We start from the raw sequence: 72,089 nt of genomic DNA, 5'->3' as shown, positions 1-72,089 counted from the left end.
TCACAAAACACAACCCACACTTATACCAATCTGTTTCCTTCCACTGGAGTTATTTAAAGTAGGAGTTAAAAAATGTAGTTTTTGAAGGCAAAATCCTGATGGTGGATATGCCTTCCCTGTTATAGGTCCTGCTTTGGCAGAGCACCAGTCATTTATCAACAACATACTGGTATTCTCAAAATCTTGCTGATTTTGGCATACAATTTACAGATCTATAAATCACTCAAAAGAGATTTATCTTTTGATTCTACTAAAAGTAAGAATAAACCGATTCTTGCTCATTGGTACTGTTGATTCCTACATAGTGATCTATTGTTCATCAGTTCTCACAAAAGAAAGTTTACACAGAGAACTGTTAGAGCAAAATTTGTTGGTATCATTTGATTGCTGAAGTCTTTTGTATTATAAATTGGTCACATCAGTTATGCACAAGATAAAACGCTCCAAAATACAGGTTTTCACAATACCCTTCTCAATATTATTCCTGGAGTCACATCAGAGTTAAAATAGCTCTAATACGTTTTGGTTTGAAAAATAGAATTATGTCAAGCTAACTTGAGGGGAAATCCATGCCAGCATGTTTAGAAATTGTTTCCTGATGTGAGAAAGTGAGCAGGTACCAAAATCCCTGACCCAGCTCAACCCCATGCTTGTCATTAAAGCAGATAATTGCACGCCCCTCTTCACCTCAGTGAAGGGGACTCAGAACAGAATCCTTCCAACCAAAAATGAGTGGCTGGAGCCATCTCCTATTTTGTCTAGTCAGCACTCAGCATGACACATAAGAGAATATTGTTGCATTAATTGGTATTAATCTTTACAGAACTGATTGAAAATTAAAGAAAAATGCTAAGCTCTATTTCCAAAATGTAAAAAAGTCAAAGGCTAAGTGGGACCGCTTACGCAGCTACACTCTGGGAGCTTGTGGAAAGAAGGTATGATCTATCTTTTTCATTAATAACATCCAGCAAGCCCTCTCTAAGGCCTGACATAGGAGAGGGTGATGTTTAGGGCCAACTGCTGAGGTCAGGGAAGAATTGGGTTTCTTGTTTGTCTGTTTGTTAACTAGGTGTGTACCAGGGCATGAGGAGGGAGGAGGAAAAGTGGAACACCATCCAATGGGTTCTCTTTCCTTTGAGACTACTTTTACCTTTACATTGCCTCTGCTAATATTGAAAGTCTAAATTCTCTAAATTCCAGTTAGGCAATGCCAAGACAGCTCTCCAGCTCAGTTTTTTTTTAAATTTTATTATGTTTTGTTAATCACCATACATTACATCATTAGTTTTTGATGTAGTGTTCCACAATTTATTGTTTGCGTATAACACCCAGTGCTCCATTCAATACATAACCTCTTTAATACCCATCACAGGCTAACCCATCCCCCCACCCCCCTCCCCTCTAGAACCCTCAGTTTGTTTCTCAGAGTCCATAGTCTCTCATGGTTCGTCTTCCCCTCCGATTTCCCCCCCAGCTCAGTTTTTTAAAAAAGGTTTTATTTATTTATTTATTTATTTGAGAGAGAAAGCATGAGCAGGGGAAAGAGGCAGAGAAAGGGAGAAGCAGACTTCTGGCTGAGCAGGGATCCCAATGCGGGGCTCCATCCGAGGACCCTGGGATCATGACCTGAGCCAATAGCAGATGCTTAACCAACTGAGTCACCCAGGCACCCCTCTCTACCTCAATTTTTTAAAAATAGGTTAAAAATAAATTTAATTAACCATTTAATTCAAATAAATACAATTCCTTGTTTGAAGGAATCAATTCATGAACAAATTCTAGTTGTACTTGGGCAGTGAATGTCCACCTTCTTTTGTAAGAGATGGTGAACACATAAAGCCTAAGACAAGTGCTGAGTACATCATAATTGGTAAGACCCAGTCCCTTCCCGCAAGGAGCTCACAATCTATTGAGGAGGGAGACAGAATGTCATTCAAATAGTGCACAATAGTGCAGTGATAAAGGAATGCTCATGTGTCATGGAAGCACAAATGGAGGTCATTGGAATCCAGACTGGAGATGTCAGGAAAAGCAAAACAGAGTAACAGCATAAACAAGAGCCCAGAGGTGACAACCAGCAGGGTAAGTTTAGGTAAGATTAGGGCAGTTTGATGTTCCTAGACTGCAGAATTGAAGCAGGAAGTGGCAAGTTTCATTTGGAAATATTTATAAATACGTGTATATACACAGGTTAGTATATATACATATATTTCCTTGCTCTGTCATTTAGAGAGCCTAGAAGCAATAACAAGCTAACAAGCTAGTAACAAAGAGTACATGTAGCATGCCGATCTTGGTTTCTAATACTATTCTCCAATAAAAGGAACCAGGGCTCTCAGGAGAAATGGCTCATTCCAGAACTGGGGTAAGAAACATTCAAGATGATACTGAAGTATCTTATAAGCACCAGAAAGTAAGAAGGTACTCCAAAGAAATGAAGGGATGGAGGGAGGGAAGGAAGGAGGGAGAGAAGGATCAAGATGGCAGAATAGGTCGTTCCTGACTTCAGTCTCCCTCACAAAAAGGTCAATTAGTAACTATCCATAAACAAGATTACCTTTTTGAAAATTCCAGAACCTGGAGATGAGGCTGAAGCATCCCTTTGGATCACAGAGAGTAAGAAAAACTGTATTAGAAGGGTAAGGGGAAAGGATTCGTTTTGACTGCATCCTCCCAGACAGTACAGTGTGGCACTAAGAGGGTCCCCTTGGGCTTATGGTTTCTCCACTGGGAAAAAGAGAGTCCAGGGCAGATATCCAGCTTCCCCAGCATTGCAGGATGCCCCCTTGGGAGGCCCACTTGGATCTTGCCCCACAAGGATCACTGGGGGAATTGGTGAGACTGGACTATTGGGGATTAAATATAGATGAAGAAGGGGGTGGAACTTACAGAAATGAGCCCACAGATCTTGACGGACCATATTCATATTAGCAGCACTACTCAAGCAGAGATCACAGCCAGTGGCTCTGCCTATGTGCAGAGCCAAACCACTGTATCTAATTGCTCAGAGCATTCAGTTGACAGTTCTGCCTGGTTGGGGTCCCAAGCTAATAGTCAGTACCAGCCACAGAGCTCATCCTATAGCTGTGCTTAGACAGAAAGCTAAGTCGGAAGCTGTGTAGAACTGCAGAGAAGAGCCTCCAGCCCTGCCCAACCAGGAAGCTTGACCAGAGAGCCCAGGCAGCCACGAAGCTGAAGTGACTTTTTCATTATGTAATGTCCTTCTTTGTCTCTTGTGACAGGTTTTGACTTAAAGTCTATTCTGCCTGATGTTAAGTATAGCTAACCTATATAAAAAAAATAATTTTTTTTATTATGTCCAGTTAGCCACCATACAGTACATCATTAGTTTTTGGTGTAGTGTTCAACGATTCATTAGTTGCATATAACACCCAGTGCTGATCACAGCATGTGCCCTCCTTATTACCCATCACCTGGTTACCCCATCTCCCCACCCCTTTCCCCTCTGTAACCTTCAGTTTGTTTCCCGGAGTCCATAGTCTCTCATGGTTTGTCTCCCTTTTTTGGTTAACATTTGCACGGAATACCTTTTTCCATCCCTTCACTTTCAGCCTATGTACGCCCTGAAATCTAAAGTGAGTCTCTTGTAGACAACATATATTTGAATCTATTTTTTAATCCATTCAGCCACCCTATGGCTTTTGATTGGGAAACTTAATCTGTTTACATTTAAACTATACATAGGGAAGGATCTATATGTTCACTATGTTCATTGTTTTCCATCTGTCTTATAGTTCTTTTGTCCTTCTTTTCTCTCTTGCTGTCTTCCTTTGTGTTTTATTAAATTTTGTGTTAATTATCTTTGATTTCTTTTTCTTCTGTGTAACTTCTATAGGTATTTTCATTGTGACTATCATGGGGCTTACATAAATAATCTTATCATAATAACAGTCTATTTTAAGCTGATAACAACTTAACTTCAATTGTATACAGAAACTCTGTACTTTAACTCTCTCCCTACACTTTATGTCATTGATGTCACAGCTTACACATATTTATGTTGTACATTTACTTATATTTATTATTTATATTATCCATTTATATTATCCATTAACATACTTTTATAGTTATAGTTGTTTTTAATATTTTTGTCTTTAACTTTTATACTTGAATTAAAAGTGATTTATTCACCACTGTTACAGTAATACAGTATTCTGCATTTGTCTATACAAGTGAGTTATACTTTCACATGCTATTGTGTTGCTGTTTAGCATCATCTTATAGCAACAGGAATTCCCTTTAGCATTTCTTGTAAGGCAAGTCTAGTGGTAATGAACTCCCTCAGCTTTTATTAGTCTGGGAAGTCTTTACTTCTCTTTCATTTCTGAATGACAGTTTTGCTGGATACAGTATTTTGGCTGGCACATTTTTTAAATTTCAGCACTTTGAACATGTCATCCCACTCCTTTCTGGCCCACAAGTTTTCTGAGAAACCCACTGACAGTCTCATGGGAGTTCCCTTGTTCATGACAAGTCACTTTTTTCTTGCTGCTTTGAAAATTCTCTTTGTCTTTGACTTTTGACAATTTGATTGTAATCTGTCTCAGTGTGGTTTCTTTGGATTCACCTTATTTAGAAGTTTTTGAGCTTCCTGGATCTGGATATTCATTTCTTTCCTCAGACTTGGAGAGTTTTCAGCCATTATTTCTTTAAATAAGCTTTCGGGTCCTTTCTCTATTCTCCTTCTGAGAGTCCCATAATGCATATATTGGTCCAATTGATGGTGATCAAAATTTAAGTCCCTTAAATTTTCTTCATTCTTTTTTATTTTTGCTACCCCATCTGGATAATTTCAAATTACCTGTCTTCGAGTTGCTAATTCTTTCTTCTGCTTAATCTATTCCACTGTAGAACCTTTACTGAATTTTTCAGTTCAGTTATTATATTCTTCAGTTCTAAGATTTCTGTTTGTTTTTTTTTAAACTTTCTATTTCTTTCTTTAAATTCTCACTTTGTACATTTATTGTTCTCCTTAGTTCATAGAGCATTTTTATGGTGGTTATTTTAAATTTTCTGTCAGGTACTTTTATACCTTTGTTTCATTAAAGTCAGTTTCTGGAGTTATATCTTGTTCCTTCGTGTGGATCATTTCTCCTGTTTCTTCATATTCCTTGACTCTTTGTGTTGATATCTATACATTGGGAAAAATCCTACCTCTCCCACTCTTCATAGATTGGCCTCTTAAAAACAGAAAATCTTTACCAATCATCCTGATTAGAGATTCTTTAAGACCCTCAAAACTTTGTGCTAGTCCAAACCACTGTCTTTGCTCTTAGTATCCCCCAAACATCTAGAGTATGTCAGATCTGTCCCATCAGTGCTCTGAGACAGGTGAGACTAAAGCCAGTCCCGTGGGGAGCACTCAGAGAAGTTGGAACATTGGATGTGCAGTCCAACTCTATCCTTCCCCATTGACAAGCTGGGAATTGGGGGTTTTCTTTCCCTTGTTCTGTGCTGGGTGGAAGAGCTGTGGCAAGTACTAGTGTGCTAGTTCAAACCACTGTTTTTGTTGCCAGTGACCCTGGGCATTTAGAATACACTGGGTCCTGTCATCACTCTGAGACAGGTGAGAGAGAAGCCAGTCCCTCAGGCAGTCACCAGAAAAGTTGTAATGATTGACATTCAGTGCAACTCTTTCCCTCCTCAGGGAGAAGGTGAAAGTTGGAGGGGTTTGTCCATGCACTCTGTGCTGAGCAAGGGGAGGAGCTATGGTGAGTGCCCACATGATCATTCACATGGCTGCCCTTTTATCTGTAGTCTAGCATATGCCAGGTCCTATAACACTCTGAGGAAGGTGAAACAGAAGCCAGTCTCTCAGGCAGTACCTGGGAAAAGTGGGATGTTAGATACACTGCCCAATTCTTTCCTTCCCTAAGGAGAAGCTGGGAACTAGGGTTTTTAACCTGCTCATTCTGAGGAAGCTGAGGGAAGGAACTGTGTAAGTGCCCACACACTAGTCCAAACTGCTGCCATTGTTCTCTGTAGCTTCCTGGGATCTAGCATATGCTGGGTCCAGTCAGCACTCCAAGACAGGAGAGACAGGAGTCACTTTCTTGGGTAACATCCAGGAAAGCTAGAATGTTGGATGTGTAGACCAACTCTTTCTCTCCTCAGAGAGAAACAGGAATTTTTTGCCCACTTGCTCTGTGCTGAGCTGGGGTGAGGAGCTGTAGCAAGTGGTCACTCGTTAGTTCAAACCACCACCTTTCTTCTCTGTAGTCCCCAGGGGTTTAGCACATCAAGCTCTGTCAGTGCTCTGAGACATGTGAGAGAGAAGCCAGTTTGTTGGGCAGCACCCAGAAAAGTTGGAACATCTGATGCACAGTCCAGCTCTTTCCCTCCCCAGGAAGACTGGGAGCTGGGAGTTTCCTCCCAATCATATGTCGCTGTGCTGGGGACTATGGTGAGTGGGTGTCTCACATTTTCCTACCAGCTTTAATGTGGCTGGTTTTGCACTCACCTGGGGTGCAGGAACCTCTCAACTAGTTTCTGGATTTCTCACAGAGTATAGATCCATGGAGATAAGGAGAGTTAAGGGTTTCCTATTCTGCCATCTTGCTGACATCTTTTTGTAAGTTCATCTTTGTATCCTGTGACTTGCTGAACTCAGTTTTTAGTTCTAGGAATTTTTATATAGATTCCTTGAAAATGTCTATGTAGATTATCACATCAACTACAAACAGAGATATTTTTCTTTTCCAATTTGTATGCCTTATATTTTCTTTTCTGGCATTATTGAGCTGGATAGGTCTTCCATTACTATGTTGAATAAGAGTTATGATTATTCCCAATCTTTGGGGACAAGCATTCTCTCTTTCATTATTTTAAGTGTGATGTTAGCTATAGATTTGTAGTTGCTCTTTATCAAGGTAAGGAAGTTGCCCCATTCTTTATTTGTTGAGAGTTTTTATCAGAAGTAAGTTGAATTCAGGGGCGCCTGGGTGGTTAAGCGTCTGCCTTGGGCTCAGGTCATGATCCCAGGGTCCTGGGACCAAGCCCTGCATCCAGCTTCCTGCTCAGCAGGGAGTCTGCTTCTCCCTCTCCCTCTGCTCTTCCTCCCTGCTTGTGCTCTCTCTCACAGATAAATTAATAAAATCTTAAAAAAAAGAAGTAAGTTAAATTCTGTGAAATACTTTTACTACATCAATTTATATGACTTTTCTTCCTTAACCTGTTGATGTGATGGATCACCTTAATTGACTTTTGAAGGTTGAGCCAGCCTTGAATCCCTAAAATAAACTGTATGTGGCAAAGGTATATATTCCTATATTTTTATATATTGCTGAATTCTATTTTCCAGTGGTTTGTTAAGGATTTTTACATCTATATTCAGGAGGGATATCAGTCTTTACTTTTCATTTTTTGTCTGGTTTTGATATCAGGTTAATACTAGGTTTGCATACTGATCTGAGAAGTGTTCCTTTCTCTTCTATTTCTGGAAGAGACTGAAGAATTACTATTGATTTTTTTTTAAATGTATGGTAGAATTCTCAAGTGAAACCATCTGACTCTGGACATTTCTTTTTTGTGTTTTAAATTATGAATTCAATCTCCTTAATAATTATAGTGCTATTCGAATTACCTATTTCATATTGGATAAGTTGTGATAGGTTTTTTTTTTTCTGAAAACTTGATCCATTTCATCTTGAATGTTAAATGTATGTGTTTGTAATTGTATTATCCTTTTGATGTCTGTAGGTTCTCTACGGACATCTCCTCTTTCATTCCAGATTTTGGTAAGTTTTTGTCTTTAGCTCTAAGTCTGGGATATATATGTCGGTAAGAAAATCCAGAGAACTCCCCACCATGTCATTCTTCACACCCCAAGGTCCCTAGTTGGTCTGTCTTCTGCTCTCCACCTTTCCATGTCTTCTTACATTTATTTTATAGCTAATGTCCAGGGATTTTAGCTGATATTATCAGAAGGAAGAGGGAAAAGTACATCTATTCCATCTTTCTCTTTCTAGAAATGGAAATCCACCTTGGTGGTTTTGAGTAAAGGAGCAATAATGTCTGCTTTGTGTTTTAGAAACATCACTCTTGTCACAGTAAAGAACTGATTAGAGGAGAGCAAGAATCAAGGTCAGAAGATCAGGCAGAATGCTCCTGCAGCACTCAATGAAGAGGGTCAGTAAGGATCCAAATTAGGGATTTGGTAGTGGGGCAAGTCTCTTCTCTTCTCTGAGTCATATCTTAGCAGTGGTCTCTAGAAACATAGTGTCCTCCACTACCCAACTCTGTGGTTTCTACTGCCTCTGAGATCTGGCCCAGGAATGTGGATTTTGTATAAGCTCCCCAGGTGATTCTGATGTATAGCTAGGGTTCGGACCTGCCTTAGTCAGTTCAGGCTGCTATAACAAAATACCACAGACTGGCTGGCTTTAATCAACAGACATGTATTTCTCACAGTTCTAGAGGCTGGGAAATCCATGATCAAGATGCTGGCAGCTTTAGTACCTGGTAAGAACCTGCGTCCTGGTTTGTCGATGGCTGCCTTCTTGCTGTGTGCTCACATGGCCTTTCCTCAGTGTGTGCCCAGAGAAAGAGAGTATGCTAGCTCTTTCTCTTCTTATAAGGGCACTAATCCCATTGTGAGGGGCTCACCCTCATGACCTAATCTAAGTCTATTTACCTCCCAAAGGACCCATCTTCTAATACCATCACATTGGGGGTTAGGGCTTAAACACATGAATTTGGGGGAATACAAATATTCAGCCCATAACAAGACTCACTGGTCTCTCAGTCAGGGTCTCAGTGACTGCCATTAAAATGACCAGGGAAGCCTTTTTTTTTTTAATTCTGAGACCTGTGTCAATTAAATAAAATTTTCTAGGGGCAGGAACAAGCCCCATTTACTCATCTGTAAAATGGACACAATGATGGTATCTCCCACATTAGGGTTGTGATGAAAATCAAATGAGATGATGTATATAAATCATCTGTCACAGGGTGCCTGGGGAATTATAGCTTTTTTTAAAAGCTATAATTCTAATTGTTTCTAATGTTCAGTCAGGACTGAGTACCACTGACTACTCTATATGGTGGGCATTTCAGGCAAAATGGGTAAAGAGAACTAGAGCCCAGTAGGCAGAAGGGAGTGAGGTTTAAGGCAAGGTTTGGGGGCCTGCAGCCCTTGGTTCTGCTATGAAAAAGATTGATTGGGGACATGGAAATTCCCATTCTGATCACCTCTGACACTGTGTGAGCTCACAAAGGTTTTGCACATTCCCTTATGTAAGGGCACACAGCTGACAAATGGGGAGAGCTGGGTCTTTAGAGGTTCTGTCTTGAAAATCAGGTGTCTTTCCACTGTTCACCCCTGCACTCTAACGTGCTTAGTGGTCATCACCACTTTTCACCACAAGAAGACTCTCCCTTGAAGACTTTGGTCAACAGGTCTGTCAGTCTAATTTCTGCAATGTTCCTTAGCGCTGAGAGACAAGAGCAAATGGCTAAGTTTGTTTATGCTTTATAAGACTCAAACACAAGACCCATCTGGGATGAGCTATGTGAAAACAGTCATCTTTGAGAATAATAAGGCATGTAATTTTGTTCTGCATAGGGAAACTTCACCTCTAGAGATAGAGTGACAGAAAATAGAACAGTAAAAGCGCATGTTTAAGAGTCACTCAGACTGGACAGGATAGATGTGAAGTGCCTAGCATATAGTAGATCTTTCATAAGTGGAAACTATTGTGACTATGATGTCTGATGATGCTCAGATGCAACTGTCTTAGATAAAGAAATGGCTCCAGAAGCCTGAGCAGGCTGAGAACAGAACAGCAGGCTACAGAAGGCTGAGAAACTATGGGTTTCCAACCCCAGCTTCTACCACTTACTCAGTGTATTATCTTAGACAGAAAGCCACCTAACCTCCCAGCCTCAACTAGTTCATCTGCAAAATGGGTACAGTAATGGTACCTACCTCATTAGGGTTGTGGTGAAGATCAAATGAGATAATGTATGTAAATCACCTGCTATTTACTGGGTGCTCAATAAATGATAGTTATGATTACCCTTTCAAGGTGAAACAATTTCCAGCCAAAGCATTAATATCAGTGATTCCCTTTATTTTATGAACCAATCTGCATCTGATTAACTCTTTGTAAGTATCTCTTGGGGTAGAATTGTAATGTGTCCTTCACTCTCACGAGGAAGATTTGGCTGGAATTCTGTACTGAGGAAATTAATGGCCTCTGCGAATCCATTTGCATAAGTACTTGTGCTATCACCGTGGCATTAAAGAATGCATCCTGATCTGGGCCTGTCAGCACAGAAACAGAGCTGCTGGGACGAAAACACACTTGAGGACTGGCGATTAGTTGCTCTGATACTTATTCCCCAGAAGCCTGCCTTATTTTGCTGAGATAGACTGGAAAGATTCTGGCAGCAAAGTGGCTGTGGAGCGAGAGCATCTCAGGAAAGATGTCCAGTTCCTGAATGACAGAAATTCTGCCTGGGGACAGGAGATAAAAATCCAGCCTCCCAATGCCTGCTGCACACATCGATTCTAGCCTTTCATCCTAGGACCATGGCCTTTGTTGGTTTAGGGGACACTCTCAACGGCTGCAAGACAGAGCCACCCACATCCAGTTGCCCTGGTCCAAGCATGGGGCACTTGGACCTTGGATATATCCCCCCATTATTCTTCATTATCTCTATAAAGGGCAAAGGCGCACCTCTACAAATATCAGGCCTAGCTTCAGACCTCCAGCAGTCCAAAGATAACCACACTACCAAAGTCTAGTGGCACTGTAGTTAAAAGTGCCAAGTTTGGCACTATGCCAAACTTAGACCCATTCTGTCATTTCCTGGCTGTGTGACTTTTGGTAGTTTGTCAATTTCTCTGTGCCTTAATTTCTTCATTTGTAAAGTGAAAGTGATAAGAGTGTCTCCTCAAAGCTCTCAGGTTTAAATGAGAGAGTGCTTAGTCAATGCTGGATATAGCAGAAACTCTTAGCAACTGGTAGCTATCATGTTTATTGTCAACCTAAGTTGAATTAAGATAAAATGGATAAAGTCAAAGCATTTTCCTCCTCAGGGCTCTGGCTTTAAGGTTGAGTCTACTCAAGTTATTTTCCATGTTCAAAAGTATTTCACAATGTAAGCCAACACGTAGCCGATCACAAATTGAAGCATTGTCCTAAACTTGCTTTTTTACCAAAGTGGATGCTTGAAATGTTGGAGAAAGTGCACTCTCATATATTGCTGGTGAAAAAAATTAATTCTTATAGCTTGTCTGAAGAGGAATCTGGTATTATCTACTAAAATTAACTTCAACCTGGGGCACCTGGGTGGCTCAGTCGGTTAAGCATCTGCCTTCGGCTCAGCAGGTCATGATCCCAGGGTCCTAGGATACAGCCCCGCGTCAGGCTCCCTGCTCAGGGGTGAGCCTGCTTCTCCCTCTCACCCCTGCTTCTCCCTCTCCCCCCTGTTTGTGCTCTCTCTTCATATCTCTCTCAAATAAATAAATAAATAAATAAATAAAAATCTTTTAAAAAAAAGAAATAAAAGCACTGGAAGTGGAAGGAATGTTTGTGAGAAGAGGTATGTATGGCTGAGTTAATTGCACATCCAAACCATAGCCTTTTATACCACCATTTAACAAATTTAAGTGGTTTCCGTGGTGGACTGTTACGTGAGAAAAGCAAGATATGGCAGTATACATACTAGCATGCCACTGTTGTAAAATCAAATGTCTAAAACATCCCTTATCTATGTGTAATATAAATGTTCTATATAATTATGCAAGCATGGATTGTTATTCACATCAGTTACCCTCTGAAGGGACAGTATGGAGTATAAGAAGCAAAGGCTGCCCATTGTTTAAAAAGAGATTTCCGGAGTGAAAACTTGTATTTAATAGTCCCATTTAGGTAAAATTGTGTAATTGTGTGTGCATACACGTGTGTGTGTGCGTGCACATGTGTGTGTGCGTGTCCATGTGTATGTGCATGCACGTGTGTGCACGTGTGTATGCACAGGCACATATGTGGCTGCAAACATGCAGGAGTGAGAAAGAACGGTCAGCAAGATGTTTCCTGGTGTATGTCTCAAAGGGGATGGAAAGTAGGAAAATATTCATTTATTTGCTTACTTATTACATATTTATTCATTTTACACAAGTAGAACCTGACAATTCCCCTCCGGGGACATTTTCTCTTAAAAACGGGTAACAGCAGTCCCTTGGGGGAAGGCAAGTGGGTAGGCAGTGGCAGGAATGACTGGGTGTGAGGGAGATACACTTCTCATCATTTCCCCTTTTGAATTTTGCACCATATGCATGTGTTACCGATTCAAAATAAGAAATAAAAAGTCAGTGTTGCATCTCAACAACTAGAAACCAGGGTGCCTGGGTGGCTTAGTCGTTAAGCATCTGCTTTCAGCTCAGGTCATGATCGCGGGGTCCTGGGATCGAGCCCTGCACCGGCTCCCCGCTCCTCAGGAAGCCTGCTTCTCCCTCTCCCACTCCCCCTGCTTGTGTTCCCTCTCTTGCTGTCTCTCTCTGTCAAATAAATAAATAAAATCTTAAAAAAAAAAACAACTAGAAACTGTCTCAGAGGCCAATGATTTACCCTTAGTACCCTTGGTAGGCACACCACCAAACTTCTCTCAGTCCCTCTAGCACACTCCCTTCTTTCCCACTTCAGGGCCCAGAAAACTCTCATACATATCCTTTTGACGTTGGCTCAAACATCATCTCCTTGCCCCTGTGACTAACTTAGATCCCCTGTTTATCTCCCAGTTGTACACTGTACTTGTATTTGCTGAATAACATTATTCTACAGGCATTGTTGGGCACCCACGTGTGTGCAGTTTCACCTAGAAGGGTGCTGCCTGTTGCCTTCTGGAGAACTTAGGCAAGCTCAATTTTGATTGGTTCCACTACAACCACAGAGAAGCCCAGAAGCTGCACTAGCAAGGCTGTCATCCACGTCCACATTTAGCAATTGTTTTTAAGTGGGACCCAACTCCCCTGCTTCCTCTAACGTTCCCCAGAGGCAGGCTCAGAGCTTTGGCCCACATCAGCTCCGAGTGACAGCAGGGCAATAGCAGGGGTTCAAAGACCTTCCGAAACTTTACCCTCACTCACATTTAGCAAATATTTAATGAGCATCTACCGGGTCCCAGGTACCGTGCTGAGCCTTGGAGAAACAGGGTCCTGGGATCAAGCCTCATGTCATGCTCCCTGTTCAGTAGGGAGCCTGCCTCTCCCTCCCACTCCCCCTGCTTGTGTCCCCTCTCTCGCTGTCTCTCTGTCAAATAAATAAATAAAATCTTTTAAAAAAAATGGCAAACATTAAAGAGGGGTTTTCACATGTGTCCATACTTTGAAAGAAACCTTGGTCTTTCTAAATGAATATTGCATTGCTGTGCCACAGACCCCGAATGGATTTGGAAGTGATTACTGACCAATTTTTAAAAATTTATTTATCAAATGTTCCCCAAGATTAGCTGTTTGATTTGCTCAATAAAAATGATTGTTCTTTTAAAAAGGGGTATTCGGGGTGCCTGGGTGGCTCAGTTGGTTAAGCGACTGCCTTCGGCTCAGGTCATGATCCTGGAGTCCTGGGATGGAGTCCTGCATCGGGCTCCTTGCTCAGCGGGGAGTCTGCTTCTCCCTCTCCTGCTCCCCCCTCTTGTGCTCTCTCTCTCTCTCTCTCATTCTCTCTCTCAAATACATAAATAAAATCTTTAAAAAAATAAAAATAAAAAGGGGTTGGTGCTCAAAAGAATTTTGAACCACTCGTCTAATAAAGACCTCTGAAGTCATAATGCATTCTCCCTCAATCTCTCTCTCTCTCTCTCTCTCCCTCATACACACACACACACACACACACACACACACACACACACACACAGGTGAGCATCTGGCAAGTATTAACGAGCAGCAACATGCCTATGAAAGAGAAGGGTTGCAAACTTAATATCCCTGCTCCCATCTCTCATCTCCCAAAGCAAGCTAGGAGCAAGATGAAGGGAAGACTACCACCCTTCCACCCACCATGTGGGCTAGTACCTGGGCCAGTTTGCAGAAGTATCCAACATATGGGGTGGGAGACTGCCCCCACATTTTAGCCTGGGGAATGGGGAGCCTAGGTATAGCAGCTGTGTGCTTGACCCCATGCTGACTCTGTAGGGGATCCAGAAGGAATGCAAAATTCAGTCTGTGTCCTCAGAGAGCCTGCAACCTAGCTGGGAGTCAAGATATGCTTACAGGAAAAACACAGCACTGGAATATCTCATTTATCCGAACATACGGTGGAACCAGAACTTTGGTGGAGCCAGAACTTCCATATAAATTAATTGCCCAATTAACTGATATTTTCTGTTAGGTGTTCATCCTGTTTATTTTGATAATTTTCATTGGAAACGGCTTCTAAGTGTATAACAAATTTGTTTTATTCAATGGAACATTCTGGGCATAATTTAACCTTTTTCCTGATGACTCAGGGTCATCAATATGAATATCCTTTATTGTACGTCTGCTTTTGCATTATTCTGAATTCTCTTTCTTTCCACATCTGGTTGTCAGCTGTCACTGTTCACCCACAGTTAGTGAGCTTGGCTGTTTCAACCCTCTCAGCTCTTGACTAATCACTGATAATTACAGCAAAAACTGCATTGATCCCCTGCTATATGCCAGGCCCTGTGCTAAGTGCTTTGCAGGGATTAATTCATTAAATCCTCAGAGCAACCCGTGAGGCAGGTACAATTATTATCCCCAAATTGCAGAGGGGGTAACCAAGGCCCAGAAAGGTCAAGTCATTTGCCTAAGGTTATACAGCATCACGTAGTAGAGCCAAAATTTGTACCCTGATCTGCTGATCTCAAGATTTCAAGGTCTTTACCACCAGGTTAGTGCTTTTCAAAACTTTTTGACAGTATGACACAATCAGAATATATTTTTATCACCATGCAGGAGACAAAACATATATAATAAAATCAAAACTCCCAAAAACACTTTTGTTGCATGGAATACACTCTGATATTCTATTCTAGTCCATTATCATCATCATCATTATTATTATAGGACTAATGTTGGTTGTGACCCACTGAAATGATTTTCCAGCCCACTGATGGGTCACAACTCACGGTTTGAAAAACCCTGTAGCACATTTCATGGCTAATCTGTAATGGGTACAGGGTCACCACTGGCCATATCGACACCTTAGTGTAAATTAGAAAAAGGTGCCCCTTCCTTGAGATGCTTAACTCCATTTGTCAAAAAATTGTCAAAATAGGCTGATTTTGTTAGATTAAGACACTTTACTGCCATCTGCCAGAAAATGGTTAAAAATAAATGTCTTGAGGGGTACCTGGGTGGCTCAGTTGGTTAAGCGTCTGCCTTCAGCTCAGGTCATGATCCTGGGGTCTCCGGATGGAGCCCTGCATTAGGCTTGCTGCTCAGCAGGGAGTCGATTCTCCCTCTGTCCCTCCCCCATCCCGCTTGTGCTCTCTCTTGCTCGCTCTCTCTCAAATAAATAAAATCTTTAAAAAAATAATGTCTTGATGTCAACATTATGAAGACCAAATAACGTTGTGAGTGCCCAGTGCCCAACTGTCCATGTTGGCCCTGGTAGACAGAGAACCTGGGTGACAGTGTGGGTTAAGAGGTAAGTGTTTAATGAGTCAATTGTCTCAGAGGACTTGCATATGCAGGATTTGTCACAGAGCTTTTGCTTTCTCCTCTCTCCTCAATTCCCAGTTAGGATGGCCAGATAAAATATAGGATACCCCCTTAAATTGGAACTTCAGATAACCAATAAATAGTGTTTCATGTAAGGATTCCTCCACACAATATTTGGGATATACTCATATTAAAAATAATCATCTGTTGCTTATGTGAATTCAAATGTAACTGGGAATCCTGTATTTTTATTTGCTAAATCGGGCAAACCTATTTCCGACACACAGCTGGATAGATGTAGGTCTGCTGTGTCTTAGGAATCTGGAGCCGGAATCACATGCCACAGGGGTTGGATGCAATTCTGTTGTAGCAGCTCCAGAACTGTCCTGAGTCAGGGCCACGTGGGTGATTCGGAGAGGAAGAAGGAATTAAACAGCTGGAGAACGTCAGTTATGTGAGTATACGAAAGCACTGTGGGCTGGGGGATTGTGGAAGGCTCCCTGGAGGAGATAGGCTCAGAAGGATGAGGAGGATAGAGACAAATTCTAGGATCTGTTTCATGAGAAAGAGCTGACGCTGAGATGAACTAGACCGTGTGTGTGGTGCTCAGCAGGAGATGAGTTTTGTTAGAGCAGGGGCTGGATCATTTCAAAGAGCACCTAGACGGGGGCACATGAAAGTCGTCAGGAGGGCCTTTCTGATAGCGTTACTGTAAAATGTATGGAAAGAACTAGACCGATACAGGAAAATCATGATGGTACTAAACTTATTCTAAATGCCAGGCAATGTAATAAGCATTTGTTATGCATCATTTCGATTGAGTCTTACAACATTGTAAGACAGGCACATTATCATCCCATTTTATATCTAAAGAAACTAAGGCAGAAAGTGGATCTTATGAAACATGGCCAGGGTCACATAGTTTATAAGTGGCAGGGCTGGGCTTTGAACCCAGATGTGTCAGGCTCTGGATACACTCCTCACCACCACACTATGCCGCTAAAAGTAATGAGGGAGTGGGGCGGGGGGAAGGAATGTAGAACACAGCTTCTGAGGTGCCCTAGGTACTGTGTTGTGTCAGGGACAGAGAAACATGAGCTGATGCAGGTAACAACCCTTAGATTAATGGGGTGTCCTATAACACTATATCCTTGCTGTCATGGCAAAAAGTAAAACATGCTTTTTGAAGTGAAGTGACATGTCTATGGCATCCCTAGTGATAGTGAGTCCCATATTTCTTTGGCCCTCTTTTCTACTCCTTCCCAAAACTAGAACCTGCTAAGTCCTACCTTGACCAGAAAAGAAGAATCCAAAAGTCTCATCCCTCATCCTTGGTATTGTACCCACAGGGTTTAAAGTTCCGCAATAAATACAACAATCATTTGGGGATCACAGGAGCCTTTCTACTGGCAAGCATTCTTTCCCTGACAGAAACCACAAAAATCCAAAACGAAAAGCAAAACCACCACCAGTTGTGGTCTTCTTTTAGACTCTTCTTAGTGCTGGCTTGGCTACTCATCTGTAATCTATTCAATCAGAAACTTGGTACTAGGTTAACAGATAACCCAGCTTTAATTTATTTGCCAAAACACTTGGCCTCTAAAACCTTATTATTATTTATTTACACACCATTGTTAAGATACAATGCCTGTACTTTGGGATGGGAGCATTAGCCACCAATGGGTCTGTTATCAACATTTGAGGACTGGTTGTTACTGTGATTATTTGTTGTCAGTTCCTTTTCTCCCATCCACCCACCCACCTCCTTTCACCAGAACAGCTGAGCGAGGCAAAGTGAGGGCAGAGAGCGAGCTGAGGTGCTCTGCGTGCTGTGCTAGTAAACCAGCTCTCTGGCAGAGAGAGAAAGAAACAGCCCCGATTTGTAGCATTTGTTAATTTCTGTGGTGTCAATACACCCTCGATGGCCATTTCAAGCTACCAGTGTGACCCCACTGAATGCAAATTTGGGAGCAGATACTAACAATAGCTCTCCAGAGCCAGCATAAACCAAGCAGGAAAGTCTGTATGGTAGTCTGTATGGCATATTAAAAAGGAGTTGGGGAGTGGTTAAACAAATGACACTTTATTCATACAACGGGTTACCAAGTAGTGGCTAAAAATGCTCATGTGGATCTATAGTTATTTACTTATACATTTTCTTATCTTTTGAAATAAGTAGATCTATATTTATTAACATGGAAAATATCTGCAATATGCTATTATTGAGAGTTTTTGAAGTCATCCAGCAATATTAGTATGATCCCATTGTAAATTCTTAAAAGGTGTCTGTACACTCACAAACAGAAAAATCATTTAAGCATATACACCAAAATATTAATGGTAGTTATCTGTGGGTGGTGGAATTATGGACAGATTTTACTTTCCTTTTAATATTTTTATGTCACAATTTTCTCTACAACAGGCACATATTGCTTCTATATTCATATATATATATTCCTAATTTTAAAAACAGGAACTTGAACACCTCGTTATTTCATGAGTCCTCTTTCATTCCTGCATCCCCTTCTCCAGGTAGAACTAGTGGGGCTAGAATGGGACAGGCCTTCAGCTAGAGCCCAAACACACCAGGCGCACACCCCCCTCCCCCCATGGGTCTTACTCTCCTTTCCTGAGTGCCACTCAGGGAACAGGGGTCACTTGTCCAATATCACAGAACAAATGAGTGGCAGTGCCCTAGCCAGAGAATTCTCCAGGCTGGCTGCTCAGGTGCCTGGTCTCCCTACAGCAGCTGCCTCACTGACAGCACCACACCAGGCTACTCTAGCTCAGCCCTTTACAAATGAGAAATGATAGGGGCAGATCGAATCTGGGGGATTTGAGTTCTAGGTAGGTAGACTTTGAGTTCTGCAATCTGAATCATAGCACCCGCACATCAATTTATTGTCAGTATCTTCTGAGAAATGCGGATCTCACACCTCTATCTAGTTTGCTAGGCTAACTGGTGACACTATTGCCTGTCAATTACACCATGACTTAAATAGACTTGTAAGCCAGCCCCTGGTGTAATTGAAGGGCAAGAGTGTTTGCCAGTTAGCCGAAAGAACAAAGCATCATAAATAATATTGGTTCTGTGGGAAAACATGCTCCAGGTTTCCGACTGACTTACATACTAACGTCTGGAACAGAACATGATTCATTTGTAAATTGGGGGCTGCCAATTGGGGACCAGGTGGTCTGATCTAAACAGATCAGAGCCTTATGCTTCTCATATGGAAATCTCTTTACAGATGTGCTATTGTGATCAATGAATAATTTTAAAGCATTTGGGAAATGTTAATTATTGATCCTGGCTTGCCTGACCAAAGCAGGATCTACAAAATGCTACATAAATTCAGCTTGGTCTATGCATTACCAAATAACCGTGCTGATTGTCTTTTTCTCTGGCTAGCTATTTTCAAATAGTTGAGTCACAGCTCTGGTTTATTCACAGAGAGGTCACATAAAGTCGGGGATCAAATGTTATTACTCAGAACACATATATAAAGAATGAAAATGCATTTAAAGAGAAATCCATCTTCCTCCTTCCCAGTCAACACAAGTGACTAGGGTATTATTATAGTTTCCCGGTTGTAACCCACTTTCTGCACTGGTTAGTACTGTTTCTCCATCCCCAGCTTTCCAGTTTCTTCCTTCAAAGAACTCCAAAAGCCACTTTTTATTTATTTTATTTTTTTTTAAGATTTTATTTATTTGACAGAGAGAGACAGCAAGAGCAGGAACACAAGCAGGGGGAGTGGGAGAGGGAGAAGCAGGCTTCCCACCGAGCAGGGAGCCCGATGTGGGGCTCGATCCCAGGACCCTGGGATCATGACCTGAGCCGAAGGCAGACGCTTAACGACTGAGCCACCCAGGGCCCCCCAAAAGCCACTTTTTAAAAGATGTTTCCCCAGGAATCATATCAAACCAGTAACTGCTTTGTTTTTGTGGGGAAGAGTTGTTATTTTAATTTATGCTTCAAATTTGTGCCTTTAGCTATGAATGCTCTCTAACCCAAAAGATTATGTAATTTATTTCATGACTCTCACTGGGCATGCTTCTGCTCTTGGTAAATGGTGGCTACATTCTGTTAGAGACTCCATATTATCTGTTTCTAGACCAAAGAGGTGACTGTGAGGACCCACACAAAGTCTGAAGACAGTACAAAGCTGTACAGTATGAGATCAGGACTTTTAGGCTAGAAATCAGAAGGCCCAGGTTCTAGTCGTGACTCTGTAACTACCCAGCTATGTTTCCTATAGCAAGTCTCTTTCCTTCTCTGAGGCCCAATCTCCTCATCCAGAAAATTAGAGTTCTTCTAACTCTGTGGAATTTCACTCAGGTGGGGAGGAAGGACAGAAGCCAGCACATCTTGAATGTAATCTAATGGGAAGGCTATCTGGCTAAGCGAGGTTATCCATCAAGAGGCTCATCTTCCCACCTGAGGGCAGTCCATCAGCTGTGGTCTTGCAGGAGCAGTCATCAAAAGTTCCCAATTCCTTTTTATCCTAGATCAGATGACAAAAGGGGCAGCTGAGAAAGTGCAGCCAGTTCTTTCTGGAAGGGAGGGAAGCCCAGAGGGTGCTAAAACTGAGCTCAGAGGTAAAGTACAAAACAGAGAAGAGATTACTGCCCTCACCTCGCAAAACACAAGACTTCTGGTAATTTCTGAATTGGGTTAGGGATGGGTGGAAATCATTTATATTGTCTTTCCTCTTGTTTCAGGTTGTGTTGGAACAGATTTAATCTCTGGATTATTCCCAAGTTTTTGAGAGATGACTTTGTCGTAATTCTGTTTTAACTGTCTCCCTCCCAGACTAGGTGACGTTCCTTAAGGGCAAGAGATGAGCACAGCGATGCTTTAAGAGGGTTTGCTAAATAAATGACTGAGTAGCACATTTCCAGTGAAATAAAAGACCTGATCGTGACAGAAAATAAATCAGCACAAAAGTTATCAAGTTGCTTGAAATGCTTCCTGGAATGAGGGACAAAATAAAATTAATGAAATTGAAGAGATGAAGTTCTTCTTCACAGTTTTTTGATTCTTAAAGTATAATGTCCTTAAATTGGTATTATACTGTTTGGGAGTTCTGAAAACTCAAGGCAGAACTTTCCAACATGAATCCATACCATAGATATTTAATTTCACATGGCCCATATCTTAAGTTGAGATACTTCTGTACAGAGTTTGTGATTTACAGAAGGAATTCAGCAGAGTGATTAGAAACTTAGAATTCTAGAATTCGTTCAGCCAAGTAGCTCTTGGGCTAATTATATAACCTCTCTGAGCTACAGATTCATCCTCTTGAAAAGGAGAATAATAATAAAGCCTACTTGTGAAGCTGTTATAAGGCATCAACCTGAGAAAAGGCATTAAAAGTACAGAGCCTGGCACATAGTGAGCCCTTATGTTATCATTGCTGCTGCTGCTAAGAATACAAATATTAAATAACAACAACAAAACAAATCAAATATTTAGGTCCCTTTAGTTATCTGCAACCTCCCTCTAGTGTCACCCATACATGAGACGGCAGAGTGGTCTACTAGAAACTGGTTAATTACAATATGGAATCACTGAACTCTGAGAATGAATAAAAGCATATACTTCTTTATGCACAATCCTAACATTATTTGTAAAATAGACTAGCTCATAGATATTCCACTGAAACATACTCCTTTCCAGTCGGTTGCCCATTATTAACAGGCTTGTTTCGATTGAGCTGTGTGTTAAGAATGACTGATATTTGATCTGATGGCTTCATATCGTGGAGAAATAGGTGTTATTTACTGGGCTTGCCAGATTTAGCAAATAAAAATACAAGATGCCCAGTTAAATCTGAATTACAGATGAACAAAAAAATTTTTTAGTGTAAGTGGGTCCAAAATATTGCATGGGGCAGACTTATACAAAAGAATTATTCATTGTTTATCTGAAATTCCTAATTAACTGAGCACTATGTATGTTACCTGGCAACCCTATTTTTATACAACAATTTGTCTTTACAACTTTCTAAATATATGAATTTGATGACTTTTTAAAAGATTTTATTTATTTATTTAGAGAGAGAGACAGAGACAGAGCATGAGTGGGTGGAAGGGCAGAGGGAGAGGGAGAATCTAAAGCAGACTCCACACTTGGCATGGAGCCTGATTTGGGGCTCAATCTCACAACCCTGAGATCACAACCTGAGTCAAAATCAAGAGTTGGACACTTAACCAACTGAGCCACCCAGGCGCCCGGATGACATTTTATAAAGAATATCCATTTCCCTAAATGGCTCAGTTGGTTAAGCGACCAACTCTTGATCTCAGCTCAGGTCTTGATCTCAGGGCCGTGAGTTCAAGCCCCATTTAGCAGTCAGTACCACTAGTTTCTATCACAAAGTCAACTAATTATATTTTTTCAGTGTTACAGTATTGACTCCTTGTTTTAAGAAATTTTAACAAAATTTCCGTAACTGCAAATAATATAGTTTTTACTAGCATTAGGCACAACTGCATCAACAAACCACCACAACTCCCAAGGAATCCATGGTTAAGTAGAAACTCTGACTAGGCCACTTTGAAATGAATCTCGTGTTGGAAACCAGAGCTCCAAGCCATCCCATTGAGGAAGGTTTCTGACAGTTCACAAAGGTCATATTTACCTGTAGCTAGTGGCATTTCCTTGTTCTTAGATAAGATACAACAAAGGGAAGTGTTCGGTTCCAGGTGAGTGGGAAAGGGTGTAAGAAATAGGAAGATAACAGTGTTTGGTTCAGGTGGGAATGTATCAAGCAAAGGGTTCACTCTGCTACACAATCAAGAGGCAACTAACTGGCCATAATGGAACTATTATCACCCACTAAAATCCTGGTCCTCTTTCACTAGGATTTATATGTAGAAAATTCTGACTGCATAAGCACCAGAACTTTCCTTTCCAGAGGGGGAGGGGGTGCAGTGAGGTTGGTATTTATATTTAGTGTTTACATAAACTTAAAGAGGTTCAACAGTATGTTCAACAGCATGTCTCGGCTGTGTCCTCAGTGGTGCCTCTAATTAGGAATCTATAAGGGAGAAGTTAAAATAATTCTAAGTCTCCAATGTACTCCTGCTCATAATTGAAAATTAGACAAGCAATAGCTTGGCAGCAGCATCCACAAGGCAGAGAATAACAGAAAGGCAAACACAATCCTGTAAGGAAAACATTCTAGAACTACAGGCTGATCTCCCTTCACACTATTGCTGTGCTCCTAGAGAAGACTGCCCGGTTTTTGTAAATCAAGTAATTTTAAAATCATAAAATGGAGCTCACTTTGTAAAGGTGATTCTAGAGATTTCCCCAAAGCCAGCTGCCTACATCTGCTGTCGGGACAAATCTGAATAAAATCATGTATTTTAAAAATGTTAACCTCCCAATGTCCTTCCCACTTTTTCAGGGGGTTGGGGTGCTCAGAGAACAGGAAGATGAGCTAGGTAAGTAAATACTAATAAAGGTCTTCAAACATCTCATCTGAATAGGCTCTAGTTTTCCTGCACATCACTCCTGAAAGTTCCAAAGTGTGTTTTTTGATGCAATTGTGAGGAATCTGAATGTATTATTAACTATGGTAACTCGTTTACCAAACTTTGGGCTTTGATGCAGCAACTTCCTTATCCCTGCTCTACACAACTGTCCTTAAATCTTGTCAAGTTCCTTTGAGACCAGAAGCCATGGTACCTTTTGGCCCGGAGATTTCCCAACAATACACACCCATGAGAGAAGCAATGTGTGTATGCTTGGGAAAGAACAGGATTTGGAGTGAAAAACCTAGATTTCAGTCCTGGCTTTGTGACTTATTGGCACTGTAACCACAGGTTATGTCTTCTCTCTTATGCCAAATAGCCTTCTCTGTAAAATGTATGGTTCTAATCCAATAGGACAATGCACATGGAAGTGATTTATAAATGGTAAAGCAGTATAAAAATGTTATTGATTGTTCTTATTAAAGACCTCAAAATGGAATTTCCACCTTGTGCTAACAGGGTGGGAACAGGGCAGAGGTGGCCTTTGAAGAGGCTTCTGGTGGTCTGCGGAAGGCCATGGTCTGGAATGTTAAGCATCATTCTGGCTTTAAGACTGAAGGACTGACCCCGCAACCCTTATTTACATGCCTCCCCTCAAAGACTTTTCATGAGTCTAAACTAGAAAGTCAGCTTCTTTTTGCACAGAGCTCCTTCCTGAGGAGTTGAACCTCCCCCTCTTCTGACAAAAGATGCATCTTTCCCAAGAGGGGATGAAAAACACAGACAGTCTGTTCAATTCCATGTAGCCTGCATCTTCTTAACTGCTGCCAGATCCCACTGGCCAAATATTTGAGGCCATTGATGACTCATGCCAATTTCAAGAACACGTTGCTATAACTGCTAGCATCTCCTTCACTGAGTGTAAAACAGGTTTGAATAGCTGAAAATCACCACTGCACCTAGGAAATGAGATTTTTCCCACTTTCAATAGCACAGTTATAGGCCAAGTCAAGTATACAGTATGCAGTATTGTGAGGTATAATGACATATTAGCTAATGCTAAAAGGTGAAAGACACCCATTATAAGAATGCAATGCATATTTTTGAGTATTATTAGGTTAATTCTGAATATAATTTAGAGCTGGAACTCTTACTATTTTTAAAAGCACAATTACCAGTGCTAAGGGACATGTATCATTTATTGTATTCTCCTAACCATAGAAAGTAAAGGACAAATTCCTTTCACAGTCTCAAGAACTTGGGTAAGCATAAGGTTTATAAGTTTCCTCTCCTATTTAGGAACTTGTAGGTACCTGAAATAAAACTGAAAAATGTTCCACTGACCATGGGAGGTATTCAGTGAGAATTTTTTTTTTTTTAGTAGTCCAACTGACAGACTTCAAATAGTTCTATCTAGAATCAAGACAAGTCATTTGATACTATGATACATGGTGTATAATAATTGTCACGACTGTGCCTGTGGATAAATGGCACATATTTGAATATTATTTGATTTCGCTTCCTAATTTTCATCTCAGAAAGAAGTATAAGAGGGCTGCCTGGGTGGTGCAGTCGATTAAGCATCTGACTCTTGGTTTCAGCTCGGGTCTTGAGATGATCTCAGGGTCGTGAGATGGAGCCCCGGGTCGGGCTCTGTGCTAAGCAGGGAGTCTGCTTAAGACTCTCTCTCCCTCTCCCTTTGTCCCTCCCCCAACTCCCTCTTTCTCAAACAAATAAATAAATCTTTAAAAAAGTATTAGTAACTTGAATACATGTATTTTAATGTGCTTCTATAGTATTTGTTACCACTCTTTCATTGACTGCCTATTAGATTATCTTACTGGCCTCCCCTCTGTCTTCCTTTCCTGGATACTACCCCTCCCTCTTAATACCACATTTACAGGGGTGGCTACTGGCAGCCATGTATGTACAGTGTGACCCCCTCTTTGACCACAGGTGACCGGCCCAAGGGTGGGCAGCTGTCCGTGAATTTGGAATTGAGACGAAGAGAAACTTGGGCTCCACCTGAGTAGCTAGACCTATAATGTCAATGCAGGTGCTAGGGATAGCCATCTACTGTCATGCAGCCTGCGGAGCAGAGAAAGAAAGATTCAAGCTGACATAAGAGAGATGCAGGGACGAGAAGCAGGGAGAGAAAAGTCCCAACCACTAACTCAATGTCTGGTCCGAAGTCATTCCTGAAGTCCATCTGCATTCTTCCCTGGGCTCCTTGAGAACCCCAGGGTCTGTATAAATTCTTCCTTTTTGCCTAAACTGGATAATGTTCTGTTACTTAGAACCAAGAGTCCAAATGACTGCACATTCAAACTTTAAATTTGGCATTCTTCACTTTTGAAAGAGGTACACTCATCCTGGAGCAAAGAGTTTGTACTCAAGAGTTCACCCAGGCAGGAATGATCCAGGCACATGGCACAGTGTCTTGTTCACATAATGTTTGCCGAATGAATGAATAAATGAATGGAGGCATGTGTTCCAAATCACCAGGTATGAGCTTTAGCTGAGATTCATTAAAGGCCAAGTGCCCATGAGTTTACGACTATACATCTTCTAAATCTCATTGGTCAAAAACAGAAGTATTAAAACAGCTATACTTAACCAGTAATCTACTACTTTCGAAGCTAGTTGAAAGGCAGAACTGCATAGTAGTTACAAACATGGCACTGGAGTCAGACTGACTGCATCTGAATCAGAGCCCCACCCTCAGGCCTCTCTAGGCTTCAGTTCCCTCATCTGTAAAATGGGAATAATAACAGTACATGGCACTGATATTTTGAGGATTACAGGAGATAATCCATGAACTGTACATAGTATATAGCAAGTGCTCATGAAATATTGGCAACCATTATGATGCTTTCAGGATAACTTTTAAAGAAATAAGAACAATATGTTCAAATCTCACTTGGCATACTCCTTTTCTTATTTTATTTTATTTTTTACTTAAATTCAATTAGCCAACATATAGTATATCACTAGTTTCAGATGTAGTGTTCAACAATTCATCAGTTGCATGTACCACCCAGCGTTCATCACATCACGTACCCTCCTCAATGGCCCATCACCCAGTTGCCCCACCCCCCCCTCCCCCCCCCCTCCAGCAACCCTCAGTTTGGTTCCCAGAGTCCAGAGTCTTTCATGGTTTGTCTCCCTCTCTGATGTCTTCCCATTCAGTTTCCCCTCCCTTCCCCTATGATCCTCTGCGCTATTTCTTATGTTCCACATATGAGTGAAACCATATGATAATGGTCTTTCTCTGATTGAGTTATTTCACTTAGCGTAATCCCTTCCAGTTCCATCCATGTCGATGTAAATGGTAGGTATTCATCCTTTCTGATACTCCTTTTTTTAAAAGATTTTACTTATTTATTTGAGAGAGAGAGAGCACAAGCAGGCGGAGCAGCAGAGGGAGAGGGAGAAGCAGACTCCCCACTGAGCAGGGAGCCCAATGCGGGACTCGATCCCAGGACCCTGGGATCATGACCAAAGCCGAAGGCAGACACTTAACCGACTGAACCACCCAGGCACCCCTCACTTGGTATACTCCTTTTGATGATCTGCTCTTCTTATCATTGACCCAACTCTTCTTTCTGACTTCTTCCCAGCTACAGTCTGCAGGACCCCTTGGTGGCAGACTTCTTCTGGATTACCCACCTTGGTATCGTATCTATGCCTCTAGTGACAGTCCTCTGAGGACTTCCAAACATCCTGTTCCCTTCTGGCCCCCTTCAGTCAATTCTTCAGGTTTTAAGTCTGTGATGCAAAAGATGTGATACTAGGAGAGCCAACATTACTTGGGATATTTCCCCCCCACCGCATGATTTTCTGTCATTTTTCAAATCTACTTAAAATGTTCTTGAAGTCTTTATGTTGTAGTGATATCTATTAAAGTGTTTATAGATGAAATGAGATATCTTGAGTTTGCTTCAAAATAATCAGGAAGGGGGGTAAGTTAGGGTAGAGATGAAACAAGCATGGTCATGAAAACTGGGTGATTGGTACCGGCGGGGGTGGGTGGTATTCATTATATTAATCTACTTTTTTACATATTGGAAATGTTCCATAATAAATAGCCATGCCCCCAAATGTTCTTAGTCTTCCCTCTGACATTTCTTTACCTGAGCTGTATATAACTGTATTCATACAAAATACAGTGTTTTTTTTTTTTACACATATGGTGCTACTAGAAATGCCTCCAAAAGGAGTAGAAGGCCCATAGCTTGTAAACACTGCAGACGATGTTTGAGCACAAATGAGATCCTATTTTTGAAAAGATTTAAATTGGTTTCATTCCTGTTTTGATACTAATGAGTGAGACAGGTAAAAAGCCCTAGGAGAAACAGTCTCTTTACTGAGGACTGGGGTGATAATTTTGTGTTTACAACCACAATGGTAAAACATGTGCTGTCCTGTGATACAGGTGCAATGGGTTAGCAAATGCCCTTTAAAAGACACAGATATAACAGAAGATGAATCAAAAGCCACATGAAAAACTGTCTCCACCTTGGATCAGGAGGTTTTTTTTTGTTGATGCCTTGTAGTCAATGCACCAAATGTATCATAGCAACAGTAATGGGATGCTACTAACAAGAGCCTCTTCCCAACGTTTAACCTTGGTTTCAAGCTTCACAGAAGGTTCTTGCCATGGCATTGCTGACAACAGCAGGCATCGGTTATGCAGCCTTAAATGACCAAGGACCATGTCAGAGCATCAGGAAGTGACTGCCACTCTCTGATGGGGCCAGTCATTCAGAAAAAGGGGATAAATTAGGAAGAAAATAATTATACACTGTACTGTGATCAGTGCCTTTATACGACCATCAGTGCTGATCATCTGTCCTTGAGGCCCAGGGGAATTGGGGAATTGGTTTTCCCATGCAGGCTTTTCGTATAAACACTCAGGCCTTCAGCTGTATTGCTGGTAGTGAAGGTCCACAGCCACACTCTTCTTCTCACCCCCCTTGGAGGAGACACATGGTGGAAAGCCAGCTGGTAGGGTTAGGGAAGCAGGGTTGGGCCAAAGAAGGGAGCAAAGCTAACTGCTCCCCATGGGGATCCAGCCCTGACCTTGGCCTCATTAGCTCTGGGTTCTGACTGAGCTAAACCAGCCCAGATGGCTTTAGGAATAAGGTAAAGTTCTACTTCAGGAAAAACTGGAGAAATAAATTAACAGCTTGCTAGCCTTAAAGTGATGGGAAGTGTGGAAGGGAAGATGCTCTAATGGATTTTCATAGTGAAAACTTCTTAAGAACTTTTCAAGTTACAGCCATTGTACTGTTATTTCAGCTCAAGATGATGAAATAAGTTTATTGTCTCCAAAGAGAAGCTTTATATTTCTAAAAAATCAGAACAACGAAGACTTTCCTTTGAATAAAATTCATTTGTCCTGATAAACTTTTCCCAGGAGGGAACAGAACTAACATTCATTGAGTATTAGATTACACAACCTATCACATTTCATTCTCCCCCTAATGCCTCAACCAGCTACGTAATATTATCCTGCCCAGCCCTGAAAACTGAGGCCTAGAAAGGTTAACTAATTTGCCCAAGGTCATGTATCTACTAAATAGAGGAGGAGGGATTTGAACTTAGTTCTGTCTGCCCTTGAAGCCCTCCAGCTTTGCGCAGCGCCACACTGGTTTACCATTCAGAGTAGCAGAAAACAATTACAGGGGAGTTTTTGCTAAGAATGGCTGTGTGGTTTAAAACTAGCTTAACGCTCCTTATCAAATTATTAAATTACATCAGAAAAGACAGTCTGGAGCACTTGAACTGCAACAACTGATCGTGTCTTCTGACAGCTCCAAATGTTACATCAGCGACAATCTTTAGCAAAATGGCCCCCAAATTTATCAGGAGAGGATTTGAAACATATTTTTGTGGTTGGGGGAAACAAAACCCAGCCTACAAGTATAGTTGGAGCAATATGGTGCATTGTTTTCTGTGACCTTAGCAAGCGCAATTCAATGACCTAATTAATAGCTAGATGACAGCTCAGATGCTGGAGGGCAGGGCAGTCTAGTGGCTCCTGGGGTGGGTTCGGCAAAGGCTAGATCAACACCTGTGTGAGATAAAACATATGTGGCAGTCCCTAGATTACAGTAATAGTTTAGTATTTGCACTTCCATTTTATTCCTCTTTGCCCTCATAGGGAAAATTCCTCCGATACTTCAAGTCAATGTTTCTCAATCTCAGCAAGACTGACATATTGAGCCAGATAATTCTTGGCTTTGGGGGCTGTCCTCTACATTGAAGAATGTTTAGCAGCAGGGCTAGAACTAGGGTGAGGCAAGCAAGTGTAGTGAGGCCCTTGCCTTGGGCGCAAAATTGAAGGGGGCACCAAAAATTTTAGTAATGAAGATAAATAATATTTAATATATTTTTAAATCAAAATTAATGCCAAAAAATCTATAATGAACCAAATGTCAAAACTGAATACAGGCAGGATCAGTACTGCTGATTTTTTCCTTTCGTCTCCAGCTCCAAAATGGCTCAGTGTGCCCATTAGTGATCCTCTTACTGCACTATTTGGCAGCATCCCTGACATCTTCTGACATCTACCCACTAAATGCCAGTAGCATTTCCCACCCTAAACCCCAGTCATGACCACCAAAACTGTCTCCGGATATTTCCAAATATCCCCTGGAGGACAAAAACACCGCCATTTGAGAATCAATGCTATCGTCATAGAGCCATAGGAACCCCACAAATTAAAAAAATTAAGTGGTCTGAAAGGCTAAGGGGCATAATAACACTGTTGTGGCTAAGGGCAGGACTCTGGCATCACACAGACTTGGGATCAAATCTCAGGTTTAAGACTTGGTAGATGTGTGACCTTATGTGCTTCCGTTTCACCATCTGTAAAGTAGAGATGATAATAACATCTATCCGAAGGGTTGTGAAAATTAAACAATGATGTACGTAAATCATTTAGGATAGTACGTGATGCATGGTAAGAACTCAAAAACCTTAGTCACTATTTTTTTGGTAAGTAACTCCCTTCAGTTTCTGTGCCACAGTGACAGGACCGCTTCATTTTCTGAGCAAGGAGAGGTTGGTACTAAAGTAAAGAAGGGCCTGATATTTCCAAATGGCTTAAATCTTCAGGTAGACAAGTGTAGGTGATGGTTCTCCTTGCAGAAGGAGGGATTTGTTTTATGATTAAACATCTCAGTATGCAAGTCTCAGTGTCTCCCGCTACCAGCTTAGAGCTCTGACAAACCCGACGGCAACTCAGAGAAATGTTACAAAGGCTAAAAAGCTCAACCCACCAACTGTGTCCTTATATCCTCACTTGAACTAATAAATTGGAAAACTTTGAAATACAAAATACAACTGGAATTTCATGTACAGCTTAGAAAACTAACAGGGGTTGATTTGTTTCCATCTGAATGTAGACTAAAGGACTGAGCCACTGAAACACACTTAAGCCCTTGAGTACCCAGTGCAAGGAAAATCACATACCGTGGTCTTGCTTATGGCTTATTGTGGTTATTCTTAAGGTCCTGAATGTGGTAGGCAAAAGACTGCTTTTCTAAGTCCCGAATCATGGTTTCAAATTTTTTAACAGCTTTCTTGAGCTATAATTCACATACCATACAATTTGCCCATTTAAAGTGTACAATTCAGTTTAAATAAAAACTTGAGACTACAAAAAAATAAAGTGTACAATTCAATAGCTTTTAGTATATTCACAGAGTTGTGCACCCATCATCACAATCAATTTTAGAATATTTTCATTACCCCCCAAAAACAAACTCTATAGGCCTTAGCTATCATCTCCCTACACACAATTTTCCCCTTCCCCTAACCATTGGCAAACACTAATCTACTTTTTGTCTTTATGAATTTGCCTATTTATGTACATTTAACATAAATTAAATCGTACAAGATGTGCCCTTTTGTGTCTGGCTTCTTCAACTTGGCACAATGTTTTCAAGATTCACCCATGTTATAGCATGTATTGGTACTTCATTCCATTGCAGGGCTGAATAATATTCTACTGTAAGGATATATCGCATTTGGTTTATCCACTCATCCATTGATGGACATTTGGGTTGTTCCCACTTTTTGGCTATCATGAATAATGTTGCTATAAACATTTAAGTACAAGTTTTTGGGTAGACATATGTTTTTCCATTCTCTTGGGTATACACTTATGAGTGGAACTTCTGGGTCATGTGGTAACACTACATTTAACATTTTGAAGAAATGCCAAACTGTTTTCCAAAATGGCTACACCACTCTACATTCCCACCAGCAATGTAAGAGAGGTCCAATTTCTCCACATCCTGGCCAACACTTGCTATATCTGAATTTTTGATTATCGCCACTCTAGTAGGTGTGAAATAATCTCTCATTGTGATTTTGATTTCCATTTCCCTTATGGCTAATGATGTTGAGCATCTTTTCATGTGCTTCTTGGCCATTTTTATAACTTCTTTGGAGAAGTCATGGTTTCATTTTGATACACTAAGAGGTGTGGGAAACATTATGTGGCAGGTGGGACCATCTGGAATAGAAACAGGAACCCTGATTAAGCATATATTAAATGCCCACCAAGCCCTTCCACCATGTTACTGAATTAATGATTAGCTTAACCTACAAGAAAAAGAAAACTCATTTTTCTAATGGCAGCAAAAATTATTCTATTTGTGTGGCCTTAGCTAAGAGTTAACAAAAACTAGCTAATGGGGAAGGTTTGTTTATCATGAATAACAACTTCCTTATCTCTAAGCATCAAAAATCCAGAACACCTTATTGAGACCCAGGTTCTGCCAGGACAGGTCAGAACACTGGTGTGCACTCTTGTGCACTTTGGAGTAACAGCACAAGTCTAACATAAGCATGCTCTTTATTTCTTGACTTCTCAACTTAATTGAGTGAATTCCACTGCACCTTTAGTTGACCCCATGGAAAGTTTTTCTTCCATGTTTGGAAGAAAATCCACATATTTCACTTCTCTGAAAATAAACTCTTATCAGAATAATATGAATGTACAGTCCATCTATATTGGATCACCACATCAGGATCCAATATCTGATTCATTTAGGGGGATTTGCAGTATTGCAATTAGAGGTCTATGGTTGAGATGACTACACATCTTTGGAAGAACTCTGGATAACCTGATAAATTCAGACATTTGGAAATACTTTTTCAGCAGTCTGTGACAAATAGGGAAGGCAAAGGAAAACAGGGCTCCAAGAGTCATTAATCTAAATTAATTAACCCAGTGACATTGTCATAGAATTTTATCCCCACTGCAGAACCCAAATGAATACAATTCTTCAGGTAGGTAAGCTTTTTTTGTTGTGGGATGTTTATTTACAATGAACTGAAGAAGAGGGTTAATCTAATGGGATGCAGGACTGCATTGGATGGTGAAATGCTTTGTGACCAACATCCATTTGAGGTATCAATTAACTTTTAATTCTTGGAGGGAAACAAAAGCAGCCTTGCACAAAGACTAAATTGGGGGTGGTATAAGGGGCATAGAGCCCATGGAAACTTAGGCCTGCTACCTTTTTGTAGCAGGGAAAGGCCTCCTTATCTAACACAAAGGGGTTGAAGAGTAGGGAGGGAGAAGGGTGAATTGGTGTGTGGCCTGTTAACTCAATGATGTTTCTAAAGCCTGAATGGAAGAGTCAAAGCCACCCAAGTCAAAACAGCGCTAAGTCAACAGCTTGGCCGAGACAGCATGACCTGAATGGAAATGCAAATGGTTCAGTCCAATAACTGCTTTGGGGTGTCACTTGGTCCACCAGCTCTTCCCTCCCTGGAACCTTTTCAACTGCACACAGATAGAGCAAATCACCTTACTAGACCCCGTATCCAAATTCCAGGGAAAACCCAATATGTGCCAATTCAAATTAATAGACCACAAAAATTATGAAGTGGTAATTTCCAACAATAACAACAAAAAGAACCTTTACTCTGCTCAAGGTTTCCCTACAGGATCCTTTTAAGCCACCAGCCATGTGATTTTGAAAAAGCACCAGCTGTGGTCCTACAGACAAGTCTCACGTTCACCAGGGAAGAAAATTCTTTCCATGAAGTGCTGTTGTGGACATGTCCAGCTTCCGACCACCAGACAACACAGGAGTACATAATTAGTTTGTTTTCCAAAGGGGGAAGCCACCTCATGCTTTTCTTCAAATTCAATCAAAACATACACGCTCTAAATAGAAACACGTTCATTTGAAACCCCTTTGCATGAGCAGCTGTCTGGGCCAGGCCTGGCCGAAGAGCCTAATTCTATTCATCTCTGCACTCCAGCTAGTAAATGCTTGGCTTTGTTCACCCCCACCAGCAGAGGCAGTCAGACTCAATTGGGCAAGGAGCCTTAATGATCTGAGGCAGGTGTCCTCAGAGGCTGCCCAGGTGAGGGGGTCAGCCTGTGTACCATGACTCACTTGTCCTTAGTTTACAAAGCCCTGCCCCGCACAATTAATTACTGCCATTAGTGTGCTCACCCACACAAGTGAAAGGAGTCTGCTCGGGCCTGCTTGGGGTTTTTGCTACTATTCAAGAGCTCAGAGGACAACCAAGAGCCACTATTTTCAAAAGGAAGCAGGGTCGGGGTGGGGGGGTTGAAGCACTCTCTAGAAATTCTACAAAATGAAATCATAATAATATGAAAGAAATAAACAGCTGCTAAGGCTTCATAAAGTAGCTTGGCAGAGCACAAAGATGGCCTCTGGGCAAATGCTCATCAGGACTAACAGACTCATGTGTTTAAGTTCTCAAAAGTCGGGACAAAGCTGTGCTCCTGCCCTTAACGAATTTAAAAATGTCAATGCAGGAAACAAGCCAAGTGGACAGAGAACAATAATCACCCCTCATGTTTATTTCGTGTTTTGTATCCTCTAAGCCCCGGCGTGCATATCGCCTCATGTTACCCCCCACAATCTGGTGAGGTAGGCAAGGGGAGTACCAGTAGTTCCACATGACAGGTGAGGAAAGTTCAGAGGGTAAGGGACATGTCCACAGTCCCACAACTCATCAGTGTGAGAGCGAGGGCCAGAATTCGGGTATTAAAAGCAAACAGAGCTGAATGAAACCCCAAGCCACAATCAAAGTTGCAGAGCTGGTGTCCCAAGTCCCAGAGGAGTGCAGCTGGATGCAACCTAGGGTAAGCAGGGCAAGCTTTGCCAGAGAGGAAATTGGCTTTCGATGGCCTGGAAGGAAGATTGAGCTCTTTTATACAAAGAGCTCCTCACCACTGGCATTGGAACCCAATTTGTGATGCTCTGTTTACTCTGGCTAGACGGGACTTCGGTATTTCTAAAACAGACCTTCCAGGACCCCGGAGTTTCTCACAAATGCAGAGATTCTGCCTAATAACATTTTCTGAACCCTGTCAAGTCTTGCACAGAAAGATCCGTCAGAAGTAATCAGGGGCGCCTGGGTGGCTCAGTGGCTAGGCGTCTGCCTTCGGCTCAGGTCATTATCCCAGGGTCCTGGGATCGAGTCCAGCATTGGGCTCCCTGTTCCACAGGAAGCCTGCTCTCCCTCTCCCACTCCCCCTGCTTGTGTTCCCTGATCTCACTGTCTCTCTCTGTCAAATAAATAAATAAAATCTTTTTTTTAAAAAAAAGAAGTAATCAATTTTCACCTCTCTGTTGGCTTCAGGATCCCTTTGGGTGTGCATTACTTTCTTACAATCTGCCTTATTCCAGAAAGAATTCCAAGAGGCTGATTTAGTGTCCTGGCTATCTTGCCTAATGTGGGATCATTTTTCACCATAGTGGTGGCTGCCCAACAGGCACTGTAAGGGAACAGCCATCTCTCTGTAGCCTCAAGAATCAGAAAGTATTGGGGTTCAAATCCCAGCTCAGCTCTTTGCCATCTTTGTGGCCTGGGGCCCATGACTTAAACCTCTCTGTAGCTCAGTTGCCTAGTCTATATACTGGGAATAAAATAAGATTAACTTAGATCATGCATTCAGTCTAGTGCCTGGTGTACAACGTGTGCTCATTAAATTTTAGCTGTTAAAATTATTAGCTTTCTTGCTTTGACACTTAAATGGGTTATCAGTCGTTGAATGGGTAAATGTTAGGTTATTGTCACCTGCTATAATAATATAACAATAATATATAAGTTAATGTTATATGTAATTAATACAATGTATTATAATATATTAATGTTAAGAATACCTATATATTATATAAATAGAGTATGATAACATAATTGCTGTTGTTGTTCTTGTTATTATTATCTCACTCTGCTCCCCTCCTCACATCTTACACTGCAGTCAAACTCCTCTCTCCCTTCAATGGGGCTGAATTCCCATTCTTGGTTTTGTCTAATAACTTGGTTTGCCTTTCAAGACTCAGATCAGGAAGCACTTCCTCCAGGAAGTTTCTGAAAAGTTCGCAAGGATGAGAATGGTGCCCCTCCTCTATGCGCCCATAACACGCTGCCTGCTTCCCCCACCACAACACTCACCACACTGTCTTGTAATCCCTGGCCTCCTACACTAGACCGAATGCTCTCCTGGGACAAGACTGTATCTCTTTCATTCCTCTCCCCTTAACAGGTAGCCGAGAGTAGGCACGGATACATTTGTTGAAGAAATGATTCATGATAGCAATCACAATTATGCTTATGATTACCAATAACAAAGTAGCCTGCCATTTTGTCTGAGAAAAACTACCCAAGGACTCCAGGGGTAAAAGCTATCCCTAGTCAGGCCCTGGAAGGGAACAAGGAACACAGGTTTGCTTCCTGACTCCTTAGGATGATTTCCATCTGGCTCCTCCTCAGGCAGCAGCTGGGGTGCAACACTGGTGAAACCCAACCTGTCACCCCAGATTACGGGACAGGTAAACCAAATCCAACAGGTCTGCTTTACAACAGAGCTATGTACTAATAAGTTAGCTAAACTTGGGTAGTCCAGTTGACTAGAGTCAGGAAGTCACCATTCTGAGGCTCAAGAAATAAGGACAGCTTTAGCACTATTGGCAGCCAGCTGGAGTAGACCCTCGTGGGTTTGGGGCTTTACCACCTGCCCCAAGCAAATAATCCCAGCAAGCATTTTTGGAAGCCTGCTAATCCGAGTCTCAGTAACAATCATTTGTCAAGCACCAAGAACTCTGCTCAGCTCTCATCCTTAAAACTCAGAGAGAGAGGGGGCACTTGGCTGGCTCAGTCAGTGGAGCATAGGACTCTTGATCTCAGGGTCGTGAGTTCAAGCCCCACGCCAGGCATGGAACCTACTTAAAAAATAAAATGTTTAAAACAAAACAAAACAAAACTCAGAGAGAGAAGAGCTACTATCCTTTCCATCTTACATATGAGGTCACTGGCTCAGTTTAAATGACTTGCCTAAAGGCACGGAGGCAGTCAAAGCCATGTAGGGATTTCCAACCTGGAGCTATTGAAGCCAAGAGTCAGCCTTACCTGACCCTAAAGCCTGTATTTGCAGCCATGAAGCCAAGAGTCAGCCTTACCTGACCCTAAAGCCCGTATTTGCAGCCATGTCACAATACTGCCAGCTAAGTCCCTAAGTCAGGCACTGGGAAGGCTACACAGATGAGTTAGGCCATAGCTTTTTTCTCCAGGAGCTCCGGAGATCTAGAAGGACACAAAGATATGTTCACAGATTACATAGTGACCAGCACTAGAATAGAATTCATTAAATGGGACAGGACCCCAGAGAAGAGAGTGAAGAGGTGTAACTGGCAGGAATTTGGGAGAATGACACCTTTTGAAACAACTAAATCTCAGAAGCTGGCCTTCCTTAGACTTTACAAACCCTATTTATTTTGTTCTCACTCAACCCTCTTCCCCACTTCGTTTCTCTCCCTTCCTTTAGTGTCTGTCATTTCTGAAGCAGGCATAAGATCCTTAAGCCGCTCATCCCCTCATGCTTCTTACTGGCATTTTCCCTGCCATATTCCACTCATTGTTGGAGAACAGATTTGAAAAAGGGGTGGGAGTTTGGATTAGATGACTTTCAAGATTCCTACCAACTCTGAGAGTTGAAGATTCTCTGAGGAAGGGGCTCAGAGGCAGAGAAATCCTCAAGAGCAGAAATTAGCAAAGATCTACTCAGCACAACCATGAACTCACTTTTTTAAAAAATCTAATTCCAGTATAGTTAGCATTCAGTTTTATATGAGTTTCAGGTGTGCAATATAGTAATTCAACACTTATCCATATATTAGTCAGTGCTCATCACAAGTGTACTCTTAATTCCCTTCACCTATTTCACCTGCTCCTCCCCAACCATGAACTCACTTTTTTTTTTTTAAGAGAGAGAGAGAGGGCCAGGGAGGGGCAGAGGGACAGGGAGAGAGAGAGAATCTCAAGCAGGCTCCATACCCAGGGTGAACACCACGCAGGGTTCAATCTAATGACCCTGAGATCATGACCTGAGCCAAAATCAAGAGCCGGCACTTATCTGACTGTGCCACCCAGGTACCCTGAACTCACGTTTTAAAACTTCGGAACTGCTTTGCTGTTTTATATACAGCCAGATCCCAAGCTAGAGTTGCCAACAGCTTTCTCTCAGTTTTTAAACTGTGTACGATTTTTAACCACTTTCATAATGTAAAATGTTCCTTACAATCTTGCAAATGGGGGCCCTCTTTATTTTCAAGTGCAAATTTGATTCATATCAAGGCCAAAGGTTTAAACAGTGAGTTAGAAATCAACCCTTGAGTTCAAAGCTGCTGTTAGGCGTGGCAAAATGCCCTTGCTCTTGCCCAACCCTCAGGTTTCTATTCTAGTCCTGCCATCTGTGGGCCTTTAAAACAGAGACCCAGAGGTGACAGTCTTTTCGTTCTTGTCCAGGTCCCTATATACACCAAGTTAACCACAGAAATGTTGGCAACTAGATGATGATTATCTAATTCTAAAATGTTATCTAAATCCAGTAATAGGATTAAAGGTATTCCAGCCACATGTCAATCCCTAGCAAACCCCAGTTGGCCAGTGGCCATTTCCATGGGCTGCTCTTTCCTTTAAAACAGCTCCATCCCCACAAGCAACAAAAGAAAAAAATGAGTTAAATTGGACCTTGTCAAAACTAAAATCTTTTGTGCCGCAAAGGATACCGTCAAGAAGGCAAAGACAGACCATAGAATGGGAGACAATATTTACAATCATATATCTGATAAAGATCTAGTATCCAGGATATATAAAGAACTCTTATAATTCAATAATAAAAAAGACAACCCAATTGAAAAGTGGACAAAAAATCTGATTAGACATTTTTCCAAAGAAGATAAATAAATGGCCAACAAGCACATGAAGATGTTCAACATCATTAGTCATTAGGAAAATACCAATCAAGGAGCACCTGGCTGGTTCAGTCGAAAGAGCATGCGGCTCTTGTTCTCGGGGTCATGAGTTCGAGTCCCACGTTGGGTGTAGAGATTACTTAAATAAATAAAACTTTTAAAAAAAGGAAAATGCCAATCAAAATCACTATGATATACTATTTCACACATATTAGGAAGGCTATAATAAAAAAGATAACACGTGTTGGTAAGGATGCGGAAAAATGGGAGCTATCATACATTTCTGGTGGGACCGTGAAATGTTCAGTGCTGCCACTCTGGGAAACAGTTTGGCAGTCCCTCAAAAAGTTAAACAGAGTCAACAGAATTACCATACGACCCAGCAATTCCAGTCCTAAGTATATACTCAAGATAAATGACAACATATGCCCACACAAAAACTGGTACATGAATGTTCACAGCAGCATTATTTATGATAGCCAAAATGTGGAAACAACCCAAATGTCCATCAAATGACAAATAGATAAACAAAATGTAGTATATCCATGCAATGGAATAGTAGTCTGCCAAAAAAGGAATAAAGCATTGGTGCATGCTATCACATGGATGAACCTTGGAAACATTATTATAGGTGAAAGAGGTCAGAAAGAAAGGCTCCATATTGCATGATTCCATTCATATGAAATATTTAAAATATTTATTCAGGTAAATCTAAAGAAACAAAGTTGATTAAGGCGGGGGAGGATTGGACAGTGACTGCTAAGGAGTACAGCGTTTATTTTTGGATTGATGAAAATGTTCTAGAAAGAGATTGTGGTGAAGATGGCACAACTTTGTGAGTATACTGAAAACCACTGAATTGAATACTTTAAATGAGTAAATCTTATGGTGTGTGACTTATATCTTCATTTTTTAAATGTGGAAAAATAGCACCATACCCAAGAGCCAGAGGTCTATGGGGCAAAACTGGACCAGGGATGCTGACAATCTTTCCATGTGACAGAAAACTCACGTTCAGACGTGTTAGCAGGAATTTATATGGGACATACTGTGACAGATTAATGTAAATCATAAAGAGAAGCAACACAGTCACTTCTGAGTTCTAATTACTGGGGGCTGAATTAGGTCCCTCAGCCATCTGGCTGGATCCTTCCAAACAGTCCCGCTACTATACCTCAAGACCTCTCCAAATTCCCTGGGCTTCAAACACTCTGGACTGTCTTTCTTCTGTGAAAACTCCATTTCCCCCTCCTTGCCTTTGCTCATGCTATGCCCTCCTCTCAAACTAACAAGATCCAACTTATCTTTTAAGTGTCACCAGGTGCAAATTCTCTCCTATGAAGTAGTGCTTTGGTACATTAAAAAAAGACTCCGTAAGAGTTCGTTGAGTGACTAAACAAATGAATGGCCTCACTTATTCATCCGTCTAAGTAGAGTTGAAGGATTAAAACTGCCCCTAGTTAGCATAAGCCCTTGCTTAATTTCTCTAGGAGTTGTAGAAGCAACACAGTGGATAAGCAAGCAGGCCTGGGGTGAGCTTATGTTCCTGGAAGGGAGATCCAACTCATATCTGAGTTTCTCATAGAAAACAATGGAATAGCATGGCCATTCTCAGCCTTATATCCACTGGGACACATGATAGAAGATGCTCACATACAGAGCTGGCTCCCAGAAGCTTAACTGACATTATGCAAATTCCCACCTCATTCTCTCCCAACCAGGCAAGCATGTCAGAATACAAGTGGATGAGAGCAACATTTTCATAAGGATAACTTTAAACCAGGTCTAATTTACTAAAACAGGCAATCATTCACAAGCCCCAGACCCTTACATATCAGTAAGAACAAATTACTTGCAGTCCAGCTCCCAACTGATTGTGCCACCCCAAGGTGCAGCCACACCGCAGATGAGGGCCACTGGTGTTATCAAGAGGTCACATTTCTGGAGAAGAGCCAGAATGGCAAACTTGTTATGGAAACAACCACAAACCACAAATGATATCTTGGTACAAGGAAATGGTTTCTAAAGTGTATGCAAAACATAACTTTAACAGATCACACAGAACCCGACCCCATAAACCTGGATTTAACCTAGGAGATAGTCTATCACAGAGGCTTCTCTCATCCTGCCTAACAATGTCGTCTCGTGTTTGCTGCAACAAATCCAGAGGGGCGGGAATACTATTGAGGTCACAGAATTCAAAAGGGCTTCTCTGGGGAATTTTTCCCAGAATACTTGAGAAGATTTTGTAGAAGGATGATTAATTGGTGATATTTTTAAAAATTTGATCCAAAGATAACAATTTTGCTGCCTCTTTTCCTCTAAATGTTACATTACCTGCTAGCAAGAACAAGTATTTTTTTTTTTAAGATTTTATTTATGTATTTGACAGAGAGAGACGCAGTGAGAGAGGGAACACAAGCAGGGGGAGCAGGAGAGGGAGAAGCAGGCTTCCTGCAGGGCAGGGAGCCCAATGCGGGGCTCGATCCCAGGACCCCGGGATCATGACCTAAGCCGAAGGCAGACGCTTAATGACTGAGCCACCCAAGCACCCCAGCAAGAACAAGTATTAACCAAACATGCTATTTGTCTTTTTTGCTGCCTTCAAAGCACAGTTTCTTCTTTCTGGAGCCGTCATTTCATTCAGAATCAGCAGCTTCAAGTCTTTGCGACAGTGTTATACAAGTCAGGCCCCCTCCCTTAAAAATGCATAAACTAACCCCTGTTTGCACAGAATTTGGCATCCTTTGATTCTTTGAGACTTGCGGGTTCACACAATTGAAAAGCCTCAAAGCTCTGGCTTGATGATGGCCAAAGTTAAATGTGTACCAGCCTATGTTTTGATCCCAGATCCACAACATAAAAAGTATTTCTACACTGGCCTCCTAATAGGAGATTGCAACCATCGTTAGGGCCCTGCTTTTTTTCCTTTCTTATCATCCATTAAGAATTGAATATTGAATGATTATGAAGTAATAGGACTAATCCTTGTTTAAAAAAACACAGCAGGACTCGCTCCTCTAAATGTTGATATTATATCTTAAATCCAACAAAAGTCCTACCAGCCTCATTTCTGATGATCAATCTTTGACCAATACCACTTGCAAGGCACTAAAGTATGAGTTAAAAACCTATGCATATAAAAAAAAATAAAAAATAAAAAAACCTATGCATCCTAGTTTCTTTATATTTATGGAATGCAAAATAATGTCTCCTGTACATCTTATATACTCTTATGCAATATATAAAGTTAAATACATAAGACTTAAAATGCTTGCATATTATTCAAAAACAAATTTCTCCTTTTAAGTACTGTGGCATCTGATCACTCTGACTCCTATGTTACTACGCTTGGTAATTAGCCACTGAAGGAACCCCACATAATAATGTCAGAAGAAAGACTGCCCTGAATTTCTTACATTTTCCTGCTATTCTCTATGTTGTTTTTCCTCACTTGAATTCGACCCAAGGTATTTATCCCCTCCACTATTCCCCATTATAAAGTATAGCATTTCTGTGATTCTAAATAAAGTCCCCATTGTTAGTTTCTTCAGTTGACTTTCTTTTTTTTTTTTTTACATGTTGTGGTCAAAATCTTCTTTTTTTTTTTTAAAGATTTTATTTATTTATTCATGAGAGACAGAGAGAGAGAGAGAGGCAGAGGGAGAAGCAGGCTCCCAAGGAGCAGAGAGCCTGATGCAGGACTCGATCCCAGGACCCTGGGATCATGACCTGAGCCGAAGGCAGACACTTAACCATCTGAGCCACCCAGGTGCCCATCTTCAGTTGACTTTCTAAAACAGATGTTTGTGAACATTCACCCAAACTTCTGCTTTTTACCATAGGCATGCTTTAGAACCTAGCCTAAAGGTTTTCAAATTGTTGGCATATTTTCAGGTATTAACTGTGTGGAAGATAGTTTTTCTGCCTCCTTTTCCTTCAAATGATGGAGAAAGGGCCAAAGGAGGATTAGAATGGCTATATTTGCTTAAGAAATCAGGCAAGTACATCATGCCAGGATGACATAAATCAATGAGGTCTGGATTTGTGAAGTGTCTCATTACTTTTTAAGAGGATGACTTTTAAAAAAGCAAAGAATACATTTTATTGGTAATCTTTCCCTTGATTTCCTAGACATTGGTAGGATTTGGATTTATCTCTGGCCATCTATTTAACAACCCAGTAAGTAGTCATTGAGGGCTTCCTATATGTAAATCCCCCAATGTGGGGGACCCAGAGATACTTAAAACATGGGCCCTGGCCTTAAAAAACTTGGTGTAAAGAATAGGTATAGAGAGGATTAAATGAGTTTATCCATACAAATCTTAGAACGGTTCCTGGCACTTACTAAGGGTTACATACATGTTATATATATGTATATATGTATATATGAGTGTATATATATGTATATATATGAAGTATAAATAAAAATAACTCTAAGGCAAAATTTGCTAAATAAAGACACATTGCCAATGGAGAACTGGAAAAGAAGAGATTAAGTCTGGCTGACTCTTTCTGACAAGGCATTGTGTATTGTGTGAGTTTTAGCACTTAAGTGGAGCTTTAAAGTGTGGGCAGGACTTCCTTTGAAAATCATGTTGGAAGGGTGGAGAAGTAGGATTCACTGATGACAACACAATTCACACTGAGTGGGGGAGGTAAAGCAGAGCCTGAAATACTGGAGCTCTGCTCCCTTCCACCTTGGACCCAACCCACCTAACCTGGGAGCTGCACTTTGGCTGTTGTAATTATTTGGTTCCATCTAAGTTTTCCTTTGAACTATAGGTTCCGCGGATAAAATAAAGTTTGAAAACTACTGGATAAGATTATCTTAAAGGGCCTTTCCAGCACTAACCCTCTATGAGTCACAGACTATAAAAAGAAAGATTTTGTTTTACCAAGCATCTCAGCAGAAGAAGCAAGCATAGGAAACTAATGTTTACTGAGCATTTACTATGTACCTAGGGTATGGCACATATTACTATTCAATCCAAACAGCAAACCTGTTCAGGTAGATGCTATTATTATCCTCACTGTACAGGCAAGAAAACTAAGCTTAGAGCACTTAGATAACTTTCCCAAAGGTATGTAGCTAATAACCTGGTGGCAAAAGGATTCAAGCTCAGGAAGCATAATGCCAAAGGGCGACCTCCTATTTACTATTCTCTGCGACCCTAAGCACATCAGCGCTCACGCATTCAGAGGAAGGCTGGAAACATACACATCTATGGCAACCATACTGTCACAGCCATTTTGGGAACAAACACTTATTCTAGAATCATCTCTAGAACTGGAGGCACTTTCTTCTGAATGTCCTCGATTTTGGCAAATCCTTGCCATCAGAGCTGGCAGTTTTTGAAAACAGCCAAAAGTGACTGGGAGCCAGGTTTTGTGAAAAAGTACATGATCAACCTGGGCAACGCCAAGACGGTCAACAGTGCAGTGTGAATAAGAGGGAGTGAGGCAGATGTTCGTATGCAATGCCTGAATCAGCTCGCAAGTAGCATCCCAAAGACAATTATAGTCACATTGTTGGAAAGTACATCGAGGCACCCAGGGTGACTACTTTGAAAGACAAAACTCTTGACTGTGTAGAATCTAGTGTGTTCTTTTGTTTTTTTAAAGATCTCAGCAGCATGCGGTGGAGGAACAAACCCACATCTCTGCTCTGCCTCTCAGCAATCAAACAAATATGGTCAAGTCTCTTAACATCTCTGGACAACAGTTTTCTATAAATTGGAGACAATACCCAACGTATTATTGGGTAGGAGAGCTGTTTTAGGGACCAAAAAAATGTATAAAGCAACTAGTATCATGCCCGAACCTAAACAGCCCCTCCAAAAAGTACAGCTAATATTGTGCTGAACCAATTATCAAATAATCTCTGCAGATTTGGGAAGTCGAGATGGTTTTTAGTTCAAACCACATATGTTTTGCAGTTTTTCCCCAAGTGCTGTAGCTGAGTAGTTTATTCTCAAATGGCATAGCACGTTTAAGCAAGGACAGGAAGAAACGAACGTGCCGAAAACAAATACGGCTCCTCAAAAACATTTATTGAAAACGCAATCCATCCCCATGGTATTTAACTCATTCAGGCTGCTAACAAACACTCTTCTAGTATCTCGGAAAGCATGGTTTAGAGAGAAATTTTCTGACCACAATAACTGCGTGTCTTTCATAGCAATTGTCTTTCAAAAAAACTACAAAGTTTCTATGTTGGTAAGAAAGCAGGTGAACTGGGCGAGAAATGTAAAGCTTTGTGCATACAGCTTGTTTTCCATGACATGGGAGGTCTGCTTTTGAAAGCAAGCAAAGTGTTCATTTATTAAGAAAAACCAGTTCTTTGGGCTCCTGCTAAGTGTTTTGGGGCTCAGCAATTATCCAAAACTCAGATTACGGATTCAAACCTCCCTCCCACCTACTCCCCCACCTCCCTGAAAAACAGGAAATCTTACTGTGCCTGCGTGATGCCTTCATCCCTGCAACCTTGCCACATGTTGGGCCGAATATTATGTGAAACAAGTCACAAAAGAGAAAAGCTGAAGGCAGGTGCAGGAACAAGACGCTGTGCTCCTTGGAGAGGGCCTTAGGTAAGTAGCTACAAGAGTTGTACATGCCAATCAAAGACGGGCAAGGGTCAAGCTCCCTTTTGTGCACAAACAAAGACTAATTGCATGTTCATAGCTGTAGAGTCTGCGGGCACTAATTCGAGAGAGGAACTATAAAAACCTTGGACTCCCGCCTCCCAACAGTAGCCAAGGCAAAGCGGAGGGCTGGAGGAGCCCAGTGGCCGTCAACCAGCTGGGCTTCTCCCTGCCTTCTCCACAGCAACCAGAGGCTCCCACGTGGCTGCCATTTCAGAAATGAAAATAAGCCATTTTGTGGAAACTGAAAGGATAGCTGTGTGTACATAACGCCAAGCCAATGAGCAGCAATGGAAAAGGCTCCGAGCCACTTAGCTTCCTTTGAAGCACAATGCCCAATACTGTTGGCCTTGCTTTTTCATTGAATCGACCAAATTAGCTGGCTCTTTTGACATCTTGTAGACATGACTGGTCAGTGCAAGTTGTCCTTTTCTTACATTCAGAAACAAAGGTCTGTTAAGGTGGTGTGGTCTTGTAAGGAACCATTTTGAATCAAGTTACTATTAAGGCCAAGCAACTGGAGCAGCTGGCTTTTGAATTTATTATTAATAATAGATGACATTCGTGGAATACTTTCTCATTTCCCAAACACTTGCAGTCATTCATTCTCTAAACATGTATTGCTACTTCTGCTACAAGCAAGGCTCTGTGCTTGGTGCTATGGAGAAAATAAACATGTTAGCCAATTAGGAACCCTGCTCATTAAGCAGGGTGGACCTGATTGTACCCATTCCACAACTGAAGAAACGCAGAACCAAAGCAGTGAAGTGACTTCCCCCTTAACACAGCCTTTCAGTGACAAAGCCAGGAGAGAATGCAGACCCTCTTGCCCCTGCTCAGTCCTTAACCCACTGCACCCCACGGCCTTTCTACAGGTGTGTGTAAGGGGCCCTCCAGCAAGGACAGTGAGCATGCTAGAATATAGGATATAGGGGTCCTCAAGCCTGCACCCTTTCTCACTTCAAAACAAAACAAATCCCTCCTTTGCTGAACTCCCACAAATAGAGCAGATGAAAACAGAGTTGCTCTGGCTAAATTGCATGAGGGGACACTGGTAGAGTGGATCCCAGCTCTTCCATTGACAAGTTATGTGACAAATATTGACCAAATACTTAATCTCTAGGCCTTAGTTTCCCCATCTGTAAAAGGAGGGAGTTGGATTCATTAAAGTCTGTGAATTCTAAACTTGGCTGACAATCACAGGCCCAGGGGGAATCTTGTTAAACTATAGATTTCAGGCCCTTCCTCATACTTTATGAATTATAATCCCCAGGGAAGAGGACCCAGGAGTCTGCACTGTACCAAGCTCCCCAGCAGATTCTCCTTCATAGCCTAGGTCAGAAGCCCTGCGTGAGAAAATGTTCAGTGTCCTGGCTGGCCCATGAAAATCCACATACAAGAAAATACCATTGAGTTCTGAAGAAGAATTCCAAGGAGATGGAGCCTGAAGAGGCTACTCATTTGTTTATTCATTCACATGTTCCAACAGTGTGAACCGTTCTCTCTTGGCTCGTTTCTGTACTGGCCCCAGAAACACAAATATGACTAGTAGAGAGTCCTTGTTCTTAAGAATCTCAAAGTCTATTTGAGGAGATAGGTGTGTAAAGAGATTAGCACAATGAAAGTGGTAGGTAGTTTAACAGGGAGAGGAAGAGTACAATGGGAACACAAGGGAGAGAAGCTGCAAGTATGCATCAGTATGGCTAGGTCATACAGGCTAAATCAAGAAGTACTCAGGAAGAAGCTGTTCACCATGGCAGAGACTGAACTGTACCCTGTAGACAATGAAGGTCCATTGAAGGGTTTTAGCCGAGAGAACATGATCCAATTGATATTTAGAAAAGATTCCTCTATCTGCTGGGTGGTGAAGGGTTTTGGAAGGAACAAGGGAGACCAGTAAAGAGAAAGATGCCATTAGACCACAGGAGAGACCATTGGGGCCTGAACTAGATCATTGTTAATTTACCACTGTATACCCTAGAACAGGGCGGGGCACATGGAAGTGCTTGTTAAATGAAATAGGCTAAGCACTGTTCCAAGCATCTTACAATTGTCTTGTTTAATTCCTGTAACAATCCTACAAGGTACATACCATTAGTATCATAATGCTTATTTTAGAGTTAAAGAAACTGAGGCACAGAGAAGCTAAGAAATTTGTCCAAGTGACACGGTAAGAAATTAGTACAGATAGGATTTGAACTCAGGTAATCTGACTCCAAAACCATGTTCTTAACTGCTTTACTCTTCTGACTCCCTAATAAATTCTGGGAAATTCATGTGGGAAGGAGGGAGGGAGGGAGGATGGAAAAATGAATGAAGGGGTAGATGGGTGGGAGGAGAACAGAATAGGCAGGGTTTGTCAGCAGGGTGATGGAGAGTAAAGGGTTAAGGATGATACCCAGTTTTCTTGCTTAGATAGCTGGGTATATAATGGGTAAGTATGTCAATCCATTTTTTTGATGAGGTAGAAACCAAGACTCAATGCTATAATCCAGAGCCCTGGGAATCTGGAGACAGGGCAGTGAAGGAGTAGAATAAGGTACTGCAGAGAGTGTGAATGGCGCCACCAAAGGCTGGGTTAAGCAAATGCTGGGCAGCTCTTTGGCCTCAGGAGTTTGCTTCAGCAGTGCCCAGTTGTCAGGAAGGGAGACAGAGCATGGCAACAGATGATGGCAATAATATTATAAAACTTATTCTGGTCTCAGACTTCTGAAAATGAGCTCAATTAAGAATTGTGGTAGAGGGGCACCTGGATGGCTCACTCAGTTAGGCGGTCGACTCTTGATTTCAGCTCAGGTCATGATCTCAGGATCCTGGGATTGAGCCCTGCATAGGGCTCCCTGCTCAGCGGGGTGTCTGCTTGAGGATTCTCTATCTCTCTCTACCCCTCCCTCCCCCCATCTCTCTCTAAAATAAATAAATCTTAAAAAAAAAAAAAAGAATTGTGGTAGAAACGCATATAGGGCAGGGGCCAAAGAGAAAGAATAATGTTATATGCTACTTCCTTAAAGCTCTACCAACAGTTTCCTCTCCCCTGCCAAGGCACGACTTAGAGATGTTCTGGCGAGTTCCCTGGTGGTACTCACCTAAGTGGTTATGGTGCAAGTAATGGGGAACTAGGGTAAAAGTTGTTTATGAGTCTAAAGCAAATGCCAGTTTACAAGACTTGGCTTGGGAAGTCCACTTCCCCAACAACCCCAATCATCAGACCTTAAGGTACTATGGACACCAATCTATAGGTGGGGCCAGGGTTTGGTGCAGAGCAAATCCAACTTTTAAGGCCACTTCTTAAATTTTAGCCAGCATCAGAACCTGCTGGAGGGCTGCTTAAAACAGAGTGCTTAGCCCTACTCCCAGGGGTTCTGATTCAATAGGTTTGGAGTGGGCGGTGTTTCTAATAAGTTTCTAGGTGATGTTGACAGTCCTGGGACCACTCTTTGAGAACCACTGACTAGAGCAGTTAGTAAACTTTTTGGTCTCAAGGCTTCTTCCCATTCTTAACAATTATTGACAATTTCAAAGAGGTTTTGTTTGTGTGGGTTATATTTCTATAGGTACTATATTAGAAATTAAAATGCAAATTTAAAATATATTTATTAATTTATTTAAAATAACATTAAATATATTATATGTTAACACATTTTATGAAAATTGACTATTTTAAAAAACAAAAAAATGAGTAAGAAAAGTGGCTTTGTTTTACATTTTTGTAAATCTCTAATACCTGGCTTAATAGAAAACAGCTGGATTCTCTTATCAGCTTCTCTTTGTTCTGAAACTTATTTATTTTCCCAGCTTTATTGAGATATTACTGACATATAACATTATGTAAATGTAAGGCGCACAACACGATGATTTGATACACATACATATTGTGAAATGATTACCACAATAAGGTTAGTTAACACCGCCATCACCTCACACAAGTACCTTTTAGGTGTGTGTGGTGATAACATTTAAGATCTACTCTGATAGCAACTTTCAAGTATATAACACAGTATTATGAACTATAGTCATCATGCTACACATTAAATACCTAAAACTTGCTCAACTTATACCTGGGAGCTTGTAATCTATGACCAATGTCTCTCCATTTCCTCCACCTCACAGTCCCTAGCAACCACCATTTTACTCTGTTTCTGTGAGTTCACCTTTTTTAGGTTCTACATGTAAGTGAAATCATACAGTATTTATTTTTCTCTGTCTGGCTTATTTCACTTAGCATAATGCCCTCCAGGTTCATCCCAATTGTCAAAAATGGCAGGATTTCCTTCTTTCTTATGACCAAATAATATAATATGTGATATATATGTATATATCACATATATTCTTTATCCATTCATCCACTGATGGACATTTAGTTTGTTCCCATGTCTTGACCATTAGGAATAATGCTGCAATAAATATGGGGGTGCAGATATCTCTTCAAGATACTGATTTCACTTCCTTCGGTATGTACCCAGAAGTAGGATTGCTGGATCATATGGTAATTTTATTTTTAATTTTTTTGAAGACCCTCCATACTGTTTACCATGGTGGTTGTATCAATTTACATTCCCACCAATGGTGCATGAGGGTTCCCTTTTCTCCACAGCCTTGCCAGCACTCATTATCTCTTATCATTTTTTTAATTTCATTTTTTTTAAGATTTGATTTATTTACTTGTGTGTGAGAGAGAGAGAGAGGGAACACAAGCAGGGGGAGTGGGAGAGGGAGAAGCAGCCTCCTGCTGAGCAGGGAGCCTGATGTGGGGCTCGATCCCAGGACCCTGCGATCATGACCTGAGCGGAAGGCAGATGCTTAACTGACTGAACCATTCAGGTGTCCCTTTAACTTTATTTTTAAGTATTCTCTACACCCAACGTGGGGCTCAAACTCATGACCCCAAGATTAAGATCATGTTTTACCAACTGAGCCAGCCAGGTGCCCCTCTCGTCTTTTTGATACAGCTATTCTGAGAGGTGTGGCTCTGATTTGCATTTCCCTGATGGTTAGTGGTGTTGATCACCTTTCCATGTATCTTATCTGTTAGTTATCTGTATATCTACTTTGGAAAAATATCTATTCAAGTCCTCTGCCCATTTTTTTTAAAGATGTATTTATTTATTTGAGAGAGAGCAGGTACACAAGTGAGGGGAGGAGTACAAGGAGAGACTCTTCAAGCAGACACCCCGCTGAGCGGGGAGCCTGATGCGGGGCTTGATCCCAGATCCCATGACCCATGAGATCACCACCTGAGCAGAAACCAAGAGTCAGACGCTCAGCTGGCTGAGCCACCCAGGCACCCCTGCCCATTTTTTAAATCAGATTATTGGTGCTCGCTTCTGCAGCACATATACTAAATCAGATTATTGGGGGGGATCATATTGAGTTGTATGAATTCCTTATATATTTTGGATATTAACCCCTTATCAGATAAATGATTTGCAAATATTTTCTCCCATTCCATAGGTTGCTTTTTCATTTTTTTTATTGTTTCTGTTGCTGTACAGAAGCTTTTTATTTTAGTTTGATGTTGTCCCACTTGTTTATTTTTGCTTTTGTTGCCTGCATTTTTGGTGTTATATCCAAAAAAATCATTGCCAAGACCAATATCAAGGAGCTTTTTTTCTATGTTTCCTTCTAGGAGTTTTATGTTTCGGGTCTTACATTTAAGTCTTTAATCCATTTCGAGTTAATTTTTGTGCATAAGACAGGGGTCCAGTTTCATTCTTTTGCATGTGAATATCCAGTTTTCCCAGTATCATTTATTGAAGAGATGATCCTTTCCCCATTGAGTATTCTTGGCTTCTTTGGCAGATATTAGTTGACCACACACACATGGATTTGTCTCTAGGCTTTCTATTCTCTACCATTCGTCTGTGTGTCTGTTCTTACACCAGTACTATACTGTTCTGGCCATTACAGCTTTGCAATATAGTTTGAAATCAGGAAATGTTATTTCTCCAGCTTTGTTCTTCTTTCTCAAGATTGCTTTGGCTGTTCAGGGTCTTTTGTCGTTCCATACAAATTTTAGGAATTTTTTTTAATGGCTGTGAAAAATGCCATTGGGATTTCAATAGGGATTGCACTGAATCTATAGATAGCTTTGGGTGGTATGGACATCTTAACAACAGTAATTCTTCCAGTCTGTGAACAAGGAATATATTTCCAGTTTATTTGTGTCTCCTTCAACTTCTTTCATCAGTATCTTATAATTTTTAGTGTACAGATCTTTCACCGCCTTGGTTAAATTTATCCCTAATTAAAAAATAAAACAAGGGATGCCTGAGTGGCTCAGTCAGTTAAGCATCTGCCTTCCACTCAGATCATGATCCCAGGTCCCTGCATAGGGCTCCCTGCTCAGCGGGGAGCCTGCTTCTCCCTCTCTCTCTGCAACTCCCCTGCTTGTACCCTCCCTTCTCTCTCTCTGATAAATAAATAAATAAATAAATAAATAAATAAATAAATATTTTTTTAAAAAAAGAGACAAACCAAAAAAGGACTCAACTATAGAGAACAAACTGATGGTTACCAGAGGAGAGGTTGGGGGGTGTGTGAAATGGGTGAAGGGGATTAAAAGCACACTTATCATGATGAGCACTGAGTAATAATCAGAATTGTTGAATCACCATATTGGATACCTGAAACTAATATAATATTGTATGTTAACTACACTGGAATTAAGAATTAATTTAATTAAAAATAAAGATCAAATAAAAATTTCTTAAATTTATTCCTAAGTATTTTATTATACCTGATGCTATTATAAATGGATTGTTTTCTTTACTTCTTTTTCAGATAGTTCATTGTTATCATATCTGCTTCTGATTTCAATCTGTGGCAATATGTTATTATCACTAATGTATATGAAGGAAATCTGGTCTCACACAAATATGTTTTTGGAAAAGAGAGCAGCATTTTAATTACCTTTTGAGACAACTGTGGATATTCTTCTTTGATATTAAACCAGAACTCAGCAAGTGATAGTTTCTTAAAAGTCATCTGCAATGTGGAGTTTGAAATCATATCAATGAACTTTACATACTCTGTTATACCAAAGTCCATTGATCTATCTTGTATTTTTTTTAAGATTTTATTTATTTGACAGAGAGAGAGAGAGAGAGAGAGAATTCATGAGCTGGGGGAGGGGCAGAGGGAAAGGGAGAAGGAGACTCCCCACTGAGTGCGGAGCCAGACATGAGGCTGGATCCCAGGACCCCAAGATCATGACCTGAGCCAAAGTCAGATGCCCCACCAACTGAGCCACCCAGGCATTGTTGTATTTTGCACTGATCTTTGATTCATGCATGCTATCAAAATATTGTACACTGATCGTTTCAAAAACACTGATTTTGTGTTGTGTTGTGAAGATCTTCCAAATATTTACATTTTTAATTATACAATATTCAAAAAAACCACATTTGTTAATATCATCACCAGTAGCATCAGCAAACTGTTTCACTGCTGGGAAACTGTCAAGCTCACAGTGGTGGACACAGTTGTCCAAAAATTCTAATTTTGCTTGAAAGCTCCAATTTCATCATTGGCAACAAGTACTGTCAGCTGTTTTCCTTGTAGTGACAGACTTACTTTGTTCATTTTTGAGAAAATATCTGCCAAATACCCAAGTCTGAATAACCATAGTTTTTCCATCAGTTGTCCTTTTAAGTGAAAAAATGGTCTTCCATGGGAAAAAAAAAGTAGCTAGTTCAGCATGCAATTCAAACAATTGCACAAGTGCTTTTCCTCAAGAAAACCATTGCACTTCAGTGTGCAGAAGTGATTTATGCATACAAGTACTTAAGACTCGAAATTTAATAAAATGAATATTTTTTTTTACTGCTTCATCAAGGGCATTCTTAAAACTGTTTTCTCCCCCCTGTGAGTGGTGGTGAAGTGTACAATGACTGCTAGCACAGCTCAGTGCCACTGCCTCGATTCATGCTAACATGTCAGAAGCTTTATCCACTGTTGCTTTTGTACCTTTAGTGCAAATGTCAACACAGTGAAAAAGGCATATAATGTCTTAGTATTATCATAAGAATAGTTTTGGCTTCACAAACCCCTAGAAGGGTCTTGGGACCCCGAGTCCATGGTCCTTGTTGGCAGAACCACTGAGCAAGTGCATCCTGCATCCAAAGTTTTATTTCATTCACTCATTCCCTCACTCAGTCACTCACTCAAAAACATTCATTAAATACCTGCTGTGTTCCAAGCCTCCCAGAGCATAGTTATGTTTTCTACCATTACAATCTGCTATCCAGATCAAACTGAGAGGCTAGAACTAAAACAGAACTCTTCCTCCATACTTGTATGGGCGGGGCACTTAGGTAATTGTAAGGGTGGTATTTCCCAATACAGCCTTCTCTACCCAGACCCAACATAGTCTCATGCTATTTTGCACTGACTCAAAGATAGCATGCCACTCACTCAGTGGTACATCTATACTCATGTATAAGCATTAAGAAGTCAGCCTACAAGGACAACCACCCATAGAGCCAACCATGATATTACAGACTTGATGGGGAGTACAGTTAGCCACAACCCTAACAATTCACTCTGCCTTACTTTATTACATAAAGTAAGTCTCTATGTTTTGTATATATTTTATGTATTTTATATATATGTATATATGTACTTTATATATGATATATACTTGTATATACTTTATATATGTTATGTAGACTATATATGGATAATCTATATACTTGAATCATCAAAAAATGGGAATATTTGTATAGCAATTACAGATGTCAGTTACCACAGTATTGATATGTTTCAGAACCACGCATAGCAAATAAATAAATAAATAAATAAAATAGTGCATAGTAAGTACTTTATAAGTATAAAATAAAATACATATGTCTCAGGCACTAATCTAAGGACAAAGGTCAGTTTAATCTCACTCTTCTGTGGCATATTTGGCATAAAAGCCTCATGCCTATTGCGGCACCTGGCTGACTCAGTTGGTAGAGCATGTGACTCTTGATCTTTGGGTTGTGAGTTCAAGCCCCCATGTTGGGTGATTACTTTTTTTTTAATTTTTAAAAAAATATTGTATTTATTTATTTGACGAGGGAGAGAACGAGAGAGCACCAGCAGGGGAAGCAGCAGAGGGAGAGTGAGAAGCAGGCTCTCCGGAGAGCAGGGAGCCTGATATGGGACTCGATCCCAGGACCCTGGGATCATGACCTGAGTCGAAGGCAGATGCTTAACTGACGGAGCCACCCAGGAGCCCCAGGTGGAGATTACCTTTAAAAAAAAAAAAAGCCTCATATCTATTAATGATGGCTTACTGCAATTAAGAATATATCTGAAAATCGGGGCACCTGAGTGGTTCAGTGGGTTAAGTATCCGACTCTTGGTCTCAGCTCAGGTCCTGATCTCAGGGTCATGAGTTCAAGCCCCACATTGGGCTCTATACTGGGCATGGAGCCTACTTTAAAAAAAAAAAAGAATAGATTAGAAAAAAAGCTGGATATCGATTTTTCAATTAGTGTGATAGGAGGCTTAAAACCTACCATAGTAAGCCGCAACCAGTCTTTATAGGAAAGAAACACACCTCCAAATTCCAGAGTCTTCTAAAGTCTTGATGACAGGCTTTTTATGCTTGCTTCTGTTGTAAAATTTTTTGTCATTAGATTTTCCCCTTCCGTCCTCCTTGCCTCCCTCACCTTCTGATGCAGCTGCATAAAGCCCATCCAACTAGTTATTTTTACACTTACAGTGAATTATATTACTTTCAGCAAAGGGTTGGAATTTTATATTAGTGCAAATGTGAAGTACATCCTGCACATTGTTAATACTCTCATTATCGATACCTAGTGTTTCATTAAAATAAGAAGGAAACATTTAAGTATAAATCCAGGAAATTCTATTCTTTGGGGCAATGCTCCACGGTCCATTTGTTCTGGAGTGGGATAAATGCTCAAAGTCGCAAGGTATCATCGAAAGTTTATTTACATTCATTGTCTGCTTGTTTCCCACACAAATATATTCTGTGTTTAAAATGTATAAAGCCGAGCCAGGCCTTCTCACGCTGTTTGCAGTAAAATATGGCTTACCACGTCTCTCTGAGGAACCACTGACAAATAGGCTCTTGTTGTCCAACTTTCGCTCTGCTGAGGGTAATGATTCAGTGGTTCAGAAGGTTAATTCCTAGAGATAGTGTTGTCTTTGGCTTGAACAGATGTTGGTAGTGCTTTAATGTGGTTATCAAACTGGGCTGCCCTTCATTCTTTGCTCTCGGGAGCCCAGGGCATTGTTCCACAAGGCATTCCTGCCCCCCTCTATGGAGATCCAGCAGAGCTGAACATAGCACAGCATTACTCTTGCCAGCAGAGGCTCCTCTGGGGCCAATGTGGATATTGACAATATGCAGCACAGAAACTGATAATGCCAGACTTGATCTTGAAAAGATCTGTAAATATTTGTAAGTGCATAAAGATTAGACTGTCTTTTGATGCTCAGATTCAATAATCTGTAAAACTACTCATTCATTAAATGTTCAAATCCCTCAATAGCTCTATGGACTGGCCTCTCAAGGGTTTACTATATGCTCTAATATCTTTTTTGTCCATATCAATCTCCAAAATGGAATAACTGCCTGTATAATCAGGATGCTTGTGCTCACCAAATGGAATCAACATTGGGCAAGAGTCCAAATACCAAGCAAGTTCAATTTTGCTGGTGCTCATATGTAATGACAAAATCCACTGTCACTAGCTGAGTGGAAGAGAGAATCCCCTAGCCTAGGAGATCATTTCCACCCAAGCACAGATTCCTATTTTTCTGGCAAATTGCTGTCAATGCAATGCCACTTAAATGGTAGCATCCCAATAGCACAGTGCTGTTTCAAAATCAAACTTGTGGGTGCCTGGGTGGCTGAGTCGGTTAAGTGTCTGAGTCTTGATTTCAGCTCAGGTCATGATCTCAGGGTTGTGAGATCAAGCCCCGCATTGGGCTCTGCGCTGAACATGGAACCAACTTAAGATTCTCTCTCTCCCTCTCCCACTGTCCCTCCCCCACCTCACCGTCTCTAAAAATAATGATAAAATAAAATAAAATGGTTGTCAAAAAAATAAAAAAATTTTTAAAAATCAAACTCGTGGTGGTCGACAACTTATTATGTGTGCTTAGGCACTACACAAAAAGAAATACAAGAATTTCCTGCTTTCATGGAATTTAGTCATGTTGGGGAGCCCAGAGTTACATCTATGAAACAATTCAAGAGCAATCAGCAGCAAGAGGAAAATGACTTAGTGTCATAACAAATGGTATGGTTCTGGACAACAGATGCCAGGAAGGAAAGGGATGGTGATAGTAATTGATACTGATATTCAAATATAGCTTTATTGAGGTCTTACTCTGAGCCAACACTGAGTTATGCACCAAGGATACAAAGATGAGTACGACAGTCCTGTTCTCAAGGAGTTCACAGTCCAGTGGAGGAGAGAGACCTGTAAACCAATCATTGCAGCATGACAGACAAGGGTTAAATAGAAGTCTGTAAAAAATTCTGGAGGAGCCCAAAGTAAGTAGGACTAACTGAGTGCGGGCTGGCGGGGGGGGGGGGGTCGGAGAAGAGTCACAGAGAAGTATGCATCATGCAAGGCTTTGAAAGGCAAGTAGGAGTTCTTCAGGATAATGGAGGAAGGGAATGATAAGCAGAGGGACTTGGCGGTATGAAGCATCCTGGCCTTGTTAGGAAAGTGAGAGACTTAGAGTTACTGGAAGTGGTTACCCTATTCATAATTTTAACAGATAAGGTAAATGAAGTTCAGGGAGGTTAACTCATTTGTCCTAAGGTCCCACAACTGAGAAATGATAAACCAAGGACTCAAGTCTACATCCATCTGATATCTCTATGGTGCTCTCAATCAGCAAACTGCCTTCATAAAGACCTGGAAACAGGCATGAGTCAATTCACAGCATCCCTAAAACCCTTCTGTGGTATGAATTGGTAATAAATTCACTTCTACATAGGATATAACCTGCAAAATCCCACAGCGAGGGAATCTACTTAAGATTTTGCATATTTCAGTGCAGAAATGTTAATTTTCAACATTTGCACCATTGTTTTGGATATATTTGGATATGGTCAAAGGAAAAGAGAATATCTACCTGGAAAAGAGAAGAAGGAAATGAGAAGAACTGAATCATTAACAACTTTATTTAAACTGTAAGCACCTATAGAACACCCTATCAGGACAGGGACCTCAGCAAATTAATCTGTCAAGCAAGCCTCATCCTTTCTCTGAGCCTTGGTTTCCTCATTTATAAATCAAGTATGCTACACTTACTTGAAACACAAAAAATGCATATTCTTATTCAACATATGACACAAAACTGAGAAGAAAAATTAAATAAAAGAAAAACCTTCTCTAGGGAAAGGGATAAGGGCAGAAAGGGCCTTGGTTTCCCATCTCAAAAGTCGAGGGATTGGTCAGGAGGCTCCCTGGGACTCCACTCCATTCTGACACTCTAGGCTTCCACAGTTTTAGATACATTTGGTTCTCATGAGGGTACTGCCATCCCCTAGGGGACATTCACCAGAAAAACTGGAGGGCACTTTTGATTGGTACAGTGACTGAGTGAGTCACCACTGCCATTGAGTAGTTGGAGACCAGGAAACCAGACACAACCTCAAATGACAAAGAATTGCCCCACATGACCTTTTTTCACCCCTGGATTCATAAAACTATACATATTTAAAGTGTATAAATGTGGTAATTTGATATCTGTATACACTCTGAAATGATTACCACAATCGAGTTAATTCACACATCCATTCCCTCACATAGCTACCTTTTTTCTCTCTTTTTTTTTTTTTTTTTGGTGAGAACACTTAAAATCTCCTCTCAGCAAACTTCAAGTATACAATTCAGTGTTGTTAACTATAGTCACCATGCTGTGTATGACAACCCCAGAACTTATTCATGTTATAACTGGAAGTTTGTACCCATTGTACCAACATCTCCCCATTGCCCCCACCCCTCAGCCCCTGGTAACCACTACTCTATTCTCTATTTCTATGAGCTTGGCTTTTTTTTTTTTTTTAGATTCCACATATAAGTGAGATTATACAATATTTGTCTTTGTCCGACTTATTTCACTTAGCATAATGCTCTCCAGGTTCATTTGTTCCAAATGGCAAAAATGTCCTTTTTCGTGATTGAATAATATTCCACTGTATAATCTTTATCCATTCATCCACTGACAGACACTTAAGTTGTTTCCGTATCTTGGCTATTGTGAATAATGCCGCAATGAACATGGTGGTGCAGATGGCTCTTCGAGATACTGATTTCATTTCCTTCACATATTTATTCAGTCATATGATTGCTGGATCATGTGGTAGTTCCATTTCTAATTTTATTTATTTATTTATTTATTTATTTATTTATTTATTTATTTATTTATTTAGAAAGACCACGAGTTGGGGGACGTGGCAGAAGGAGAGGGAGAGAGAAAATCCCAAGGAAACTCCATGCTGAATGCAGAGCCCAACACAGGGCTCAATCCCACGACCCCGAGATCATGACCTGAGCCAAAATCAAGAATTGGATAGTCTGGGGCGCCTGGGTGGCTCAGTTGTTAAGCGTCTGCATCCAGCTCAGGTCATGATCTCAGGGTCCTGGGATTCAGCCCCGCACCGGGCTCCCTGCTCAGCGGGAAGCCTGCTTCTCCCTTTCGCACTCCTCTGCTTGCGTTCCCCTCTCTCGCTGTCTCTCTCTGTCAAATAAATAAATAAAATCTTAAAAAAAAAAAAGGAATTGGACAGTTAACTGACGGAGCCACCCAGGCACCCCTCTAATATTTTTTAAGATTTATTTATTTAAGTAATCTCCATACCCCACGTGGGACCCGAACTCATGACCCTGAGATCAAGAGTCGCATGCTCTTCCAACTGAGCCAGCCAGGTGCCCCTCCATTTCTAATTTTTAGGGAACCTCCATACTGTTTTCCACAGTGGCTGTTCCAATTTACATTCCCACCAAGAGTACGGCAGGGTTCCCTTTCCTCCACACCCTCACCAGCACTCATCTCTTGCCTTTTTGATAATTGCCATTTTAACAGGTATGAGGTGATATCTGATTGTGGTTTTGATTTGCATTTCCCTGATGATTAGTGATGTTGATCACTTTTCCATGTGTCTGTTGGCCATTTGTATATCTTCTTTGGAAAATGTTTATTCAGGCTCTTTGCCCATTTTCCAACTGGATTTTTTTTTATTGGTTTTTTTGCTATTGAGCTATATGAGTTCCTTATACATTTTAGATATTAATCCTTTATCAGATATATCACTTACAAATATTTTCTCCCATTCTGTGAGTTGCCTTTTGACTCTGTTGATTTTTTCCTTTGCTGTGCAGAAACTTTTTAATGTGATGTACTCCCAGTGGCTTATTTTTGCTTTTGTTGCCTGTGATTTTGGTGTCATAGCCAAAAAACTCATTGCCAAGACCAATGTCAAGGAGCTTTTTCCTTATGTTTTCTTCTAAGAGTTTTATGGTTTCAGGTCTTAGATTTAAGTCTTTCATCCGTTTTGAGTTCATTTTTGTGAATGGTGTAGGACAGGGGTCCAGTTTCGTTTCTTTGCATGTGGATATCCAGTTTTACCAACACCATGTATTGAAGAAACTATCCCCTTTCCCACACAGCTCTCACACATGATTTTTGAAGGTCTCATCAAACTTTCATGTAGTGGGAAGCCCTTTTTGTAACTATTGGAATATTGAACCTAACTTCCTCTTACATATACACTGGTTTTAATAGACATTGCATTTTCCAGGAATGCAATGGCACATATATCCAGGAAAGATTGCACTATACTTTGTTTAGTTCAGTACTTTACCAAAAGCTGCCCACCATTTCAAAATATCACCAGCTGTGAGGGGCACCTGGGTGGCTCAGTCGGTAAGCATCTGCCTTTGGCTCAGGTCATGATCTCAGGGTCCTGGGATGGAGTTCCATGTCCCACTCCCTGCTCAGCGGGGAGTCTGCTTCTCCTTCTGCCCCTCCCCCTCATTTGTGCGCTCTGTCTCTCAAATAAATAAATAAAATCTTAAAAAAACATCACCAGCTGTGATAATGCTTATGGTATTTTGGTAATGCTTATGGTAATATGGTATTTTGGTAATATCAGTGGTCACTGATACACAGTGCAGCACATGTCTATGAGCTCTGCAAGCAGAGCTATTACCTTCACACTGAGTCTACGCGTAGGCACAAGCATCCATTGACTTCATTACATCTCATACTATAGTTGAGTGTGAGCCTTTGTGTATGGAAAACCATTTTATTACAATTACTTTCATTCTATATTCCCTTTATATTACAGTTAGAATATTTTGTTTCTTTGTATTTAATTATGAGTGTTAGGTATATCATCAAAATGAGTCTCAAACTTTATTGTGCATATAGACCACCTGGGGATCTTGTTAAAATACAGAATCTGATTCAGTGAGCCTGAGATTGGCTCAAAATTCTGCTTTTCTAACAAGCTCCCAGGTGATACCCATGATGCTTCTGGTCCATGGGCCAAATTTGAGTAGTAAGGGGCTATCTTATCAATGCATTTATTTTCAGGGTTTCAAAACAGGTGTTTCACCCAAGGGGCATGGGGTCTGATGTGGTTCAGGACAAATGTATTAGGCAGAAACTCAGAGATCTGAAAACACTTGAGGAAATGGGGTGAAAGGTATCATTTCTCCATGTATGGTCTCATTAGTCTTTGTAGCAACCCTGTGAGACAGGAATTTCCAATTTCCAGATAAGGAAACTAAGGCTCAGAGTGTAAGATATCAAAGTAATAGTACGGTAAGATGAAAAGTCTGAAGCCAAGACTTGAACTCAGTTCTGTGAAACTACAGAGCCCTTGCTGGGTCCTCAGGAGAAGCTTCTTGCTCAAGGATTCATGTCCTTGTGCTCTGTCCAATTGCAAAAACCCCAAGACACTAAATTGCCCAAACAAGACACATTCTGTTGCATTCAGCAGGTAGAAATTCATGAGTTCCCTCCTCTGCCCACCTGCTGGGAGCTGGGCTGGGCTGCCTGGCCTGAGGCCACGCAGCCATACTCCATTTCTGGACCTGTCACCCTCTCTTTGCCATAGGTAGAGAGGCTGCTCAATCCACTGTGGTTAGGACTCCCCTTCCTATTCCCTTGCTTTCTACCCATAATGTAGAAAAGAGTTATTTCAGAGGAAAAAACTGAGGCCTAGACAGCTTGTGCCACTTGCCCAGCTCAGAATTGGCCAAGCAGAGACTGACAGCAGTTCAGTCTGCCTCCAGAGAACATGCTCCCCACTTTTACATTAGGAACTTAGGGCAGAAACAGAAGCTGAGGCCTTGCTTTTAAACAAAACTTCCCTTTCCAAAACCCACTTGTTTCTCCTTTGCTGAATGTCCAAAGGGGCTGGAAGAGACTTGAAATGTGTCTACCTAATGTCTGAACAATCTCTTAATGGGTTAAAAACAAACATACAAACAAACAAGAGCTCCATGCTTAAGTTTCTATAAAGTCAAACACCTGTTGTAATTGTTTGGGTTCTTTTTTATTATTCCCAGAGAATTAGCCGATGGGTTGTTGGCACTATTTAGATTGACCCATGGCTCTTGTAATTCTGTGCCCATGATTCAAAATCAAAAAGGACATAAAGGTAAGAGATTTTGACAAAAGGTCTTTCTGAGTTCAGTTAAATTAACTATCTTCCAGTTCCTGAGAATAGATGGGGAATAAAGTGGTGGAGAGCTGCCCATTGCACAAATCCAGGGGGCACGGGACCCATTGTATTATGCCCTAGGGGTGCCAGTCATGTACAACACATGAAAATGCTGTCCCCTGGAGTTGTGCCATGGGATAGCCTTTGGTAAGCTTCAAAAAGCCTGGCTCCTGAGCAGGATAAGATCCATGTTTTGTGGATCCTAGAGTTTATCTAACTGAGGATGGCCCTCTTAAAAAGGATGAAAGTTTATAAGTAAAAAATAAGGGACAGGGTTCTGTTCACCAAAAGATGTACTGTAACATTCATATATATTCCTGATAGCTCCAGACTAGTATCTACTCAAGTGAATAAATAAAGCATAGCACATCTTCAAACTGAAATAAGATACAACAATAAAAAAAGAACAAGGTGCTGACATGTGCCACAATAAGGATGGACCTTATAGACATCCCCCTGGGAACAAAAGAAGCCAGACACAAAAGAGGAAAGCTATATGATTTCATTTGGAAACATGGGAAAACCAAGAAACCACGCTAGTTGTTATCTTTGGGGTATAGGGACTGGAAGGGAGCAACTGCAGGATTTCAGGGGTGCTGGTCATTTTGTGATTTTTTTGATCTGAGTGCTGCTCACCCAGATATATTAGTTTATAAAAATTCTTTGAGCTGTATCCTTATGATATGTGTATTTTTCCTCATTTTTTCAAAAATTTTTAAAAGGTAGAGGGCCTAAGAAGAGGTCTATGTTCTGACCCACCACAGCCCTGGAACAATTAGTAAGACGGGTACAGCTATTCCCTTCAGTGTCCATCCCTCACAGCAGTACCAGGAACAGAAGAAGGCTGGGAGCCTACAGGCTGGCCTTCGGAAGAGTGCTTTGAAGAACCCCAGCTCTGTCTTAGGCTCCCTGTTACCTAAGGCCTCTAGTGGAAGCATCTCACTTAGGCCTGCCCCTCCCAGAAAGTCCCCTTTATTCTGAGTTTTCTGAGCCCTGTCTTCATCCATTCTCCCACCCCATAAGTACAATACTGATCTGTTCCATGGCCTGTCCCCTCAGGCCACTGCTTTCTGCTCCCAGGGATCCCTGAAGACATAGGCCATAAATAACAGGTAGAGCTAACGGTGGGAAATTCAGAACTCTTGGCAGGCAGCTGAGGGAGTTTTAAGTGCAAACACCAACACTAACAACAGCTAACACTAACAACTAACCGTATGTCACACATTGTTCAAAGTGTTATAAGCATTAACTCAATGACTACTCACAATAACCCTTGGAGGCGATTTGCTATTACTACCACTTTCCAAATGAGGAAATTGAGACTTGGAGCAATAAAAGCTAACACGACTAATAAGTGGGAAAGCTTGGATTTGAACTGGGTCTTATCAGACTCCAAAATCGGTACTCCTAGCCACTAAGCTATGCTGCGACAAGCACAAAAGGCACTACGTGTCCAGCCCCATTTGCCACTGCATTTCTACAAGCCCCATGGTCTGCTCTCGTTGCAGTCCCAGCTGTCCCCTGCCCCAAAGAAGCAGGAGTCCAGGGGCTGCTATCCAGTAGAAATGCAAGCTCTATCCAAGGTATACAGCTTGCTAAACACAGGCAGAACACAAATCTGAATCTAAAAGTACTCTCAGAATAGAACAAAAGCATCACGAGTGCCTTGGTGGTACTGGGGCCTCTCTCGCCTGTGAGTACATATGTGTGTATAGGCTCGTACGTCTACATGAACATGGAGGTGCTCCTGTGTGTGGTCAAATGTGCTGTGTCTGGCCACAAATGTCTCGGTGCCTGTGTGTGCATTTCTGTTCCGGTGAACGTGTGGGTTTAACTGGGTGTGTGTGTGTGTGTGTGTTTAGGTACATGTGTGCGTGTGCGAATGTTCTACGGTTGTACATATGTGTGGTCATACATATTGTGTATCAATGCCCACGTGTCCATGCTAACATTTGGATGAGTACATGCGTCTAGACATCCGCGTGCTACCGGTGTGTGTAAGCAGGTTCTCCACACATCTCTCTGAGTGAGGCAGTGTATTTGTATGTCTGTATTTGTCACTGTGTGCCTACATGTTTGTGTGTCTGTGCATTTGCATTAATGTTCGTCTGCACTAGGTTTCTGTGTTTCTGTGTATGCTTATGTGGGTGCATGTTTGTGCACACAGAGCTCCAGTTCATAGGTATGTGCATAACACCTACACATGTACATGACCATGTTTATGTGTGCCTGTGTGCATATTTTCTTGCTTGCTGTATCTGCCCACACAGATCTGCAGCACGTGTCTATGAGCTATCTAGACATAAATCTGTATGTTTGTGTGTACAACATCCACATAAATATTTACATATTTCTGTATGTACCTATAAAACACACCCAGCTGCATAAAAATCCCTAGTTTGGGATCTCATTTCCTCACGTCATACTGCTGCAAATCACACCCACTCATTTCTTGAAGATTTTTCACTCCCGGCACACTGTCATTCCTTCCAACATGACTCCTGCCTCAATTCCTGGCAATTGCAAAATACACACAAAGGATTCTCCCCACAACCTGGCCTCTCAGTTCCTTGAACTCCCCCCACCAACAGTTGCATCCTTGACCCTACCTCAGCCACTCACTCCCACAGGCATACTTTTATGTATTAGTTATCTGTTGCTGCACAACAAACCATTCCAAAACTCAGTGGCTTAACACAATGACAATTTATTATTTCCCACAATTCTACAGGTTGGTTCTTCTACTGGTCTCACCTGTGCTCACTCATGCCCCTGATGGTCAGTTGGCCTGGCCTCTCACCATGTGATCTTTCATCCTCAAAGTATTGTTTTGTTTTGTTTTTTTAATGTGGTGGTGTCAGCCTACCAAAAAAGCAAAGCAGAAGCCCCCAGGCCTCTTGAGGCTGAGGCTCAGAGATAATACACCGTCACTTCCTCCTCTTTCTCATGGTCAAAACAAGTCACAGGGTCAGTCCAGGTTCAAGGGACAGGAAAAACTCCAGTTTTGATAGGAGGAGCTGCAGAGAACTTGGAGACATTTTTAAGCAACTACACCTAGGCCTGGCCATGATCAGCAACTGCAAATCGTCCACAGTCTCAATGTCATCATCACCCTCCCTGATCAGCGCCTCCTATCTTTTCATCTCAATCCCTCTTACACTACAAATCCAGGAATCTGTCAACCCCACTGAGACCTCCATTTCATTGATCCTACCACCTTCTCACTGTCTACCTATCCGATGCCCTCTCTTCTCTTTACCCAGCTTAAATTATTTTGGCCACACATTAGAATCTTTCGTGGCACTTATGTAAGCAATCATCCTGGTTAAATCCCATGCTTTACCTCTTCTGTGCCTGCACCTGTGTACCTGAACGGAGCTGGGGAAAAACCACAATGATTCCTCTGCTTTCACTTTAAATTCATAACCACTAACCTCAGGTGGGATGTTAAATTTGCCCCCAAACCACATGATAGTCTCTATTTATTTTGAGAATCTATTTGAAGAACATAGCATGCTTTCTTCTCTAAAAAGCCACCCCTATGCTTAGCTGATGACTTTGCCTCCTGTTTCTCTGAGAGCATTTCAGCATCTTTGCCCATATATGCTATTTTCTCTTCTGTTACTAGGGAGGAACACTGTAGGCTCCTAGCTGAGATTAATCTCTCCACCTGTGCATGCAGTCCCATTCCTTCTACCCACTCAAAGCCATGCCTTCAGTTAATACCTCCTTTTCTCTACTCCATCATTAACTTTCCCCTCTCTACTGGATCCTGCAATTCTGAGCCATTCCAATCATCTTACAAGCACACCAGGATTTCTCTCAATAAAGAAAAAAACTCTCTTAACCTCACTTCCCCTCCAACTCTTCGTTCCATCCCTTTGCTCAGGGGTTATCTATACTCCCTGTTTTCCTTTTCTCCATTTCTTCTTGAATCCATTTCAATCAGGCTTTCTCTCTCACCATTTCACTCTGAACTGATCTACTCCAGCTCACCTGCGACCTCCACATTTTCAAATACAAGAGTCAGTTCTCACACCTCGTGCTATTTGACTCATCAGCAATATTGATGGTGGCTCAATTGATCTGTCCTAGAAAACCTTTCTTCACTTGGCTTTCAGGACACCACACTCCACTCTCCCTCTTTTCTTATTTTCCTGACCACCCTTTCTCATCTCCTTTGCTGGCTCCTTCTCATCTTCTGACTTAACTTTGTGGTGGCCTCAGGGCTCAGTGTTTAAAGCTTTTTTCTTTATTTATACTCACTCCTTTGGTGATTGTATCCAGTCTCATGCCTTTAAATAACATTTATTCTCCAACAATTCACAAATATGTTTATCCCCAGATCAAACTTCTTCCCTGAACTCCAAACTTGCACACTCAAGTACACACTTGTGTCTCCACGTGAACATCCAATTGGCATCTCAAACTTAACATGTTCAAAACCCAGCCTCCAATCTTCTAGCATAAATCAGCTCCTTCTGTAGTATTCGCCATCTGTTAGTGGCAACTCTGCACTTGTGGGTGCTCGGGCCAGATGTCTTAGAATCATCTTGACTCCTCTCTTTCTCTCACAACCCTGATCCAATCTATCAGCAGATTCTGTTGGCTTTACTTTCAAAATATATCCAGAACCCATCGCCTCAGACCACTTCCCTTCTGATCATGGCTCAACCCACCATTGTGTCTTGCCTGGACCACAGCAGTAGTCTCCTAATTTGCCTGTGAGCTTTAACCTTTGAGTAGCTTCAGATTATTTTCAAAGAGCAGCCAAAGATTGATCCTGTTAAAACATAAATCATGTCACTCCTGGGCTCCAAATCCTGTCATAGTTCTCAATCTTAGAGTAAGGTCCTAAGTAAGTCTTTATACTGCTTACAAACACCTACATGATCTAGTCCATCACCACTCATCTACTACTCTCCCTTGCGTTCAGACCACTCCAGATGCACTGGCCTCCTCACTACTACTCGAACATGCTAGGTTCTCTTTCAGTCCTGGGTGCTTGACCTTGCTGATTCCCCACCCTTGGAAGCTATTATCCCAGGCAGCTGCATGACTTCCTCTTTCCTGTTCTTTAGCTCTTTACTTAAAAACTGTTTTCTTAGTTGGACCTTCCCTGGCCACCCTTACCTAAAATGTCAACCCCCAAATCATTTTATCCCACATATTTTCTCTTGAACATTTATCACTATCTAACCAACTACACAGTTGGTTTTTTTAATCTTGTCTGTCTTTCTCACCCACTAGAATGTCAGATCCACAAAGCCAGGGATTATTTGTTGTGTTCAATGCTGTATCCCCGGTACCTAGATGAGCTCCAGTCACACAATGTAATGTGTGCTCAATAAATATCATTAAATACATAACTATACTGAATGAATTAATACATTTTTATGTGTCTATGATTACATCTGCATATTTGCATGTGTGTGCACATCTGCATGTTAACCTCTCTACATGTGCCTACATGTGTGTATACAGATGGTCCCCAACTAACAGTGGTTGGATTTATGATTTTTCAGCTTTATGATGGTTTGAAAGCGATATGCATTCAATAGAAACCACAATTGGAATTTTGAATTTGGTTCTTTTCCTGGGCTAGAGATATGGTTGACAATCCCCTCTCGTGATAGTGGGCAGCAACAGCAAGCCAAAACTCCCAGTCAACCACACTATTGCAAGGGTAAACAACCCATTCTTACAACCATTCTGTACCCTATCGACCACTCTGCTTTTCACTTACAGCACAGTTTTCAATAAATTACATGAGATAGTCAACATTTTATTATAAAGGAGGCTTTTGTGAGGGGTGCCTGGGTGGCTCAGTCAATTAAGCATCCAACTCTTTTTTTTTTTAAGATTTTATTTATTTATTTGACAGAGGGAGACAGAGTGCACAAGGAGGCAGACAGGCAGGCAGTGGGAGAGGGAGAAGCAGGCTACCTGACGAGCACAGTGCCCGATGCAGGGCTCGATCCCAGGACGCTGGGATCATGACCTGAGCTGAAGACAGACACTTAACCGACTGAGCCACCCAGGCGCCCCTAAGCATCCAACTCTTGATCTCAACTCAAGTCTTGGTCTCAGGGTTGTGAATTCAAGCCCCGCATGGAACCTACTAAATAAATAAATTAAATAAATAAATAAATAAATAAATAAATAAATAAATAAATAAATAAAATAGAATAGGTTTTGTGTTAGGTGATTTTGCCCAACTGTAGGCTCATGTAACTGTTCTGATCACATTTAAGGTAGGCTAGGCTAAGCTATGGTGTTCAGAGGTTAGGTGTATTAAACGAATTTTCCACTTAGAATATTTTCAATCTGGGGTACCTGGGTGGCTCAGTAGATGAAGCATCCAACTTTTGATTTCGGCTGAGGTCATGATCTCAGGGTTGTGGGATCAAGCTCCATATTAGGCTACATGCTGGGCATGGAGCCTGCTTAAGATTCTCTGTCTCTCCCTCTCCATCTACTCCTTCCCCCATTCCAAAAAAAAAAAAAGAATGTTTTCAACTCACAATGGGTTTATCTAGATATAACTCCCTCGTAAGTGGAGGAAGATTTGTATATCTGTGTAGGCCCAGTTAGGGTGGCAAGGTTCAAATTTAAATAATAATAGCTTGTATTTACTGAATGTTTATGATGTGCCGAGCTAAGCACTTTTCATGCAACATCTCATTTAATACTACCCATGAGGCAGATATAATTTACTGTTTAAGAACATTCTCTGGAACCAAGGCTGCCTGCATTCAAATCTCAGCTCTTCCACATACTAGCTGTATGACTGGACAAGTCACTTACCCTTTGTGAAATTCATTTTTCACATCTGTAAAACGAGGGTAACAATAGTACCTACTTCATAAAGTTGTGAGGATTAAATGAGAAAATACATAGAAAGCACTTAGAACAGTGCCTGGCACATAGTAAGCACCATATAAACATTTGCTAATACTCCTAATTTACACAATTTACAGATTAGTAAAAGTGAAGCTCTGAAAATCTGAATTTGACAACAATAACAAAAGCATAATAATTTCCATTTACTACGTGCTTACCTTTTCATACATTATAATATAGATAGATATGCATACACATATAAAAATATACACACAGCTAGATTTACATGTCTGTATATATACATACATTTTAAAGTAACAAAATAAAAAAGTTAACAAACTTGAAAACAAGAAAATGGTAGCTATGTAAGGTGGTAGATATGTTAAGTAGCTTGATTGTGTTGAATATTTCATAGGGTATATGTATATCAAATTATCAAGTTGTACCTCTTAAATACATACTATTTTATTTTTTTAATATTTTATTTATTTATTTGAGAGAGTGTGCACACATGAGTTGGGAGGAGGGGCAGATGTAGAAGGAGAAGCAGACTCCCCACTGAACAGGGAGCCGGATATGGGGCTTGATCCCAGGATCCCGGGATCATGACCCAAGCTGAAGGCAGATGCTTAACTGACTGAGCCACCCAGGTATCCCAAATATATACAATTTTAAATTGTCTACTACACCTCAGTAAATCTGGGGGGGGAAAGGAAAGAAACCTGCCCAGGACTGCATAGCTCTAAATGGTCTGTTTGAGGCCTAAGCTGGTATGGTCAAACACCTAGCACTAATGTGGGTTGTGTGCTATGTCAGTACTTGCTTGTGCACGTCTTTGTGTGGAATCTGTGTGTAAGGACATGTGAGTGCATATGGCTCTCTGTTTCTGTAATTGTAGATGTCTGTATGTCCAGGTGAAAGTGTGAATGTTTTTAAGAGATCATTCTGGTTAATTCCTCACCTGCTCTTCTCCAGTATAGCCAGCAGAGGGGGCTCAGGAATTTTTTTCTCATCTCGAAGAAGCCAAGAGTATACATTAAAACCAAGCTTCCTTTAAAAAATGCCAGTTCTTGAAAGGGATACCTATGGTCTATGACTGGCTTTTCACACTCTGAAGACAGAAAGCAGGGAGTCACTCAGACCTCAAATATCTCCACTATCAGGGCCATTTCTGTCTGAGAACAGGCACCCGGCTCCCAAAGAACGCTAAACCACTGAATTGCCCAGTATTGCTTCCATCTGTCCTGTGACACTATGAACGGCCCACTCGTTACCCTCTGGCTAACCAAGGTCCCCCTTCACAGCTCCCTCACAACTAACCAAGTACTCTGTTTCCCTTTCCTTCTTCCCCACTCTACTGAGTTCCTTTGGCTGGTTGTTCAAATGTAATTCAACTGACACTGAACACCCACAAGGCCAGGCTTTATCTCATTTAAAACCTCCCAACAAGCCTTGGAGGCAAGAATCACTACTCTACTCTCCTCGTTTAGCAAAGAGAAATTGAGACTCAAAGAGGAGGTTACCTTGTCTAAGGTCATACTGTCAATAAGGGGCAGAAGCAGAAATCAAACCCAAGTTCCTCTGAATCCAGAGCCTACTCTCCCTTCCATTACGCCATAGCAATTGGTGGGGCTGCAATTGGAACTCAAATGGTGACAGACTCCTTATCAAGGCTAAATTCTACACCCCAAAATTCTCAAAGCTTAATATGCATCAAAATTACCTGAGGATGTTATTTAAGAAAAAACAAAAAACACAAAAGGCACAGAGCCTGAGTCTGCATCAGGCCCAGGAACTTGCCTTTGTAATAAAGACCCCATGTGACTTCTGGATGCAGGTGGTCCCCTGGTCACTCTGGGGGAAAACCAGGCCTCTTGCAAGGCCCACTCAGCCTCCCTCAAACACCACAAGTTCTTGTCCAGCCAACTCAACAAAGCATCAAAACAGTTCCAAATAACCATGGTGACCATTGATGGAGCACCTGCCTCATGCCAGGCACATTCCATTTAGGTTTATGATCTATTTTGAGTTCCTTTTTGTGAAAGATATAAGGTCTGTGTCTAGTTTTTTTTTTTAATGGGTGTCTAGTTGTTCCAGTACCATTTGTTGAAAAGACTTTCCTTTCACCATTGAATTGCCTTTGCTCCTTTGTCAAAGAATAGTTGACTATATTTGGGTCTATTTCTGAGCTCTCTATTCTGTTCCATTAATCTATTTGTCTATCCTTTCATGAGCACCACACTGTCTTGATTACTGTAGCTTTATAGTAAGTTTTGAAGTCATAGTAGGAGCCTGAGTCATCGAACTTTGTCTTTAGTATATTGTTGGCTGTTTTAGGCCTTTTGCCTTTTCATACAAACTTTAGAATTGGTTTGTCTATATCTACAAATAGTTTGCTGTGACTTTGTTTTGGGATTGCATTGAATCTATAGATCAAGTTCAGAAGAATTACATCTTAATAATATTGGGTCTTTCAAACAATGAATATGAGATAATCCCTTCATTTATTTAGGTTTTTTTTATTTCTTTCATCAGAGGTTTGCAGTTGTGCACATAAAGAGCTTACAAGTATCTTACTAGATTTATATATAAGAATTTGAATTTTGGTGATATTGTAAATGGTACTGATTTTTAATTTTTTAATTCCAATTGGTCTATAGGAAAGCAATAACTTTTATATATTAACCTTGCATCCTATGACTAATCACTTCAGTTCCAAGAGGGTTTTTTTGGTCAATCCTTCAGAATATTCTATGTAGATGATCATTTCCTTTGCAAACAAATATCCAGGCACTTTATATACATCATACCATTTAATCTTTAGGACAACTCTGTACATCAGGTCCTATTAGCAACCCCATTTTGCAGAGGAAGAAACTGAGGCTTAATTCAATTGTCCAAGGTTACAAAGCTTGGAAGTGGAGGAACCAAGGTGTAACCCAGGTCTGCCTGTGTGCACAGCCTTTGATCCCCTGTACCCCACCACAGTGAGCTACATTAAGTAATTTGCTAGACCAAAAGGTAGCAGAGAGCTGCAAGGGGTAGGGGGTCAATCTCTACCCCTGATCCACTGTGTGTCATTGGGCAAGTCACCAAATCCAAAAGACCAAGTCATTTATATCACAGATCTGTAGAACATTGGTCCAGGCTTTTTATTTTTTTAATTAAACTATTTGTTTTAGAACAGAATTTAAATAGACATGTCCCCAGTGAATATATAGAAGTGGGCAATAAGAATGAAAAGATGCTCAACATCATTAGTCATTAAGAAATGCAAACCAAGATCACAAAGCGATGATACTTCAACACACATGGATGGCTATAAATAAAAGGTAAAAATCATAAGCTTTAATAAAAATGTACAGAAATTGGAACCCTCATACATTGCTGGTGAAATTGTCAAATGGTGCCACCACTTGGAAAACATTTTGACAGTCTGACTCAGGCTCCTCCTATGACTTCAAAACTTACTATAAAGCTACAGTAATTACAAAAATTTA

Source organism: Callorhinus ursinus, unplaced genomic scaffold (genome assembly GCF_003265705.2).
Source record: "Callorhinus ursinus isolate GAN/ISIS: 27379988/994484 unplaced genomic scaffold, GSC_fseal_2.0 scaffold64, whole genome shotgun sequence".
NCBI classification, from domain to species: domain Eukaryota; kingdom Metazoa; phylum Chordata; class Mammalia; order Carnivora; family Otariidae; genus Callorhinus; species Callorhinus ursinus.
Note: the sequence above shows the minus strand (reverse complement) of the source record.